General features: G+C 43.9%; 1 protein-coding gene across 1 annotated transcript; it reads right to left on the reverse strand.

Annotated features, from left to right (window-relative positions):
* Window positions 1-4484: 4484 nt before the first annotated feature.
* LOC126471585 (dromyosuppressin) lies at window positions 4485-58516 on the reverse strand. Its single transcript, XM_050099821.1, has 3 exons — window positions 58462-58516; window positions 10665-10870; window positions 4485-4738 (listed from the first exon to the last, which is right to left on the reverse strand). The coding sequence occupies exons 2-3, from the start codon at window positions 10867-10869 to the stop codon at window positions 4650-4652; spliced, it is 294 nt and encodes a 97-aa protein (XP_049955778.1). The 5' UTR covers window position 10870; window positions 58462-58516; the 3' UTR covers window positions 4485-4649.
* Between the last annotated feature and the right edge of the window lie 13573 nt (window positions 58517-72089).

Genomic DNA, 72089 nt, shown 5'->3' on the forward strand with positions numbered 1-72089 from the left:
TACCTCCCTTTCCTGTTCCAGTCGCGTATGGTTCGCGGGAAGAACGACTGTCTGAAAGCCTCCGTGCGCGCTCTAATCTCTCTAATTTTACATTCGTGATCTCCTCGGGAGGTATAAGTAGGGGGAAGTAATATATTCGATACCTCATCCAGAAACGCACCCTCTCGAAACCTGGCGAGCAAGTTACACCGCGATGCAGAGCGCCTCTCTTGCAGAGTCTGCCACTTGAGTTTGTTAAACATCTCCGTAACGCTATCACGGTTACCAAATAACCCTGTGACGAAACGCGCCGCTCTTCTTTGGATCTTCTCTATCTCCTCCGTCAACACGATCTGTTACGGATCCCACACTGATGAGCAATACTCAAGTATAGGTCGAACGAGTGTTTTGTAAGCCACCTCCTTTGTTGATGGACTACATTTTCTAAGGACTCTCCCAATGAATCTCAACCTGGTATCCGCATTACCAACAATTAATTTTATATGATCATTCCACTTCAAATCGTTCCGCACGCATACTCCCAGATATTTTACAGAAGTAACTGTTACCAGTGTTTGTTCCGCTACCATATAATCATACAATAAAGGATCCTTCTTTCTATGTATTCGCAATACATTACATTTGTCTATGTTAAGGGTCAGTTGCCACTCCCTGCACCAAGTGCCTATCCGCTGCAGATCTTCCTGCATTTCGCTACAATTTTCTAATGCTGCAACTTCTCTGTATACTACAGCATCATCCGCGAAAAGCCGCATGGAACTTCCGACACTATCTACTAGGTCATTTATATATATTGTGAAAAGCAATGGTCCCATAACACTCCCCTGTGGCACGCCAGAAGTTACTTTAGCGTCTGTAGACGTCTCTCCATTGAGAACAACATGTTGTGTTCTGTTTGCTAAAAACTCTTCAATCCAGCCACACAGCTGGTCTGATATTCCGTAGGCTCTTACTTTGTTTATCAGGCGACAGTGCGGAACTGTATCGAACGCCTTCCGGAAGTCAAGAAAAATAGCATCTACCTGGGAGCCTGTATCTAATATTTTCTGAGTCTCATGAACAAATAAAGCGAGTTGGGTCTCACACGATCGCTGTTTCCGGAATCCATGTTGATTCCTACAGAGTAGATTCTGGGTTTCCAAAAACGACATGATACTCGAGCAAAAAACATGTTCTAAAATTCTACAACAGATCGACGTCAGAGATATAGGTCTATAGTTTTGCGCATCTGCTCGACGACCCTTCTTGAAGACTGGGACTACCTGTGCTCTTTTCCAATCATTTGGAACCTTCCGTTCCTCTAGAGACTTGCGGTACACGGCTGTTAGAAGGGGGGCAAGTTCTTTCGCGTACTCTGTGTATAATCGAATTGGTATCCCGTCAGGTCCAGTGGACTCTCCTGTGTTGAGTGATTCCAGTTGCTTTTCTATTCCTTGGACACTTATTTCGATGTCAGCCAGTTTTTCGTTTGTGCGAGGATTTAGAGAAGGAACTGCAGTGCGGTCTTCCTCTGTGAAACAGCTTTGGAAAAAGGTGTTTAGTATTTCAGCTTTACGCGTGTCATCCTCTGTTTTAATGCCATCATCATCCCGGAGTGTCTGGATATGCTGTTTCGAGCCACTTACTGATTTAACGTAAGACCAGAACTTCCTAGGATTTTCTGTCAAGTCGGTACATAGAATTTTACTTTCGAATTCACTGAACGCTTCACGCATAGCCCTCCTTACGCTAACTTTGACATCGTTTAGCTTCTGTTTGTCTGAGAGGTTTTGGCTGCGTTTAAACTTGGAGTGAAGCTCTCTTTGCTTTCGCAGTAGTTTCCTAACTTTGTTGTTGTACCACGATGGGTTTTTCCCGTCCCTCACTGTTTTACTCGGCACGTACCTGTCTAAAACACATTTTACGATTGCCTTGATCTTTTTCCATAGTCATAGTCATAGTCATAGGATACTACGTTTTTTTCTCGTTTTGTGTAGTGCATGATTGTACCTTTCTGTACATTCAAAACAAGTTGCCAAACTTTGCACCACTTTGAAATCTTACCTGGAAATGATTGAGTAAATTTGCAGCGTTTTTCAAACGGTATTCCATTATATATTACTTCATCATTCGCAAAAAAGCCTGAGGTTAGTGATGATATTTCCTGGAAGGTCATTCATACACAACATGAACAGTAAGGGTCCGAACAAACTTCCCTGGAGCGCACTTTAAGTGACATATCTCTGTTGACGACTCTCCATCCAAGATATCACGCTGTGTCCTCCGCATAAAAAAAACCCTTATCTGGTCACCAATATTGTTTAATACCCCATACAGCAGAATTTTTGTTAATAAACGTTATTGTGATACATAGTCAAATGTTTTTCGGAAGTCAGTGCTGCGTACACATGATTGCCTCCATTCATGGCTTTCAGGATGTCACGAGAGAAAAGTGCCAGTTGAGTTTCGTACGACAGATGTTTTCGGAATCCGTGGTTGTTAGCATGGAGGAGGTAATTCTGTTCGAGATATTTCATTATGTTTGAGTTCAGAATATGTTCTAGGATTCTACAAAAAATAATGTTAATGACATTGGGCAGTGATTTTGTGGATAACGTCTGTTACCGTTTTTGCAGCAGGATGTGTCCCGTTCTTTTTCCAGTCACTGGACACAATTGTTTCTTTCAGGGGATCTGCGATGTATTTTGGTTACAATGGGGGCTAACACAGTTGCAAGTTCTGTATAGACTCTAACAGAAATCCCATCGCGCCGTCGAGCCACGTGTAATTTAGCTGATGCTAACATCTATATTACTCACCTTTGCAGTTATCCGAGAAGTAAACTAAGGCAGGACATCTGTATCTTCCGTAGTACAGAAATGATTGCAAACGGAGTTCATTATTTATACTTTTGTTTTTATATCCTCAATTTCGGTTCGTGTGCTCTTCATGAGAATGTGGACCTAACTTGGACGATGTCCCTGGTAGCCTTTAAATAAGACAAAAATTTCTTTGAGTTTTGGAGATATTTTTGTAAGATTCTGTTACGGTAATCACTGAAGGCTTCAGGTATTACTCTCTTCAAAGCCAAACCCATTTCATTCAAAATTCCTCTATCTATAGCCTTATGTTTCGATTTACATCTGTTATACGGAAATCACTCTTTCTCTAGAAGTTTCTTTACGGTGACTAATACCATGGAGGGTCCTTCCCATCATGAACCGTTATATACATTGACGGAAAAGAAAGGAGTTGTGCGAGATAAAGCAAGGTTGGTAGGAAATATGACATCTATTCACATTTCGCGCAGGTTGCATAAGAGTGGAGTAAATAGGACCACCATGAGAATGCGAATCAGGTTTGCCTTAAATACGTGCTGTAATGGTCGTGAGCATTAATTAACTTTGAGATTGGACGTAGTTTATTGATGTTAGTCAATAATGCCTTTAAGCCGAGGAAGAAGACGAATTCGTGTAGTAGGACTACGAGAAGTTGAATGTCCGCGATACTGCAGAAAGACTTGGCAGAAATGTAGCGGTGGTCACGGAAAGGTATGGTGGCAATACGACCGGGCTCCGGTCGACCACGTGACACTTTCGAGATGGAAGACGGTCGTGTTCGGCGAATCTCTTTGGCGCATTGTACTGCGTCTGTAGTAGCAATCCGTGCGGCAGTTGGCACCACAGTATTGTCCTGCCATTCACGAATAGCATTCCAGGGGGTGTTTTCCAAGAGGATAACGCTCACCCACGTACCTTTGTTGTAACTCATAATGCTCTACAGAGTGTCGACTTGTTGCCTCGGCTTGCTCGATCACAAGATCTATCTCCAGTCGAGTACGTATAGGGCATCGTCGGATGACAACTTCAGCGTCATCCATAACCAGCATTAACAGTCTTTCTATTGACCGACCAAGTGCAACAGGCATGGAAGTCTACCCCAAAAACTGACATCCGGAACCTGTACGACACAGTGAATGGACGCTTGAATGCTTAATTCAACATTCTGGTGGTTTCACCGGTTATTAATGTACCAGAATTTCACATTTGCAATGGCCTTTCTCGCGCTTACGTTAATCTGTGAACTGCAACGTTAATCACTTACATATGTTACTTAGATGAATGTATTCACCAAATTTCATTACTCTGTATTAATTATTTCTTTGTGTTGGGATTTTTTCCCGTCATTGTAGCTTACCAATCATGTAAATATACTTACTTATTTTAGATGCCCTTCTACTGCTAATAAATGTGTGATATGTACAGTAAAAGGTATGTTACAGACTGAATTTAAATTCCGAATACTTTAGCAGAACATCTCCGAGTGTGTAGTATTATGATGCATTTGAAGAAAATGTAAAATTAAGCATACTTTCAATGAATTCATTCCTTCTGAGAAAATGTAAAATTAAGCATACTTTCAATGAATTCATTTACTGATGCACTACTTTTGTACAGAAAGGAGTAGGTGTTGTTACAATGAAAAGACGAACAGAACAAGTTGCATGATTTAGATCACACATTTTATTTTGCTTCTTTAGACTATACACCACTGAGTACAGTTTGTCACGCCATAATATGTCCTTTCCTTATGCATACACAGTTTGGGACTTGATTCCTTAGGGAGAAATTAAAATTAGTGAAAAGGATAAATAAGTAATTGCGGCTGGTTTATCGGCGTCGGCGGCCGAACCTGAGGAAGACGTGGTCCACATCGGGTCGCTTGTCCTCCACGAAGAGCTCGGGATCCCGCACTGCTGCTGCGAACACACAACCAACGTCACGCTCCTGGCTGTACTGCTGTCAGAAAACCTCTTACAGAGACGCAGGCCATGTCTGATCAACTGTACAGAGCATCATGTCAACTATATTGACAATAATAAAAACTAAAAAAATATATTAGTGCAGTCTGGGAGCTCAACTGCTTGCGTATGAAATCACCCCATCATCTTAATGTTTAAGCCGATAGACTAGCTAACAACTTGTTTAGGGTTGAACAGTTTGACAGTGGTATTTTATCATGTTCCCAGAATGAAGCCTGTGACTAATACTAAATCTACAAGGGCTTGCTGAAAATAAATGCCTCCGAAACTCTTATGTGAAAATTCTTAAAACACCCTAAACAAAACAATCGTTAGTAACATTATAAATCTTTATTCTTCATGTCTACATACTTATTTCTCAACATGACCACCCTTGCGATGAACGCATTTGTCCCAACGAGAGACCAGTTTGTTGATACCGTTACTGTAGCATGGTTGACTTAGTTGACGGAGCCAAACTCTGTGATTGGACCGCTTCATCATTGTCAAGTGAAGTGCTCGAAAGTGGTTTGAAAACAGACGAAAATCGATTGGGTCCAAGTTTGGACTGTAGAGGGGATGACAGATGACAGTGAACCCAAGGAGTCGGCTTGTTGCACATTTCGCAGAGCTGGTGTGTGGTGTGTGTGCTCCATGTGTGGAGGAATTCTTCGAACTAGAAACTCGATTGTAGCAAGCTGTTTCTCACGAACCGATGTAGTTACGTTTCACACCGCCACGTTACACTCTACAATTCGTAGTCCTCTAGCGGCAGAGGGCTACAAATATGAGGACACGAAGAATAAAGATGTGAAGTGTTAACAACGTTTGTTTTATAAAAAAACTTTTAGAGTTTCGTCATAAAAAATTGGGAAGCATTACTTTTCAGCGTGCCCTCGTATGCTCCCGATTCTCATCAACACAGGAAGAATTCAGCCTAGTGAATAGTAAAGCAACACAGCGACTGTCCTATAAATACGTTCCTGAGTGCTGTATGACAGTTAACAACACAGTTCTTATTTAATTATTTACTACAGATGCAAAACTGACTCCTGTTCCCCATTAGTATGATTGAATTTCACTCTTATCTGTACCACAGTTCCAGGCTGTTTGCACTGAAAAGCTCCGAAAAAACTAAATACATTTACACTGAAGGATATCCAGAACGGGGCAGTATTAGTTACATCTCCTATGGTGACGCAAACCAAATATGCAAATTTCTCCCAGCACACTTAATCGATCACACATAAAATCGTTTGTACATTATGCGTAATGCCTCTTTTCTCCTTGTAAACACACACACACACACACACACACATACACGCACACACACACACAGATGTGTACGTAGATGGTGACAGATAGGTAGCTGGACAAATAGATAGGCAGGCAGACAGAGACGAATTTATTTTAGTGACTTGTTACAGTGTTCTTTTTTTCAACAGTTTTTATTGTGTGGTATGCTTGGGAATGTTGCTTCAGTGATTTTCAGTGTTTCTACATAGGTAATCTCAGGAAGACTCAGTGTGTTTTGTAAAATATGATAACAGGGAAATGGTTCCACCTCAGTAATACGAATTTCCATGGCATTACATATGTCATTATTGACCTCCTCGATGTTTCAAACAGATGGGCACTTATGTGGTTATTATAAGTTTCAGAACGTTTCTTTCTTTTGTTATACAGGGTGATTCAAAAAGAATACCACAACTTTAAAAATGCGTATTTAATGAAAGAAACGTAATATAACCTTCTGTTATACATCATTACAAAGAGTATTTAAAAAGGTTTTTTTTCATTCAAAAACAAGTTCAGAGATGTTCAATATGGCCCCCTCCAGACACTCGAGCAATATCAACCCGATACTCCAACCTGTTCCACACTCTCTGTAGCATATCAGGCGTAACAGTTTGGATAGCTGCTGTTATTTCTCGTTTCAAATCATCGATGGTGGCTGGGAGAGGTGGCCGAAACACCATATCCTTAACATACCCCCATAAGAAAAAATCGCAGGGGGTAAGATCAGGGCTTCTTGGAGGCCAGTGATGAAGTGCTCTGTTACGGGCTGCCTGGCGGCCGATCCATCGCCTCGGGTAGTTGACGTTCAGGTAGTTACGGACAGATAAGTGCCAATGTGGTGGCGCTCCATCCTACTGAAATATGAATTGTTGTGCTTCTTGTTCGAGCTGAGGGAACAGCCAATTCTCTAACATCTCCAGATACTGTAGTCCAGTTACAGTAGCACCTTCGAAGAAAAAGGGACCAAAAACTTTATTGGCTGAAATGGCACAGAAAACGTTCACCTTAGGCGAATCACGTTCATACTGAGTTGTTTCCCGCGGATTCTCAGTGCCCCATATACAGACATTGTGACGGTTGACTTTCCCGTTAGTGTGGAAAGTTGCTTCATCACTAAACACAATCTTTGAAACGAAAGATTCATCTGTTTCCATTTGAGCAAGGATAAAACCACAGAAATCGATTCTTTTAATCTTATCAGCTGTAGACAGTGCTTGAACCAATTTCAGACGATAAGGTTTCATAACTAACCTTTTTCGTAGGACTCTCCATACAGTTGATTGTGGAATTTGCAGCTCTCTGCTAGCTCTGCGAGTCGATTTTCCTGGGCTGCGAACAAATGCTTGCTGAATGCGTGCTACATTTTCATCACTCGTTCACGGCCGTCCAGAACTTTTCCCTTTGCACAAACACCCATTCTCTGTAAACTGTTTATACCAACGTTTAATACACCACCTATCAGGAGGTTTAACACCATACTTCGTTCGAAATGCACGCTGAACAACTGTCGTCGATTCACTTCTGCCGTACTCAATAACACAAAAAGCTTTCTGTTGAGCGGTCGCCATCTTAGCATCAACTGACACTGACGCCTAGTCAACAGCGCCTCAAGCGAACAAATGTACAACTAAATGAAACTTTATAGCTCCCTTAATTCGCCGACAGATAGTGCTTAGCTCTGCCTTTTGTCGTTGCAGAGTTTTAAATTCCTAAAGTTGTGGTATTCTTTTTGAATCACCCTGTATATTGCGTGAAATTTGTTTAATTTTATTAAGAGCAACAGTTTAGTTATATAAATGGCATTTATTTTAGCATAATTTCAAAGCATCGTTTACAGAGACGTTATACATATGGTCTAACGGGCTGGGAGGTTATCGCCGCTTGCCGAATCTCAGGAAGACGTGGCCGACGTCTTCTCGCTTGATGCCGGCTGGCAGCGGGCGGACCGATTGTCGGTGCGCCTCCGCAGCTGCAAGCACAGGACACGCCACTGCTACCAATATCTCATCGGTTCTTACGTACCATGCAATACTTCAATGCGTTATAATCATTGAGATAAACTGAAAAAGTGCAAAAGCTATGGCTGGGAACAGAGGAAACAGAACTGTATTTCGAACAAGCCGGCAGTTTTACACGAGTGCGTTCGATTCCCAAGGAGTGCAGAATGCAGGGAGGAGGAGGTCCACACGAGGACGAGTGATATACCTTGAAGGCGAGAGTTTTCTGCGAGCATCACCTCGCCTGTTGTGTTCAGTCGCATGCGATTCTGTTCTAACGTGCAGCTAATATGCAAGCAAAGAAAAGAAAAACTCGCTGACGGAATTACAGCTCCGTCAAAATGTGTATAGGGAAAGAGAGATAACAGTGTATTGCATCAAGGCAAGGTCACGAATCCTACATTATTTTATACATAAGCGGACCAGTCATGACGAGAGTTAAAAGTGTATAACGAAAAATTGTGTAAGTGCACATGTGTGAGATCAAACAATATGAAGATGACGGCATTTGTCGGCAGTACCGAATTTTTTTCTCTAAATTATTTATTTCGAGGTCACATTCAGATACTCTACGAATAATAAACGAATTCGTAGCCAAGACCGCAAGTATCTTTTGTACGTGGAAACTCAGTCGCCACTTCGGTTAATAAAAGGTGCGTGGAAAAAAAAAACAGTTGGGGTAAACATCTGGAGTGATTACCAAAGTGATCGAGGAAGACCCTGGTGTATCTAAAAACAAATAATAATGATACAGCATCAAGGTCGACACAGGACAAATCCCCCTTTATTTTTCTGCAGACACGAACCAACGAAGAGGAAAGTTAAAAGTGTGTAACGAAAAATGGTGTAAGTGCACACTTTTAACTCTCGTAATACCAACCGGGCGCTGATAACCGCGCAGTTGAGCGCCCCACAGACCAAATATCATAATCATCATCATCATTATCATCATCGTAATACCAACGTGAGGGGGAGAGGGATGGGGTACTTTGTGCGAGGGGGCCTCCTGTCGGAGGTTCGAGTCCTCCCTCGGACATGGTTGTGTGTGTTCTCCTTAGCGGAAGTTAGTTCAAGTTAGATTAAGTAGTGTGTAAGCTTAGGGACCGATGACCTCAGCAATTGGTCCCATAAGACCTTACCACAAATTTCCAAATTTGTGCGGGGGGGGGGGGGGGGGGACTACTTTATGCCCACATTTTGTTTTTAATGATTTCTGTGGTGTCACCGCCAGACACCACACTTGCTAGGTGGTAGCCTTTAAATCGGCCGCGGTCCGTTAGTATACGTCGGACCCGCGTGTCGCCACTATCAGTGATTGCAGACCGAGCGCCGCCACATGGCAGGTCTAGTCTAGACAAGACTTCCTAGCACTCGCCCCAGTTGTACAGCCGACTTTGCTAGCGATGGTTCACAGACTACTTACGTTCTCATTTGCAGAGACGACATTTTAGCATAGCCTTCAGCTACGTCATTTGCTACGACCTAGCAAGGCGCCATATTCAGTTACTATGTATCCTGAAGAGATAATATTGTGAATCATGTACCGTCAAGAGCGACGTTCATCATTAATGGATTAGAGTTAAGTATCAAACTAATTACGTCCGCTTTCTGAATTCTAATTCCTTGTCGTGTTCCAGACCTCACGTCAGTATAGTTCTTCCCTCCTCACGCCAGCCTACGTGAGCTAAAACGCGTGTATTTCGGCCTCCTCTAGTAACACGGTGTTGGCTCTTCTGCCAACACTTACAAATTCTTCTACCAGATTCCACATAAGTGTTAAATTGTTCAGTTAAACTTAACCCAAAACGTAATTCTCAATAGTAGATGCCACTTTCCCCAGGAAACGTCGTACTCAATATTTCCAGGTTTAGGGCCTTGCTTATATATCAATATCTCTTTAAAAACTATGTTGAGAGCAAAAGTCAATAACAATGAAGCAAATTTGCAATTTCTAAATTTTTTGTGGTGACCATAAAGTTGGTAGTACACGTTATTAAATGTGTGTTGGTACTGCTAAAGGTATTTTCAGATTCCGAGCCCTACTTACATATCAGTACCCCTTTAAAAATAGCGTTGTTAATATAATTCAACAACAATCGAGACCCCCTCGCCATGGTAATGCGCGTTGTAGAAAATGCCTTGATATTGCTAGGTTCAATGTCAAACAATACTAAACTTTTTTCCGTAATTTATTTGGTTAAGAGGTCACATTTAGATACTCTATGGATGATTAATGAATTTCCAACTGAGACTAGACGCATCTTCCGTACCAAAGAAACTATAAACTCTACTCAACCTCTAAACGCCGAGTGTCACGAATTCGCATCATACCAATGCGACGCTAAGAAGCAAATGGAAGGTTAACAGTTTTTAAGCTCCAGTAGCGGTAGATGCATATTCGACACAACGCTTCTAACACTTCTGAAACGTGCTGCCATTTCCTGAATGTTTCGGGTGTTTCTAAGGCGACGCACTTTTTTCTTTTTTTCTTTCATGTGACAGTTTATTTAGGTATTGTTAGGCTAATAAAATGAAATGGTGTGCGTATAAAAGAAAATAAAGGAAGTGAAAATGTGTAGCGTAGTTACCAAAATGATCGAGGTAGTCCTTGGCGGAAGTGGCGAGCTCGGAGAAGGCTTCATACGCCTGGCACACCTTGCGGATCTGCGGGGAGACGTCGTCGGTGGCGCAGACGATGGGCCGTGTCACGGGCACCGCGTTCGCCTGCGCGCCCCACCACGCCAGCTGCGCGCTCACCGCCAGGGCTACCACAATCACCATACAGCTGCGCATCCTGCAACACACGGGGGCACTCAAAACCTCAGCCAGTCTGCCACTTGCGCTGCACAGACGTGCAGGGGTTGGACAAAAATATGGCAACACCGCGAGAAATGTATGCTTCAACATAAATGCAGTAATTAGCCGAGCCTGCAGGTGGCGCTGTCCTATTTGACCACGAATAGCACCTGTGCAATGCCGACAACATGTTGCAAGTGTCAGCCGTGGCTAGAACAGTGTTCTGCGTAGTTGTCAGAGCATTACGTGTGCTTCCGTAACCGAGGTAGCAGAAGAGTTCGGTGTTTCAAGAAGCACCGTATCGATGATTTGTACAGGATACAGGAAACGCGATAAACATCATGTGCTAAGTCACAAAGCGGAAAAAAACGTGTGTTACAGTGAACGTGAGGGGCGGTAATTGAAGTGCATTGTGACGAAAAATAAGAGGATAACAGCTGAAAAAGTAACTGTAGAGATGAATAAAGTATTCGCGATCCCTATCAGCATCAAAACAACACGAAGAGAGCTTCAGAAACAGGGAATTACAGGGCGATCTAGAATTAGAAAACCAGTCATCAGTGTGGAAATGCCTGTAACAGGAAAACGTAGAGCCGAAACCACAAAACACGGACTGTGGAGCAATGGATGAAAATCATTTGGACGAATGAGTCCTGCTGCAAACAGTTTACAACTTCTGGTCGAGTTTACGTCCTAAGAGTGAAACATGCTGCAGGTCCTGTTAAGATTTGGGCAGCCATATCATGGTATTCCTTGGGCTCTGTTGTTACTCTGCAAGCCATTTTGGATAATGAGGTCTATCTGATGCTATAATGTCTGTTCCTCAATCGCGATGCTGTATTCCAAGATGACAGGATTCAGTTCACACAGCTCTAATTGTCTAGAACATGTTTTGTGAGCACGAGAATGAATTGTCGCATCTCGTCTGTCCACCACGGTCACCCGATCTCAACGTTATTGAGCCTTGGTTGTCTACTTTGGAGAGAAAGGTGTGTGATTGGTATTCACCAGCATCATTGTTACCTGAACTTGACACTATTTTGCAGGGAGAACGGTATACGATTCCCTTAAAAAGCATAGAGGATCTGTATTTATTTATTCCGTGATTGGAAGCTGTTTTGAATGCCAACGGTTTTCCTATTCTGTATTAGGCATGGTAATGTGTTGTGTTTTTAATGTTTCTGTATTTTTGTTCACCACCCGTGCTTTATCGACTGAGGTGGTACAGCGTCTATCACACTCAACTCCCATTCGGTACGACCGGGGTTCAAATTTCCGTCTGGCGATACCAAAGGACCCTTCATCTCAATCAGTTTGCCTCCTGGCGCAACTAGTGGCTGCTCATGTTCATCTCTTCAAGACCTAGGCAATCACTATAAGACGGACCACCCGCAGCTTATGCTCCCACGACTTCTACCTCAACATTTACATCCTCCTATCAAATTAAAAATGTCGTGTTCTGTCCGTGCTTCATGTCATCTGTAATGACAGATGCTAAAGAATTCAATAGTTGGTTTTGGCCTGATGAGACAATATTCCATCTTGATGGATTTGTGAATCTCCGCTAAAGCTTTTCTTGTAGTGGTACCTTAAGAATGGCAGACAAAATTCACCTCCACACTACTCACGAATTACAAAAAGGAAACGAACGATATTTTGCTGCAATTTCTCAACAAACATTACTGCTGGTTTTTAAGAACATACAGCGACGTATCAGTTGCTTGAACCGCTTGACAGAATCACTCTCAGTAAGTTCAGTAACTCCAAAAAGGTGGCTTACTATTTGAACATCCAGTAGTTATCACTTTCGATCTTATCGCTAACGCAATGGTAACGTAAACGACAAACGATAATTGACATATTTGAAAGGGTGAAAGTTATTGAAAGTGAAGAGGCCAAGAAAACGAAAACTGTGCCAACCAAAGGGGCTACACACGAATAATTGTAGTGTCACATAAAAGGGATGAAATCATTCGGCAGAGCTATATAATAAGGGAGAAATAAACGTATAAGGTAGACGACATGTCGAAGGCGTGATCAACAGAAGTGTTCAAATGTGTGTGAACTCTTAAGGGATCAAACTGCTGTGGTCATCTGTTCCTAACTTACACACTACTTAAACTAACTCACGCTAAGAAGGATACACACACCTTTGCCCGAGGGAAGACTCGACCTCCGGCGAGAGGGGCCGCGCAATCCGTGACATGGCGCCTCAAACCGCACGGCTGGCCAACACAGACGTAGCAGTTATCCAAGGATAAGGAAGGAAACCGGCTGTGACTTATTGCATTCACTTGAAGTAATTTACAGAACGAAGGCTAATCTCGATCAGAATGACCGGACAGGAATACGAGCAATGTGTCTAGTGCTTTAACTGCTGCATCATTATGATTAGTGACGTAGTAAGGAGACTAAACAATCGAGACAGAATTCGAGAATTTGAGCGGCACGCCCATCTGCCTTTTCTTTTTTGTTGTTGTAATAAGTTATTTCACAGTCTACCGAGGAAAACAGTAGTTCTAACAGATATAACTGTGCTTATCGAAGAGCCTTTGTAAAAAAAAAAAAAAAAAATAGGCCCTACAGCTCCCTGACTGTACTCAGATTAAAGGAACACGATGCGATTAAGTTATAAAGACAATAATGCTCTCTCTCTGTCCTGTGATTATTATTGTAGTAGACGGATGACCTTGAAAATACTATATCCTTACAGTCTATGATGCCGTAACTTAATCCAAGTATGCAAAAGCTAAGCAAATTAAAGCGTCTGGGTGCCCGTTTTTCTCATTTTAGATGCGTTTTTCTTTGAAAACTGTAGTTAAGCTATACAGTTACATGCAAGTGGTGCGTAATCCGTAACTTCTTATCAACTTAGTTATAGGGTAATGAAAGCTATGTAAAATAGACTTTTTGTACAATTTTAATTTTTGCAATTGGAACGTGTTGTGACTATTTTTTATGTGCCTTTTAATTATATAGTGAGGATATGTGGTCTTAAACGCCAAAAACTGCAACTCTCTTTCTTCTGGAGAGAGCGAAAGGCGGTCTTGAGTACTCTATTTCTTCTGGAAAGTGGGGAGATGTGGTCTGGAGTACTAAGAACTGTACTCCGATTCTTCTGAAGTCTGGGAAAATGTGATCGCGTGTACCAATAGTTACAATTATTTTCTTCTAAAAACTGAAAATATCCTTCTAAAGCAGCAGTGATGTTCAATTATATAAACAAGCCGGAAAAAATCACTCGTACACTATCCTCTTTCACTTTGTTCGATTTTTACCGTGATTTTAGATTGAGGTACGGCAACTTTATTACTCGTTGATTGCTCATCGGCTCGCGTTCTAAGAGTGTTGTAGCAATGGATCAGACATGAGTCCAAGGTTGCTCAAGGCACCTTGAGAAATCCATTACAGTAATTGGTTATTCACGTATTCCTGGAAAGGTCGGTATCATTCTATCTTCATTGTGTGTTAGACAAAGGAAATACGTTGTATTTATTATCAAGTCTCTTTCCTTACAAAGATATATTACACAGATATCGGCGCTTCTGTTGGTGAATATTATCTGAAGAAGCTTCAAGTAAACTTAAGTTGTTTGCGGAGGTATCTGTTTAGTTTTACTCTTGACGAACAATGTATAATCGTTCAGTAAGATAAAAAGTGTGAATTGCGGGTGTTAAGAAACATTTTTTTTTGCACGTGACTGAGTGTTATGTCAATAAAGAATGGCCCATGATTCCACGATTCCCTACTCACTGATGAAAAGGGCGAAGTTGCGGTGTGACGAGTTGGTGGGCTGCGCAACATGGGTTAGCAAGGCCGTAGCTGCGCGGTACGTATCCTCTTCAGCTGCTTATCTGAAATGAGGTCTAGGCGCCTGCAAAAGGCGACGCTCCCAGCACAACCGCTTGCTGCTAAATAAAACATAGGTCCCAGGCTGCTTCTATTTAGCCACGCTTTGTCTGTACGCGATGCATCTGTAATTACTTACCGTACTAAAAATCGCCTCAATTTTCCCATGTCCGGTGCAGGGTGACCATATGTCACCACAAATTAAATATGAGTCAGTTTCCTAATCGGCTTGTTGAACACCACACTCCCCTGCAATTTTCCCATCTTGGGATCAGTCATACTGATCATGATGCTTCAAGTTTATGAATTCTGCTGCCGGCATGTTTGTTTGTAATTTCTCAACTTTATCAGAATACGGTTTATTTGAGGCAAGAGTTGTATGTTAAAATATTGTTAATATCACTCAGTTCCTGGTCATCATAATTTATTCGAGAGTGCTTATACCTCAGTACTGTGTTTAACTTTCTATACGGGTATCCATTCACCATTATGTGCCCAGGTTTCAAGATAGCTTCACTTCAATCATAATGAAAGAGTCCAGGAATCAACGTTACTTTCTTCAGATTTATAAAGACGATTTCGGTCTCTTCTGTCTCTCTTTATATGATTGCTACTAAAGCCCAAATGAAACTGTAGAATCAGGTGCTTGGTTTAAGTAAAAGTGCCGCTCAAAAAGTTTCCGGTCGAAGGCCCTACAGTCCAGAATCGGTATGCCAATCAAGCAAAATCACTGTGAGCATTGAGGCAACCATGCCACAGATGCACCAGGTTGAAGATATCCGTTTGGTAAAACACCTTATCCTTCTGCGTGAAGGAGTTCGTAACTGCCTCCTGCATATCCTCATGCGACAGGAATCGTCGACCCTTCAAGGCCTTCGATAAAGAGCCGAAAGCGTGATAATCACATGGACAGAGAAGAGGACAATATAAGCGGGTGCTCGCGTGTCTGCCACTTGAGTTGGCGTAACTTCTGCGTTACAACATTTGCGACATTTGGGACGTGCGTTATCATGAAGCAGCAGCACCCCTTGTACCATTCCACAACTGTGGGTTTTGAGAGACACGTTGCCCCATACACATTATTCATTCTCTGATAGATGTCTACCGGATATCGGCAACTAAGAAAAAAATAACAACACGTTTGTCCTTTTTGGACGCATTTGATAATAACGTCGCCATAACTCACGCTTCTGCATTTACCGTACGCACGTGGTAAAACACGAATACCACACTAATCCCTTGCCTAGATGGTGGTGTCGGAAGTTCCATGCAGCTTTTCGCGGATGATGCTGTAGTATACAGAGAAGTTGCAGCATTAGAAAATTGCAGCGAAATGCAGGAAGATCTGCAGCGGATAGGCACTTGGTGCAGGGAGTGGCAACTGACCCTTAACATAGACAAATGTAATGTATTTCGAATACATAGAAAGAAGGATCCTTTATTGTATGATTATATGATAGCGGAACAAACTCTGGTAGCAGTTACTTCTGTAAAATATATGGGAGTATGGGTTCGGAACGATTTGAAGTGGAATGATCATATAAAATTAATTGTTGGTAAGGCGGGTGCCAGGTTGATATTAATTGGGAGAGTCCTTGGAAAATTTAGTCCATCAACAAAGGAGGTGGCTTACAAAACACTCGTTCGACCTATACTTGAGTATTTTTCATCAATGTGGGATCCGTACCAGGTCGGGTTGACGGAGGAGATAGAGAAGATCCAAAGAAGAGCGGCGCGTTTCGTCACAGAGTTATTTGGGAAGAGTGATAGCGTTACGGAGATGTTTAGCAAACTCAAGTGGCAGACTCTGCAAGAGAGGCGCTCTGCAGAGTCTTTCAGAAATATCTCAAGGGCGTATGAAAAGGACGTTAATGGCTAACAAGTTTCGTTCAGACTAATTACGAAGGTAGCAGCTAACGTTCTCCGCGAAGTGTTTTCCACCATACACAGCCGGCACCGCCCACAGAAATGGAGAAGCCACAGATCTCGAACACAGTACTGTATTACATGACGTAATATTGCCCTAAGTTTGACGGCGGAGTGCCACAAAATGCTTCGTGGCGCCTTTGTGACAACGTGTGAACGATTTCGGAAATGGGGTTAAGTCTGAACCTGTTAACTTTACGCCTGTCTCAAGAATGTCAGACTTCATTAGCAGGCTATAATTGCGTTCTAAAGTAGCTGCCAAAAGCCCAGCTGATTGAAATTAGAAGAGAAGGGTTGGCCGCGGCCTTAACAGTTTCGGAACTGTTTGCTGCTACTATGCTATATCAACATATAAAGCTTCCCGCAAATGTTGCGCAACATGTGCGACACTGCACCAAAAGCAGAACTCTCAGCTTAATGCTGGCGTAAAATATCCTCAGGCAGGCACGTGGAGGTTCCTTATTTAACCTAGCTGTTGTATTGCTTGTACAACAGTTCATATCGCAACCAAAGAGACGCTTCGTTTCTGAAACATGTACTTGCAAATTTTTGAGAACTTCCAATCGCGGTGCGATGTGTTAACAGAAAAATATGCTTTTCCACCACTGAATCTGTAAAGAAAGTTTTTCAGGATGATCGAATCTCAAAACAGGTTGCCATAAGATTCGAAAATAGTATAGCTTGTCTCCTACAGAAGGCGAGAAGTCCTGCAGTGAAATGCTTTGGTTTGACGCATGGGGTAAGAACAACCTACAAAAACAGAGTTTTCGATCTGTATGATATTCAGGGTATCCCAGGAGGAATTGGCAATATTCAGAAACGCTCGTCTGAATCAAAAAGTTTCATATGGGCATATGCCCTATTCCAAAATGTTTCCGACGTAGAACACATTTAACTTGTTTTTGGGTTATTGGTGCGCACGTATGTGTCTTACCTTAATCGCTGGATTGGTCGAGATAGTACAACTAATTGACCGCCAAGATCACCAGACCTGGCTCCATTAAATTTTTGTTTGTGGGGTTCGATGAAGTCTGAGGTGTACAAACAGAAGGCGAAAACGCGAGATCAACTGCTTGGTCTCATCATGGACGCTGTTTCGCTCTTTAGAGAACGAGCGGAGGTACTCACACAAACAATGTGGTATGTTCACCTATGAGCACACAAATTCATTGAAGATGACGGTGGGATATTCGAACATTTATTGTGAGCTGTACAACAGCTGTAATGTGACGTGTACGATAATGCTTAAAGGACAATCTGTTAAAAATACGTATTTCTCAAACGATACTCCGTAAAACGCATGTTGTAATTTTTACTAACTGTTGTATTGGGGGTAAATCCGACAATGTATTGAATAATACAGAAAGTAAATAACAATGAAAATGCGTTCTATCGGGGAAACCATTTGGAGTAGGGCCTATTGCCTGTTTCTATTTTGCAGGGCAGAGAAACAAAATTGACTGAGTACTGACATGGCAAGAGATAACAGAGTAGTCAGCGCTAAGATTCACTGAGACAGTAGTCACTGTTCCTAGCGAAGTGCAATTAGCGTACAGAGAGCACAGAATCGCGTGTCGGTGTTTCAGCGTCGGCTGTCGGACACCCTTGAGAGTACCGCACTTACGCAAGGGGCAGGGGTGCTGCCGCTGACAGCAGTAATTCAGTACCTGCCAGTCACATCGTCACACACACGCCAACGCCACATGAGGCTATCACGTCATTTGTCAACTGTATGGTAGCTGCGATGGCCAAGAACTCTGCCAGTCCCTCGTCAGTTCCGTCGGTCTAATGTGGTTCCCTGTATTCTTGTACCAGGTTGTCATGCTGGTTTGTCACGCGGGTTTTCTATTGTTAGGCGTAAGAAAATGTAATTAACATTCAACAGAAGTGATACACGCCACTACATTTCGGCTTTATCGTAGACATTAGAAACGTAGCGGTAGAAATACCTTTTTTCCAAAGCTGTTTCACAGAGGAAGACCGCACTGCAGTTCCTTCTCTAAATCCTCGCACAAACGAAAAAATGGCTGACATCGAAATAAGTGTCCAAGGAATAGAAAAGCAACTGGAATCACTCAATAGAGGAAAGTCCACTGGACCTGACGGGATACCAATTCGATTCTACACAGAGTACGCGAAAGAACTTGCCCCCCTTCTAACAGCCGTGTACCGCAAGTCTCTAGAGGAACGGAGGGTTCCAAATGATTGGAAAAGAGCACAGATAGTCCCAGTCTTCAAGAAGGGTCGTCGAGCAGTTGCGCAAAACTATAGACCTATATCTCTTACGTCGATCTCTTGTAGAATTTTAGAACATGTTTTTTGCTCGCGTATCATGTCATTTCTGGAAACCCAGAATCTACTATGTAGGAATCAACATGGATTCCGGAAACAGCGATCGTGTGAGACCCAACTCGCTTTATTTGTTCATGAGACCCAGAAAATATTAGATACAGGCTCCCAGGTAGATGCTATTTTTCTTGACTTCCGGAAGGCGTTCGATACAGTTCCGCACTGTCGCCTACGGAATATCAGACCAGCTGTGTGGCTGGATTGAAGAGTTTTTAGCAAACAGAACACAGCATGTTGTTATCAATGGAGACACGTCTACAGACGTTAAAGTAACCTCTGGCGTGCCACAGGGGAGTGTTATGGGACCATTGCTTTTCACAATATATATAAATGACTTAGTAGATAGTGTCGGAAGTTCCATGCGGCTTTTCGCGGATGATGCTGTAGTATACAGAGAAGTTGCTGCATTAGAAAATTGTAGCGAAATACAGGAAGATCTGCAGCGGATAGGCACTTGGTGCAGGGAGTGGCAACTGACCCTTAACATAGACAAATGTAATGTATTGCGAATACATAGAAAGAAGGATCCTTTATTGTATGATTATATGATAGCGGAACAAACACTGGTAGCAGTTACTTCTGTAAAATATCTGGGAGTATGCGTACGGAACGATTTGAAGTGGAATGATCATATAAAATTAATTGTTGGTAAGGTGGGTACCAGGTTGAGATTCATTGGGAGAGTGCTTAGAAAATGTAGTCCATCAACAAAGGAGGTGGCTTACAAAACACTCGTTCGACCTATACTTGAGTATTGCTCATCAGTGTGGGATCCGTACCAGGTCGGGTTGACGGAGGAGATAGAGAAGATCCAAAGAAGAGCGGCGCGTTTCGTCACCGGGTTATTTGGTAACCGTGATAGCGTTACGGAGATGTTTAATAAACTCAAGTGGCAGACTCTGCAAGAGAGGCGCTCTGCATCGCGGTGTAGCTTGCTCGCCAGGTTTCGAGAGGGTGCGTTTCTGGATGAGGTATCGAATATATTGCTTCCCCCTACTTATACCTCCCGAGGAGATCACGAATGTAAAATTAGAGAGATTAGAGGGCGCACGGAGGCTTTCAGACAGTCGTTCTTCCCGCGAACCATACGCGACTGGAACAGGAAAGGGAGGTAATGACAGTGGCACGTAAAGTGCCCTCCGCCACACACCGTTGGGTGGCTTGCGGAGTATCAATGTAGATGTAGATGTAGATGTAGAAATCGTGGGGGCAGATATCGGCGGTAGCCTAAATGGCTGAACCACCCCAACATTCACTCAGAAGTAACCCACAGAATATTCCGTCACCATGGACGGCATGTGATTTCAGTTGTACTCCACTGAAATAGGAATCCGTTCCTATGACCATTATGGCACTTTTATATATGGAGAGCCGTTGCTTAAGGGGTGATATTATTGACGTGAACATTTCCCCTAATGCATGTGCGTTAAACTAAATTAAAGGCTTACCCCTTCTCTGAACCACTACTTCTACTTTCAGACGCATTTGTGCACTTGATCTGACGCTTTTATAAACATTTTTACGGCTACCCTATGCAACTTGAAACTCTTTCACTGTGCTATAAATCAGGTAATGTTCAAATGCTTAATGTTGCTGCCTTTGATTTCACGTTGTGGTGACTCTACATGATTATATATCATTTAAAGCTGTTATGCCTTCCAGTACTGCATCAACTGACAATATACGTATAGATAGGCATATTTAGGGACTAATAACAAGAAAAATTTACAGTTATTTTTCAAAAATTAATATGGTTCAAATGGTTCTGAGCACTATGGGACTTAACATCTGTGGTCATCAGTCCCCTAAAACTTAGAACTACTTAAACCTAACTAACCTAAGGACATTACACACATCCATGCCCGAGGCGGGATTCGAACCTGCGACCGTAGCAGTCGCGCGGTTCCGGACTGAGCGCATAGAACCGCTAGACCACCGCGGCCGGCCAAAAATTAATAGCTATATTTCTGACGGTCTGCCCTCTCTCAGGCTGACGACATTCCCCATAACACCGTTCTATTAGAGGGAAGACTGTCTGAGATACAATATCATATTCATAAATCTATATCAAGAATCATTTAGTAAAATTGTTTTAAATAGGATGTGAAAGGGTATTATAGAAAATATGGACCATATACATTATTAAACAAATTATTATTTAAAATTTATTATGAAACATCTAGAACACAAGGCACGTTTAGTAAAAGATGAGCGGTTACGGTCATCACATGATCATCTTCAGACCTTCAACCATATTGATGGGCAATGGCTGTGCATGGAGCAGGAATCTCTGAATGACGATAGTCAACTGCACATTCAGCGGTTTGTGCTCCACGTACAGCTATTGTCCACCAATATGTTTGAAGGTCTGAAGATGATCATGTGATGATCGAAACCGATCACCTTTTAATAAATGTTCCTTGTGATCTAGACTGTTTTATAATTAATTTCAAATATTACATTGTGTTTGTTGACTTTCTCCAACAACGTTTTCAAAAATAAAAAAAGTTATTGTTTAGTCATTATATCGTTATGGGGCGAGGTGGCGCAGTGGTTATAGCACACTGGACTCGTAAATGCGAGGGCGATGGTTCAAGTCCTGTCCGGCCACCCAGATTTAAGTTTGCGTGATTTTCCTAAATCGTGTCAGGGAAATGCCGGGATGATTCATTTGAAAAGGACGCTGCAGATTTCCTTCCCCATCCTTTCGTAATGCGAGCTTGGGCTTAGTCTCTAATGACAGTTCTGTCGACGGGAAGTTAAAGTATCTAATCTTCCTTCCTTTTTTTCATAGTATCGTTCAAATGGTTACATAGAGTAAACCATTGTGAATGAAAGCTACTGCAGTCAAATCCAATTCCATTTATATCCTGCACTGTTTGGTGGTCATTGGGTACTGATAACATTCTGTGGATATCACTAACTGTTCTTGAAAAATGCTTACGACAAGAAGTACGATAAATGGTCTAAGTCAGAAGCTGTTCGGGAACTGTAAATTAATATTGCTTACATAAGCTAACCGCTTCCCTCTCCAAGTGAGGTTAATTTAAAGGGAGCTGTCGCTATGTTGTAGCCTAGGAAATATTTTTCTGTACTAGTATGGGGCGGTGTTTGTCCATAGACATTACAGAAATTGTGAATGTGACAAAACTCTTATAGAGCTGTAGAATTTTATGTGCCTGATCCTTTTCAAATGTATATATCATACCATCAGAACGCAATTGACGTTGCTTTGAGTGCGCCGTGATTCTTAAACTGCACGACGAACACTATTTTATGGAAAACAAAATATATTTATCACCGATGCTAAACGTATACGCTCATTCTACCTCACCGTCGTATTCGAATGCTACCACAGATGTCAGCACAGGTTTATGGTCGTAGCAAATCGCAGGGGAACATTTTAAGCGTGGCAAATAAAATGTGCGCGTACGTGCTGCCCATCTTAACGTCTACCGGCGCGCACTGCTGCCGGTCACTAATGCAATCGTGCGCCGGCGGCGGTCCCCGGGGAAATATATTTACAAGTACACTCCAAATAATTACTAGGCCACTTACCGAAGAAAACGGCGCCCTATCTTTCATCACTTTTCGTGGCTGGGATAGCAGGTGACGTACACCCTGCTGGCACTTAAATCTGTCCTCTTCCGAAATTGCACCTCGCATTATATTATGCTATATTTACGGAGAAGAGCTTTCTTGCGGAGTTCCAATTTCCGCGCTTCTGTGACATCTAGATATTCAAGACATCCTACATAATGCTCTGAGTGCTTGGTTTTCTACAACAGAGAACGTAACTATGGCGACGGTCTGTCTCAATAGAAGACCTGTGCTATTGTAACTGAATGAAACGAGACATGAAATATAAACTCTCTATTTCTTCGGGGAGTAGGTAGACTACGTCCACTTTTTACCAGTAGATATAAATGAACCATGGTTATGTGTTATTGTCGTGTAACAGACACTGTAGAATGAATAATGAAACTTCTTTCGAATTCCTTACTGCTTCAGGCACCAGTAAGAAATCCACTGATGTACGAAAACATTGTGACCACCTGCTTAAAAGCGCGTTGGTCCATTTCTGGAACGCAGTCCAGCAGTAATTATGTGTGTAACGAATTCGACAAGTACTTGAGAGGTTTCTAGAGATTTGTGGCATCAGATGCCTATGCGCAGGTCACACACTTCTCGTAATTTACGGGCGGTTGGTTTCTGGGCGTGGAGCTGGCACTCGATAGCGTCCTCCCACCTCTTGACACGGACAGTTGGACTGTGCGGCTGGTCCCGGCGGAGGTTCGAGTCCTCCCTCGGGCATGGGTGTGTGTGTGTGTTCTTGGGATAATTTAGGTTCAAAATGGCTCTGAGCACTATGGGACTCAACTACTGAGGTCATTAGTCCCCTAGAACTTAGAACTAGTTAAACCTAACTAACCTAAGGACAGCACACACATCCATGCCCGAGGCAGGATTCGAACCTGCGACCGTAGCGGTCTCGCGGTTCCAGACTGCAGCGCCTAGAACCGCACGGCCACGTCGGCCGGCGATAATTTAGGTTAAGTAGTGTGTAAGCCTAGGGACTGATGACGTTAGCAGTTAAGTCCCATAAGATTTCACACACATTTGTACATTTTTGAACGACAGTTGTCGTCCTGGAAGACGTCATCGCTGTTTAGGAAGAAACATAATACTGCTCCCACCGGCCTGCGTCCGTGACGAGCTGCATATTTCGAGAAGCCGATCGCCTGAATGGCTGCGTATCTGGACACGACCATCGACCTGGTTTGTCAATAAACGGGATTCATCCTACCAGACGACACGATTACATCGATCCACGGTCCAATCTCGACGATCCCGCTCCCACTCTAATCACAATTGACGATGTTGTTGGGTCAACATGAGAACACGGAGGGGTCGTCCGCTGCGAAACACCATGTGCAACACAGTGCGGTCCAACACAGTTCTGACTGCACCAGCACTGTACTCTGTCGTCAGATCACCGCCTTTCCTGGTTTATAGAGCGGCAAGCCTCCGAGCCCTACGTTCTGTGATGAGGTATGTACGTCCAACTTCTTGTCGTCTACTCGTGGTTTCGGCATTCTTCAACTACTTTCTGTAGATGCTCACGACAGTAGCACGGGAACAGCCGATTAGCTTCGCCGTTTCTGAGATGGTCGCCACAACAATCTGGCTTTTAACTATATATACACTACTGACCATTACAATTGCCACACCACGAAGCTGACGTGCTACAGACGCGAAATTTCACCGCCAGAAATAAGATGCTGTGACATGCAAATGATTAGCTTTCCAGAGCATTCACACAAGGTTGGCGCCGGTGGCGACACGTACAACGTGCTGACATGAGGAAAGTTTCCATCCGATTTCTCGTACACAACCAGCAGTTGATCGACGTTGCCTGGTGAAACGTTGTTGTGATGCCTCGTGTAAGGACGAGAAATGCGTTCCATCACGTTTCCGACTTGGAAAAAGGTCGGATTGTAGCCTATCGCGATTGCGGTTTATCGTATCGCGACATTGTTGCTCGCGATGGTCGAGATCCAATGACTGTTAGCAGAATATGGAATCGGTGGGTTCAGGAGGGTACTACGGAACGCCGTGCTGGATCCCAACGGCCTCGTATCACTAGCAGTCGAGATGACAGCCACCTTATCCGCATGGCTGTAGCGGATCGTGCAGCCACGTCTCGATCCCTGAGTCAAAAAATGGGGACATCTGCAAGACAACAACCATAGGCACGAACAGTTCGACGATGTTTGCATTAGCATGGACTATCAGCTCGGAGACCATGGCTGCGGTTACCCTTGACGCTGCATCACAGACACGAGCGCCTGCGATGGTGTACTCACCGACGAACCTGAGTGCACGAATGGCAAAACGTCATTTTTTCAGATGAATCCAGGTTCTGTTTACAGCATCACGATGGTCGCATCCGTGTTTGGCGACATCGCGGTGAACGCACACTGGAAGCGTGTATTCGTCGTCGCCATACTGGCGTATCACCCGGTATGATGGTATGGGGTGCCATTGGTTACACGTCTCGGTCACTTCTTGTTCGCATTGATGGCACTTTGAACAGTGGACGTTACATTTCAGATGTGTTACGACCCGTGGCTCTACCCTTCATTCGATCCCTGTGCAACCCTACATTTCAGCTTATTATGCACGACCGCATATTGAAGGTCCTGTACGGGCCTTTCTGGATACAGAAAATCTTCGACTGCTGCCCTGGCCAGCACATTCTCCAATCTCTCACCAATTGAAACGTCTGGTCAATGGTGGTCAAGCAACTGGCTCGTCACAATACGCCAGTCATTACTCTTGATGAATTGTGGCATCGTGTTGAAGGTGCATGGGGAGCTGTACCTGTACACGCCATCCAAGCTCTGTTTGACTCAATGCCCAGGCGTATCAAGGCCGTTATTACGGCCAGAGGTGGTTGTTCTCGGTACTGATTTCTCAGTATCTATGCACCCAAATTGCGTGAAAATGTAATCACATATCAGTTCTAGTACAATATATTTGTCCAATGAATACCCGTTTATCATCTGCATTTCTTCTTGGTGTAGCAATTTTAATGGCCAGTAGTGTAAATCAACGCCCTAGTTCATTTTGTTGCGGAGAAGCTTCTTCCTTGAAACGTATAACCAAAAGAGAGCAACCTATGGCTTCAAGTACACAGTCAACTGCGAATATGTCGACGCGAGTGACGTTCAGTTTTTATGGGCGTCTACACTGTTTTAAAATAGCTCAGGTCCCTTTTTAGAACAGCTTCATAACTGACTGAATATGGTTTGTATGTATGCTTCTTAATACTAGCAGCAACTGCTGTTACGTATCCGCTTAGCGGTAAAAATGGTTTCATGTTGTTTGTAGTATTACATCTAGTAATTCAGTTCTGTTACCTCACTGAAAGTATTTATGGAAGCCGGATATCAAGTTTTAGCATTTTATAAAAAAATACATTTTTCCAAACGTCACTCACACAAAAGTACTGCTCGTTAAAATTTCGAGGCAGAATAACTGTGAAGAAAATCTGTTGGGTACACACTGTCTAATAATGAAACCTGCTACTGAAATTGAAACCCGCATGACCATACCGATCAATAATTTTCTTACTTGCGTAAATCGCAGGAGATCAAACCTGAAAGGATTCTTCGTGTAATGCTGCAGCCAATTTCTGTATATATTGAAGAGCTGGAGCTCGAAACATCTTTTTGCCGATGGGACATTACACGCTGAAAAGAAAATTTAGAAGACTGCGCTCCGAGATAAGGATTTGCGATAGCTCACATTACGTCCGTATCTCGTTACTCTGCTAAGGAGGGGAATATACCGCCCATAATTTACGCGTCATCTGAATTCCCCGCTTGGTCAGATGTGTACCTTCGGATTTTTTCCGTTCGAAGTGAATTTGGGCGGGCAGCGGCTGGCTCCTTATCGCAGCCAATCACTTTTGTTTGAGTGCGGGATCTGCGCGCTCTAAGCTCCCCTAATCCTGTCCGAACTTCGCCGTTTAGTGTCCACATGAATGGTACCGTCGCAGCTTCAACTTGTCGCCGGGCTCGTTATCTGCAATACATGCGGTCTCGTTAAACAGTTCTAAAGCGCTTCTCAAACAGGAGCGTGAGATGTGTTAGTCCCGCCGAATTTAGGAAAGCGTTTCTAATTTAGAGCTAAAACAGTATCCGCAGCCATTTGGAAATGCTTCAGTGTCTCAGACAATAACGAAAAAAAGTGTGGCGACATTATTACACTCCGCTAGGTTATATGAGGATATCAAATCTGTGCAGAATTAGAGCCAATTGGAATAGTGAAAATCGTGCCACAGGGAATGCGCAAGGAACCGTAATTTGTTCTAAATGTAGATATTAGCTAGTCGTCTAGACAATCAGGAAATTCGTAAATGTAATTATAGGTGATTCGCAGAATGTTATAAGGAATCGATTAACAACCCGTCGACATCGAGACCATTAGAGACGGAGCACTAACTCAGTTAGGCGGGGATGAGTAAATAAATCGGTAACGGTTTGATAGAGGAAACTTCCTTTACGTTCTTTCGACGATACTTGTCGTTTTCTTACCTGAAACTTTGTGCTCCATCGAAGTGGAGGTCATTAATATATGTTTAACTGCTTTATCTCTCTTTTTACTTATTAGGAGTAGAATTTGAGTTGCGGTGTGTGAGATGGGGTGACTGTGCGAGTCAACGCGAGTGAGATGGCAGTGAGTGAGTGAGTGAGTCAGTGTCATTTTGTAGATTTTCACATCTCTATATGACAACAACGCGCGACCGCTACGGTCGCAGGTTCGAATCCTGCCTCGGGCATGGATGTGTGTGATGTCCTTAGGTTAGTCAGGTTTAAGTAGTTCTAAGTTCTAGAGGACTGATGACCTCAGAAGTTAAGTCCCATAGTGCTCAGAGCCATTTGAACCATTTTTTCTATATGACCACATTTTAACCCAGTTATCCACATTCGTTCCTTTTGCCATTTATAAGGACGCTGATAACCTCGCAGTTGAGCGTCCCCAAAATCTAAACACACACATAACACAAGGTTGGTTGGTTGGTTGTTTGGGGAAGGAGACCAGACAGCGTGGACATCGGTCTCATCGGATTAGGGAAGGAAGTCGGCCGTGCCTTTCAGAGGAACCATCCCGGCATTTGCCTGGAATGATTTAGGGAAATCACGGAAAACCTAAATCAGGATGGCCGGACGCGGGATTGAACCGTCGTCCTCCCGAATGCGAGTCCAGTGTCTAACCACTCATAACACAAGGAATTTTGGTCATATATTAATAAAAGTTGTGACATTTCTCGATCCCGCGTGTTCCACCTTGAAGAAGTCGTAGTAAAGTCAGTGGGAAGTAGATAATTTCTGAGTGGCATTTGAATTTGCACATTAAGATGAGGCATGGTAATCCAGTTGGCACATTAACCCAAAGAAATTTAAGTGTTTTCTCCTTAGCTGTTATTGTGTTCTCTGGTATCTGTACAGCAAAATTCATAAAATAAATACGACGTAATTAAGACTTTTAAAAATAGATGGTGATACTGTTAGCTACCTTTCTCTCTTGTTTTTGCCGGATGCTGATACTGTTGAGAGGTTGATGTTCTGTGACGGTACCAGTGAACATAAGCCATGCTGAGATTGCTAACGTTGCATTCATGATGATCGCGCAACGTGTTCAACATCCCGTTGACGTTATTGTCGTTATAGCCGGAGGACATGCTCAAAGCAGCGAAGAATGAGGCACAAAATTAAGCAAAACCTTTTTCAGTGAGATGGGAGTGAGTGAGTCAATATTTTGTAGATTTCCTCCTCTCGATATGACAACATTTTAACACATTTATCCACATTCGTTCCTTTTACTATATAATACTATATAAGGACGCTGATAACATCGCATTTGAGCGCCACCATAATCTAAACACACACATAACAACCGGAATTTTGGTGAAACGAAATCAGTATTGGCGGCGAACATTTAGCCTACGCTCCTTTCGAATAACGGTCCAGTATTTCTACAAACGCACCATCACTTTTAATAGCTCAGTTTCGACGGCAGATGTGTCGGAGATCCGTTAATGATTGTCACGAAAGATCTGATGGACATGGAATTGGAGCTACTGAAATATCCGACGAAAGGCGTCTTAAAGCAAGGCGCCAGCAACTTTGCCCATACTTCGGAGATGGATTCGAACTATGCACGCTGAAGCGGTGCGTATGCAGTCACACACGATTCGCACAGTTACTTGAGCCAGTTAAGTAATTATATGTCATAGACCTTTCACAGCGAAACTTAGAAGGGAAGGAAGGAAGACTACGAGAGACGGAGCACCAGGCTTAGGGTAGGAAAGGGTCGAGAAAGAAATCGACCACGACCTTTATAAAGGAATGACAGTGGATGGCCGGATGGGAATTTCAACAGTCGTCTTCTCGAATGCGAGTCCAGTGTGCTAACCATTGCGCTATGTCTCTCAGTAAATCTTACTAGGACGCCAGAAGTTTGTTACTGTCGGCAATATTACTTCTTAGTACATAGACCGGAATTCTCAGATGGAAACAGTTGTTGGTATATGTTTCTGCAGCTATTTCTCGTTGAGATCTTCCATTTTATAACTAGAAAGCTCCTAATTATTATCAATTTTGGTAATCAGAGAGGGAATTCCATGGACTGTCGAATTGGATATAATGTTTTACTAACCTGCAGTGCCTTGTCTTGCTAGAACTGAACAATGAGGTGTACTATTTAAGATATTGGAATTAAAGTTGTCACATTTCCATCTACATCTACAACTATATTCAACAATCATACGGTGTGTGGCGGAAGGTACTTGAAGTACCACTAATATTTCCCTCTTTTCTGTTGCACCGATGAATTATACATGGAAAGAACGATTGTCGACGAGCCTCAGTATGAGCTTTAATTTCTCTGATTCTCCCATCATGGTCATTTCCTAAGACGTATGTCGGAGTAAGTAATATATTGCGTGCCTCTCCCTGGATCATCTGCCTTCAGAAGTTTAAGAGTAAACTCCTCTGTGGCGCACAACATCTCTCTTGTAACGTCTGCCACTGGTGTTTGATGAACATCTCCGAAGGGGACACGCGCTTGCCAAACGATCCCGTGACGAAAAGCTCCATTCTTCTTTGGTCTTTCTCTACCTCCTTTATCACTCTAACCTGATATGGTTCCTAGATCGGCGAGCAGTGCTCAAGAATGGGTCAAACGAATGTTTTTCGAGCCACTTGTTTCGTAAATGAATTACGAGAGAGTGCTGAAAATTAATGCCTCCGAATTTTTTATGTGATAACTCTTTAAGTTTTTTAAATAAAACAAACGTTATTAATATTCTACGTATTTATTGTTCATTGTTATATATATTTTATCAACATAGTCACCCTGGCAACAAACACATTGCTTCCAAAGAGAGATCAGTATGTTGACACTGTCACTGTAGAATGTTTGACTTTATTGACGGAACCACAACCATACCTCTGATTACTCCGCTTCGTCACTATTCAAGTGAAGTCCTTGAAAGTGTTGTTTAAGTTGGGAAACAGGTGAAAATAGAATGGGGCCTAGTCGGGACTGTATGGAGGATGATCAATGACAGCGAACCTGAGGCATCCGATAGTTGCAGATGTCGGAGCACTCGTGTATGGTCTGGCATTGTTATGCTGAAGTAGAGGGTGCTTCATGTGTGGACGAACTCTTCGAATTGGAGACTCGATTACAGCAAGAAAAGGCCTCACGCAAGTTACATTACATACCGCCATGTTGCACGCTACAATTCGGAGCCCACTAGCGGCATAGGGCTGCTAATATGTAGACATGAAGAATGAAGATGTAAAATGTTAATAACGTTTATTAAATTTAAAAATAGCTTTTAGAGTTTTCACGTAAAAATTGGGCTGCGTTACTTTTCAGCATGCCCTCGTACAATTCCTTGATACCATTAAGGAAATCGCAGACTACCACCCAGTTTCACTACAACTAATTTTATGTGCTCTTTCATGTTCAGGTCACTCTGTACGGATACTTCCATGATATTTTACAGTTGTTATTTTTTCCAGGTCTTTATCGTCAATAGTGTAAGTGAACAGTAATGGAAATTTCAGCTTACTGATACGCAAAACTACAGATTTATTTGTGTTGTGAGTTAACTACCGAACCCTGTACTAAACGTTGATTTTCTGCAGGTCTTCCTGTTATTTTGCTATTTTCTTGTGTTGCAACTATTCTGTATAAACCAGCATCATCCGCCGACAGCCTCACGGAAGTTTCGAACTTATCTACTAGGTCGTTCATATATAGTGAATAGTAATGGTTGTATTACAGTCGCTTGGGGTATGCCCAAAGTGACTGTTAGGTCTGATTTCTCTCCTTTACGGATGACATGCTGTGTTATGTTTACTAAGAACCCCCCAATCCAGTCACAGAGCTAGTCTGACATTCCATAGGCTCGAATTTTATTCGTCTGGCAACAGCGTGTAACTGTATCGAACGTCTTCTGGAATTCAAGGAACACAGTATCAACGTGGGCGCCGGTATCTACCTTCTGGGCCTCCTGGACGATCAGAGTGAACAGGATTCCATACGTTCTTTGGTTGCGGACTCCATATTGATTCCTACAGAGGAACACGTGCTCCATTTCTAATGGCGTCGGCTTCGAAGACATAACAGATTCTAACCATCCATATAATTTTACGCATCACTGAATCTTGTTAGTTACTATACTCATCCTAGTTATTTAGTATGGACTTTCCCGTGCTTAGTGGCGCACAATCTTTTACAGTTCTATAACAGAAACAGAGGGAGTATCGTCGGACATACTTGTGAAATGCAGACGTAACTGAATATCAGTTAGAATACAGCAACAAAATCGCTAGTTGTACATGTATCTTAGATGGCAAGTATATTTTGAATGGTTTCTCCGTTACAGGCAGAAAAAGTAATTAGTCCTAACTAAGAATATCTCGCAATTAAATCTCTTCAGTGTAGCGTGTGAAATCCTTTCATTCCACGCCAGCTGCCGTTACCATTAGCCGGTCAGTTTCGTGTCGTAGATGGAAAAAATCTCAGCCAAAATTCTGCAGTCTGACTACAGCCACTTCTTACAAGCTTCTGTGAGCAATGGCTGGAAATGAAGCGTCTCGTGTGTGGGGCTACGAGAGAAGGTAAGCGGATCTTGCTGCTCCCAGGAGACGTGCGGTCGCCGTATCTGCTTCTGTAGGAGACTGAATGGTCGTTGCTCTGTCTGCGTAGAGAAACTGTCGCAGAACTTGCGCCCTGAATATGAACGAGGTTCACTGCTGCGGTGTAAGTTCTGCCTCTTCTAAATGAGCTCAGAGAGATGCGTGCCCCTAAATAATAATAAAAAACTTCTGGACATCTCGTTACATATTTCTCCGCTTGTTGAATAGAATTTTAACGAGCTTTCTTTTTTCTACATGCAGCAATTAACTCCATAATGATATTAACGGAAACAGTAAAGGATTTCAAATGCGGCAAGCAATTTGTGAATGATTAGTTCTGAATTAAATATAAATTTTTCTGATGTCACGAGGTATTCCCCAGACTCTGCAGGTCTGCGGAGTGAAACGACTCTTTAGCCCTTCTGTTAAACACTATTTTCTGCCCCCTTACACAGCAATATAAAGATCCCACAGTCAAGATTCTCAAAATTAATGCAACGTTTCACGGTAGTTACACACACATTTAACCCATATTCCGCAAGGTACAGTTTATTGTGAGGGTACGTGACACAAAAACTAGCTTCTCCCTCTCGTGTTTTATCACTGAACGGAGCAAAACAGAAAATTTTGCCTTTGCGTGCTTTCTTGTTTTCGTTTCATTTTTCTTGCAGGATACGTCTGATAGGAGTAGCAGCAACACCTCAATATGTGTAACGGTATAAGAAATTATGACAATAGCCCTTCGTGAGGGAAGCAATGTCTGTCTTACAGTTTCTAAAGTATAATCAGCATCCAATGACTCTTCTTACGCGCAGTCATAACTTTCATATCTAACACTCATTTAAACGAAGCGCTACAAATGTATTGCCATTGTGGTTCACGAAGTGCTGCAACTGCCAGACACAAATAGCACTCATACGATTTAATATTAAATTTTCGCACTTCGTAGACTGTCCCATTGACATACCGTAAATACACTCCTGGAAATGGAAAAAAGAACACATTGACACCGGTGTGTCAGACCCACCATACTTGCTCCGTACACTGCGAGAGGGCTGTACAAGCAATGATCACACGCACGGCACAGCGGACACACCAGGAACCGCGGTGTTGGCCGTCGAATGGCGCTAGCTGCGCAGCATTTGTGCACCGCCGCCGTCAGTGTCAGCCAGTTTGCCGTGGCATACGGAGCTCCATCGCAGTCTTTAACACTGGTAGCATGCCGCGACAGCGTGGACGTGAACCGTACGTGCAGTTGACGGACTTTGAGCGAGGGCGTATAGTGGGCATGCGGGAGGCTGGGTGGACGTACCGCCGAATTGCTCAACACGTGGGGCGTGAGGTCTCCACAGTACATCGATGTTGTCGCCAGTGGTCGGCGGAAGGTGCACGTGCCCGTCGACCTGGGACCGGACCGCAGCGACGCACAGATGCACGCCAAGACCGTAGGATCCTACGCAGTGCCGTAGGGGACCGCACCGCCACTTCCCAGCAAATTAGGGACACTGTTGCTCCTGGGGTATCGGCGAGGACCATTCGCAACCGTCTCCATGAAGCTGGGCTACGGTCCCGCACACCGTTAGGCCGTCTTCCGCTCACGCCCCAACATCGTGCAGCCCGCCTCCAGTGGTGTCGCGACAGGCGTGAATGGAGGGACGAATGGAGACGTGTCGTCTTCAGCGATGAGAGTCGCTTCTGCCTTGGTGCCAATGATGGTCGTATGCGTGTTTGGCGCCGTGCAGGTGAGCGCCACAATCAGGACTGCATACGACCGAGGCACACAGGGCCAACACCCGGCATCATGGTGTGGGGAGCGATCTCCTACACTGGCCGTACACCACTGGTGATCGTCGAGGGGACACTGAATAGTGCACGGTACATCCAAACCGTCATCGAACCCATCGTTCTACCATTCCTAGACCGGCAAGGGAACTTGCTGTTCCAACAGGACAATGCACGTCCGCATGTATCCCGTGCCACCCAACGTGCTCTAGAAGGTGTAAGTCAACTACCCTGGCCAGCAAGATCTCCGGATCTGTCCCCCATTGAGCATGTTTGGGACTGGATGAAGCGTCGTCTCACGCGGTCTGCACGTCCAGCACGAACGCTGGTCCAACTGAGGCGCCAGGTGGAAATGGCATGGCAAGCCGTTCCACAGGACTACATCCAGCATCTCTACGATCGTCTCCATGGGAGAATAGCACCCTGCATTGCTGCGAAAGGTGGATATACACTGTACTAGTGCCGACATTGTGCATGCTCTGTTGCCTGTGTCTATGTGCCTGTGGTTCTGTCAGTGTGATCATGTGATGTATCTGACCCCAGGAATGTGTCAATAAAGTTTCCCCTTCCTGGGACAATGAATTCACGGTGTTCTCATTTCAATTTCCAGGAGTGTATATCTACCGTAACGGAACCAAATGCGTGTTGTTGGCACACGTCCTGATTTGAGTTAAAAACTTACTTCAATTTTCATTGGTATTTTAACTATATATCTCCGTCATTTTACTGTTTCAGTAGGAAGGTGAACTTGTTGTTTTCATAGTGCCTGATTCGTTTGGATCCGTCGCGAGGATTGTGCCTGATCTAAAGATTGTCCACGTGATTGGAGATAAACTCTGTCCACAGGGCGCCAGCTGCAGGGGTAGAACGTCCAGAGAGCACACATCCGTTCGGCAAAATTGCGGAAGTTAAGCAGGTGTGGCAAGTCCCATAAGAGACAGTGCTGTCTTCATTACTTCCAACAATACGTCTTCGGGCCTCAGCGCCAAACAGTTGCAGGCGAAGCACAAGAACTCACGAGTAGCATTTCCTAAAATAAATTCAAACCATTGAGGTAGCAGTAGGGAATCCGTGAGATTAAGCCCTGTGTTATACTAAGAATATCTGTGACTATACTGGATGAAATTTTGACGCACAAGGAAAGCAGCGCATCTGCGATAGGGATTTGAGTCATTCCAAATCAATAATTTGATTCAGTTTCTTTTAAACATTTGAGCTCTGCCTTTTGCATAGAACAACCAGTGATAAATTAATACCTCACATCTTGTAATCCATCACGGCGAGGAAGTTTCGTAAGTCATTCACATCCCGCACTTTTTATATGGGTTCTAGCAGGTATACTTACTGAAAAGGCGACTGCTAGAATACATTCTTCATCCTCTGTGCCGTTTGTGAAAACGTGTATACTTTTGGGCAGCATACTCGTTGCAGCCTCCTCTCCATCGAGCGAGGTAGTATAGTGGTTGACATAATGGGCTCGCATTGGAAAAGACTGTTGTTCAGATCTCGGTCTGACCATTAAAATTTGGTTATGTCGCGGATTTCCAGTTCATGTTTATCGGATACCAGAATGATTCATAGTCCACTGGCGAAGGAGTTTTCAATGAAAAACTATGATGATCTGCGTTTAAACATGTATCTGTTATTAGACATTTTATTTCCATGGGTATATATTCAAAGAGCTCACCGCTTTCTGAGGAGAAGTTGGCTTTCTTATAGGAAAGTGTAGATTACGTTTCCTTCTCAAAAATGCTTCATATTGCTCTGAGCACTATGGGACTTAACTTCTGCTGGCCGCGGTGGTCTAGCGGTTCTAGGCGCTCAGTCAGGAACAGCGCGACTGCTACGGTCGCAGGTTCGAATCCTGCCTCGGGCATGGATGTGTGTGATGTCCTTAGGTTAGTTAGGTTTAAGTAGTTCTAAGTTCTAGGGGACTTATGACCACAGCTGTTGAGTCCCATAGTGCTCAGAGCCATTTGAACCATTTTTGAACTTAACTTCTGAGGTCATCAGTCCCCTAGAACTTAGAACTACTTAAACCTAACTAACCTAAGGACATCAGGCACATCCATGCTCGAGGCAGGATTCGAACCTGCGACCGTAGCGGTCGCGCGGTTCCAGACTGTAGCGCCTAGAACCGCTTGGCCACTCTGGCCGGCTAACTTTTCCTTCTACTGTTATATTTCTGAATATCGCAGAGGAATTGGATGTTGACAACAAATTTCATCAGAGAATAAAGTTCTCTATTTATTGTATTCCCAGCTACTTAAATAGATGGCTATAACATTTATACTCGTGAACCTTACTCATAAACTCGATGATCCTTTTTTTGGTCTAAATGAAAATATGTTCCTGGCTTGACCACTTAAAGAACATGCATATTCCATCATGTTTTCGTATCGCTATGAAATGAGGATTAGTTCACTTGATGATGTTTAAACTGGTTTAAACTTCCCGTACATGATTGTTACAGTATATCTGTCGCGCCAATCAAATGGTGACACGACATATAACTTTTAACTAAAATCTCTCTTCGACTCAGTCATTTGATCATCAGAGTGACGATAGGCTCTACGTTTAGTTATTTATACCATCACCTGATCATCTTCTAGTCCGTGAGCTCCAGAGAACACATCATTTTTGTCTCTCACGCTCTTTCTGTAACTGATGACGCTACCTACGCCCTTTCTGTAACTGATGACCCTACCTACATGTGGATTCAGCATGTGACGTTGCTGTACGCGCAGTGCTTTTCTACGTTACAAATGATTGTCGACGTGGAGGAGTCTGTCGGCTGATTTGTTATAGACAGACGAAATTCTCAACTTATGGCAGAATTTTTTTCTCTATTCAAGTGTTACGTACAATAGACTGTGAGTCCACTGGAGAAGAACACTCGGGCATTGTGCGGACTGAGTACGAGACCAACACGGACAGTCCTTAAATATTCGTATGTAGTATTCATATTCGCAATACCCTTAACTAATTTACGGAATCTGTGGAAAAAGTCCAGAAAGTGTGGAGAAGCTTTGGTACCATGTTCTTCCTTGAAAAGTAACAACCAATGAATTATTCTTGAGGCTGGAAAAAGTTTAATATTCTAGAAGGAAATTTCTATCGGTAGAACAATTATTTTTAAATACGTATGTTTCCGTAGAAACACTGGAACACGTGAGGCAATACTGACCTTACGACTTATCTTAGAAGAAAGATTAAGGAAAGGCAAACCTACGTTTCTAGCATTTGTAGACTTAGAGAAAGCTTTTGACAATGTTGACTGGAATACTCTCTTTCAAATTCTAAAGGTGGCAGGGGTAAAATACAGGGAGCAAAAGGCTATTTACAATTTGTGCAGACACCAGATGGCAGTTATAAGATTCGAGGGACATGAAAGGGAAGCAGTGGTTGGGAAGGGAGTAAGACAGGGTTGTAGCCTCTCCCCGATGTTGTTCAATCTGTATATCGAGCAAGCAGTAAAGGAAACAAAAGAAAAATTCGGAGTAGGTAATAAAATTCATGGAGAAGAAATAAAAACTTTGAGGTTCGCCGATGACATTGTAATTCTGTCAGAGACAGCAAAGGACTTGGAAGAGCAGTTGAATGGAATGGACAGTGTCTTGAAAGGAGGATATAAGATGAACATCAACAAAAGCAAAACAAGGATAATGGAATGTAGTCTAATTAAGTCGGGTGATGCTGAGGGAATTAGATTAGGAAATGAGGCACTTAAAGTAGTAAAGGAGTTTTGCTATTTGGGGAGCAAAATAACTGATGATGGTCGAAGTAGAGAGGATATAAAATGTAGGCTGGCAATGGCAAGGAAAGCGTTTCTGAAGAAGAGAAATTTGTTAACATCCAGTATTGATTTAAGTGTCAGGAAGTCATTTCTGAAAGTATTCGTATGGAGTGTAGCCATGTATGGAAGTGAAACACGGACGATAAATAGTTTGGACAAGAAGAGAATAGAAGCTTTCAAAATGTGGTGCTACAGAAGAATGCTGAAGATTAGATGGTTCAAATGGTTCAAATGGCTCTGAGCACTATGGGACTCAACTGCTGAGGTCATTAGTCCCCTAGAACTTAGAACTAGTTAAACCTAACTAACCTAAGGACATCACACACATCCATGCCCGAGGCAGGATTCGAACCTGCGACCGTAGTGGTCTCGCGGTTCCAGACTGCAGCGCCAGAACAGCGCGGCCACTTCGGCCGGCGCTGAAGATTAGATGGGTAGATCACATGACTAATGAGGAAGTATTGAATAGGATTGGGGAGAAGGGAAGTTTGTGGCACAACTTGACCAGAAGAAGGGATCGGTTGGTAGGACATGTTCTGAGGCATCAAGGGATCACCAATTTAGTATTGGAGGGCAGCGTGGAGGGTAAAAATCGTAGAGGGAGACCAAGAGATGAATACACTAAGCAGATTCAGAAGGATGTAGGTTGCAGTAGGTACTGGGAGATGTAAAAGCTTGCACAGGATAGAGTAGCATGGAGAGCTGCATCAAACCGGTCTCAGGACTGAAGACCACAACAACAACAACAACGTATGTTTCAGTTTAGTCATCAACTTGTAACCAAATTCTTATTAGAAAACAGTTTTTGGAAGCTTGGTGGATGTGGTGTCATTGACCAGACTAGATAAGAGTTTTTTCACTTCATACCTAATTGAGCAGTTTTCCTATACGAACTGTGAGTGTTTAGTCCTATCTTTGACTGTTTCTCGTAGGTAACTCTAACGAGTACTTATAGAATGCGATTTCGTGCTTATACAGGATGGGGCAAATGAAAGTGGCTCGGACGAGTGGAAACGACTGGACGTGAATGTATGTATATACCTACACCCCAACAGGATGGAGCAACTGCCCATACAGCCGGCCGAACCTTGGAGCACATTTACACAACCTTCACGTCTGACAGATTTGTTAGCAGAGGTCAGTCTAGTCGCGGCCCTAGCTGGCCACCTAGGTCACCTGACCCGTCAGCGTGCTATTTTTTTCTGTGGGGAACCCTCAAGTCTAACGTGTATCGTAAGAATCCTCATAGTGTTCATGAGCTGCAGCAGAACATTTTGGATGAGGTTGCAGCAATTCCATCAGTCTAGCTTCGATCTGCCTTCAGCAGCTTGCTGGTCAGGACCCAAAAGTGCCAAGAGATGAATGGTGGTCACATCTGATATGGTCAGTTTAGTACTGTATTTCCTTTCATCTTCAGTGATTCCTTGTACCCTGTAGCTCTGATCTCAGGGGCAAATTTTTATTTGTCTCACCCCGTATTAATGACGATGAAGTGGGGATGTAGGTACTTGAAGTCCCCATCCCACAAAACGATTAAAGTAGGCAACGTCACATACTGATCATGAAAGATTCTTCTATCACAAGAACTTGAACGCGTTAACCACATATCTTGCGCCATTATACTAATATGCGTCTAGCGACCTCATCTACGAAAGCAAGTTGTGAAATCGTGGTTCTCCCTGCGAACGAACTACTGCTTGACGTTACAGCACATCAGTTATTTACTGCTGTAACGAGCGAGTAGAGACAGTGAAATAACTAAAGACAAATATAATTTTCAAATGATGGAAGGAAACTTCGTGTTTCACCCGTTTGCCAGTCAACACTTTACTTTTCACATTCAGAGTCGAAATGAACCCCATCTGTTAAAAAATGAAAAATAAAGGCTGTGTCAACTCTTCCCCGTTTCCTCAAACATAATCAAATAGTGGGACATTTTAAACTGCTTCCTAAATTCACCACTTTTGTTTATGAAGGTGTGTTGGTGTGCCATTGTTTGAATGCCCTTATGAGCTAATATCGTTCGTGAATGTGGGCAGCAGATGTCCGTTGATTCGAGGTTGACAATATTCAGCGAGTTTTCCTGATGTCTCGTGCAGCAGGAAATCGGATATTTGCACATACGAGACTGGAAATTACTTTATGCGCAAACAACGGATATCGCGTGCGCCCGGTAGGCGACGGACATCGATTGAAATGCGTTTGAAGTATACCTTACGTTAAATATATATGACGTATTTTTCCGTAAATACGGGACACAAACTTCGAGAAAAAGCAATATGTATTTGTTGTTATTCGATGTTTCATGGCAACAGTGGAACGATAGCAGCTGTATTATTGCAACAAAGCGAGAGTAACGGTGATCCATCGTAATCGAAAATACTTTTTGCGACAACGCATTCCTGTCTTCACCGTGACTTGCATTATTAGCTACTTTGTATCCGAAACCAACTACTGTTTATAGTCCATCGTGATTAGTGAAAAGTTTCTGATGCATTAACAGACGTTGCGTCTTGTTATATTATGAAATAATTCGATACGTCGCCGTCCTCTGCTAACATCAATGTCGAGTGTCAGTGAAGGTGAGAAGTCGAAATAAGGAGCCATGTTTGACTGAAGAAGCAAGATGTGACAAAAAAGCTCGAGATGCTATCTTCTCGAAAGCTGCGGAAATACAATGTAACAACGAAAAAACGATTGTGGCTTGTGTAGTGTTCTGAACTAATTGGTGCAACCAGTGAGAGGATTTTAGCAGCATTAACATTCACACCAAATCTTGAGAGTCAATTCCCTTCTTGTAGCTCTCTCTGCTAGGGTCTGACCAGCGAGGGGAATCTGCAGTATCAACATGCTGCTCATAACTGGACGATTATTTTTACAGAATATGGTACAGACTACGTCACTGTTCCTCTAAATTCCTCGCTGTCCTCTCGGAGAGCTTGTTAAGACAAAATGGCTAAATAAACTTGGAGGACAGTGCCTACAAAATATGTTGGTTGCACCAATATCCTTTGTGCAAATGATCAAATCACATTTATCAGCAGGACTAAACATTCCTATTTTCAATAAATATAACGGAATCATAACGAATTGTGAAAATCAGTTCCGCTATTATACTGGAGTCAGTCTACTTTTTTTAAAAAAATCTTACTGTCACCTTAAGTTAGTTAACTTGACAATTGCATTCTTTGGACAGTAAGCTACCATAGCTTGTTCCATGACATTTAACAATCCTGAATATGACATTTTCACGCACCTGAGGCCTTGCTAGAACCCTAAAGCAATATTGTGAAAATAACTAATGAATTTTAACTCATGGACTGTCAGTTTCGTAAAGAAAATAGAGGTTATTAGTTGTTAATACAGTGTCTCGACTGATCCTTGTTCTAAGACCAAAGCTGATGCGTTTCTTCATCTTGTGGTGATATTTCTGTGGGAGAGCTCAGTATTTGCGCCTACGTTTACTTGAATAATAAATACACTCCTGGAAATGGAAAAAAGAACACATTGACACCGGTGTGTCAGACCCACCATACTTGCTCCGGACACTGCGAGAGGGCTGTACAAGCAATGATCACACGCACGGCACAGCGGACACACCAGGAACCGCGGTGTTGGCCGTCGAATGGCGTTAGCTGCGCAGCATTTGTGCACCGCCGCCGTCAGTGTCAGCCAGTTTGCCGTGGCATACGGAGCTCCATCGCAGTCTTTAACACTGGTAGCATGCCGCGACAGCGTGGACGTGAACCGTACGTGCAGTTGACGGACTTTGAGCGAGGGCGTATAGTGGGCATGCGGGAGGCCGGGTGGACGTACCGCCGAAGTGCTCAACACGTGGGGCGTGAGGTCTCCACAGTACATCGATGTTGTCGCCAGTGGTCGGCGGAAGGTGCACGTGCCCGTCGACCTGGGACCGGACCGCAGCGACGCACGGATGCACGCCAAGACCGTAGGATCCTACGCAGTGCCGTAGGGGACCGCACCGCCACTTCCCAGCAAATTAGGGACACTGTTGCTCCTGGGGTATCGGCGAGGACCATTCGCAACCGTCTCCATGAAGCTGGGCTACGGTCCCGCACACCGTTAGGCCGTCTTCCGCTCACGCCCCAACATCGTGCAGCCCGCCTCCAGTGGTGTCGCGACAGGCGTGAATGGAGGGACGAATGGAGACGTGTCGTCTTCAGCGATGAGAGTCGCTTCTGCCTTGGTGCCAATGATGGTCGTATGCGTGTTTGGCGCCGTGCAGGTGAGCGCCACAATCAGGACTGTATACGACCGAGGCACACAGGGCCAACACCCGGCATCATGGTGTGGGGAGCGATCTCCTACACTGGCCGTACACCACTGGTGATCGTCGAGGGGACACTGAATAGTGCACGGTACATCCAAACCGTCATCGAACCCATCGTTCTACCATTCCTAGACCGGCAAGGGAACTTGCTGTTCCAACAGGACAATGCACGTCCGCATGTATCCCGTGCCACCCAACGTGCTCTAGAAGGTGTAAGTCAACTACCCTGGCCAGCAAGATCTCCGGATCTGTCCCCCATTGAGCATGTTTGGGACTGGATGAAGCGTCGTCTCACGCGGTCTGCACGTCCAGCACGAACGCTGGTCCAACTGAGGCACCAGGTGGAAAAGGCATGGCAAGCCGTTCCACAGGACCACATCCAGCATCTCTACGATCGTCTCCATGGGAGAATAGCAGCCTGCATTGCTGCGAAAGGTGGATATACACTGTACTAGTGCCGACATTGTGCATGCTCTGTTGCCTGTGTCTATGTGCCTGTGGTTCTGTCAGTGTGATCATGTGATGTATCTGACCCCAGGAATGTGTCAATAAAGTTTCCCCTTCCTGGGACAATGAATTCACGGTGTTCTTATTTCAATTTCCAGGAGTGTATGTTTTAAAGACTCCGCCTTGAGAAAAACGCAATTGCTTTTTTCGTCTTCATGAAAAATACTGAAAAACGATAAATTGCGCTTTGCTTAAGATGCGATGTTTTGAAAATATTTACTATTGCGTTTCTGGTGAACTGCCTCTGGTAATATTAAGAGCTGTGTCCTCACTGTCGAGACTGTTTTAATTAGTAAAGAGTGCGCTTGGTCTTTATTTATAACCATGATGTTGTGACTCATTCTCATTGCTGCATGTGGGACGTAGAGAAATGTGAGGGTAGGGTAACTGTTCATTCCTCAGTGTAATGGGTCCATTGTTTGTGCTATATGGGTATTTGCGCAGTCTAGTGTTGTGCTCGTGCTTTTATGGATAGGTAAGGAATGAAACGAATGAAGGGCGAAACTTGGTGTCAGTATACGGTATAATGATCTACAACAGCGGTAAGAGGACTGACAATATTTATAACTCCATGGTGGCTCAGGTCCTTCACCATGAGAAACTGGGGGTAGTTCGGGGATTGAACGCAGATATTGGCTGATAGTGTGGTGCTCTGGAATTTCGTTGCACTACTTCTAACCACATTTACAGACAAATACTGACGATATTACTTGTTCTATCACTAGTAATTCAACGACTTAGCAATGAGTATTACGGAGGTAGATATTAACCCATTGCGTAACGGAAGTATCCCATCGTCGCTCGACTTGAGTACTGCTGACTCAAATACGTCAAGTGCCCCAAGATAAATAGGAGTAGTACCTGTGCTTTCAAGACAAGGTTAAAGCCCTTATCTTGGGCTGACGGGGTTCCAGCATAGAAATGCTTCGAATTCCACGTTGAGGTGGAATTCTAGTCGACCACACAGTTTTGTCTTCAGTCAGCATCAAAAATAAGCCGTAGTTCAGACCAAACGTTAATTCTGTGTTGCAACATCCATAAAATAGCTGCAGAATTACTTTCAGGTATCATGGCTCTTGGGCGTGTGTTGCAGCCTATGATAAGCCACACATCACAAGATCAAATCCCAGGTATTGCATTTCGCGTAATCACCACGAAGATAAGATACGAGCAATTAGAGCTCAATACGGAGGCATATAAACAGTCGTTTTTCCCTCGCTCTTTTTGTGAGTGGAACGTGACAGGAAATGACTAGTAGTGGTAGAGGGTACTCTCCGCCACGCACCGTACTGTGGCTTACGGTGTATTTATGTAAACGTAGATGTAGATGGTGCGTGGGACGTCACGGATGACCATACAACAGTGCAAAGAAGTTTCTTTTAATGAAGAATGATGGCACGCTGTATGGAGTCCTTATGGGAGTGAGCGAGCTTGGCGAGTACCTGGTGAACGATACCTATCGCCTGCGAAGTGCCTTCTGTGGTGTCACCGCCAGACACCACACTTGCTAGGTGGTACCCTTTAAATCGGCCGCGGTCCGTTAGTATACGTCGGACCCGCGTGTCGCCACTATCAGTGATTGCAGACCGAGCGCCGCCACACGGCAGGTCTAGAGAGACTTCCTAGCACGCGCCCCAGTTGTACAACCGACTTTTCTAGCGATGGTTCACTGACAAAATACGCTCTCATTTGCCGAGACGCTAGTTAGCATTGCCTTCAGCTACGTCATTTGCTACGACCTAGCAAGGCGCCATTACCAGTTACTATTGATACTTTGAATCATGCACCGTCATGAGCGACGTTCACCATTAATGGATTAAAGTTCAGTATTCCACCAGCTACGTCCGTTTTTTCTAAATTCTAATTTCCTTGTCCTGTTCCAGACCTCACGCCAGCCTGCCGTTTTTGTTGTCTTCGGTCGGCGTACACACGTACCGTGTGATAGTCAAATTATTTCCCCGACGCGACGTGGCAACTCTGTCCTACGACGAAATTTTGTCTGCATTAGATGCATATTTCAAAGAATCAGTCAATGTAGTTGCCAAACGGTATACCTTCTTTCGTACAAAACGTACGGCAGGTCAGACTAATCGGGAGTGGGTGGCAACCTTGCAAGGCCTTACTAGGGATTGTGCTTTTGAGTGTCAATGTGGACTCCCTTATTCAGATATTATGGTACATGATGCAATTGCACAGAACGTTTCTGATGTTCGTATAAGGTAACAGATTTTGAAACTAGTCAATCCCTCCCTTCAACAAGTGATGGACGTATTGGATCGGCAGGACACACTTGACTTTGCTCAGGAATCATTTGCAACTTCGCCACCCGTGTGTCAGGTTAACCAGCCTGCTAGGCGAGCTGCACGGAACAGTAAACAGCCCTCGCGCCCGGCCGCGCCGCTGCCGCCAGGCTCTCAGCCACGTGTACCGCGCCGGCAAGCAAATGCAATGCTAAAATCATGCCCGCGGTGTGCTACTAGACATTCACGTGAGAATTGCCCGTCATGCCAAGCAATTTGCTTTTACTGTAATAAAAAAGGACATCGGCATCGAACCAAGGATACTCAGGCTCGTGAAACTTCGCCCATGGAAATTCATATAGTTCATTCCACTCTGCCCAGTGCCACTCTCTCTAACAGTGACTGTGTTCGTCCCACAACTAGTGTGCATCGACATCGCCGGAACTCCTGTCAAATCGCAAGTGATTTTGTACCAGTGTCAGTGCATGTTGCACGAGACAGTCGCTCTTGTTGTCAGCAGGACAATAAACTTTTTGTGGACTTGGACATTAACGGCAAAGTGATATCATTCCAGCTCGATACCGGGACTGCAGTTTCACTGATCAATCAAGACACTTACAATCTGCTGGGCACACATCCGTTATGTGCCGCGACTGTTATGTTAACTAGCTATTCAAGTCAAGAGATCCCTGTGTTTGGACAGTGCAGCATTCTTGCAACATACAAGGGACAAACAAAACTTGTGTCATTTTACGTCCTTCGTTCTTCTTCTGCAGTGAACTTGTTTGGTTTCGATTTATTTCAGTTGTTTAACTTGTCTATAGTAAATCAGGTCCTATCAGTGAACCAGACTGTGCCTTCCGACAGTGTTTCTCGTCTTTGTAAAGAATTTGCAGACATTTTTGCACCAGGCCTTGGTTGCGCTAAGAACTATAAAGCACATTTGGAACTGAAAGTAAACGCGCAACCGAAATTTTTCAGAGCGCGCAATGTTCCCCACGCATTGTGTGATGAGGTCGCAAAAACATTACACGATTTGGAATCACAAGGTGTAATTGAACGTGTGCAGGCTTCTCTCTGGGCATCACCCTTAGTAATTTTGTCAAAACCTTCGGGACAATTGAGACTTTGTGTGGACTTCAAGGCAACAGTGAATCCACAACTAGTGACTGCAACTTTTCCTTTACCCCGCCCGGAAGATCTTTTTGACAAACTGTGCCCGGGTAAATATTTTTCGAAGTTGGACCTAGCAGATGCGTACTTGCAAATACTGGTGGACGAAGACTCCCAGCGCGTTTTGGTGGTTAACACACATCTTGGTTTGTATTGATTCAAACGACTGCCATTCGGGTGTGCATCCGCCCCTGCATTGTTTCAGCAATATCTACAAACTGTTTGTGCGTCGGTCCCTACTGCAGCAAACTATCTGGACGATATTGTGACCTCCGGAAAGACGGAAGAAGAACATTTAGCCAATCTCAGAACGTTATTTCAGGTCTTGCGGCAAAATGGTCTTCGCTTGTGGAAGGACAAATGTGTGTTTTTTGCTCGTGACTTGCCCTACCTGGGACATGTACTCAATACCCAAGGCATACATCCCAGTCCCGAGCACCTCCGTGCCATACAAGACTTGCCTTCGCCACAGAATTTGAAGCAGCTACAGAGTGTGCTGGGAAAAATTAACTGTTATCACAGATATGTGCCGCAGGCCTCTTCCATTTCAGCTCCGCTTCATCGCTTACGCCATCAAGGTGTTCCGTTCGTCTGGACGACGGCATGCGAACGCGCCTTTCGCCAGTTGAAATCGGCGTTGCTTTCTAATACTTGCCATACGCCATTCGATCCCTAGAAGCCCCCTTTGTTGATGGTGGATGCATCAGATTTCGGGATCGATGCTGTGCTTGCACACAAAGATGGATCGCACGATCGCCCTATTGCCTTTGCGTCCAAATTGCTCTCGTCTGCGCAAAGAAATTATTCACAGATAGAGAAAGAAGCATTGGCTCTCGTATTTGTTGTTACAAAGTTTCATGATTTCTTGTGTGGTCGTCACTTTACCATCCTCACAGACCACAAACCTCTGACATCGCTTGCCGGATGGTGTGGCCAAGCGGTTAAAGGCGCTACAGTCTGGAACCGCGTGACCGCTACGGACGCAGGTTCGAATCCTGCCTCAGGCATGGATGTGTGTGATGTCCTGAGGTTAGTTAGGTTTAAGTAGTTCTAAGTTCTAGGGGACTGATGACCTTAGAAGTTAAGTCCCATAGTGCTCAGAGCCATCTGACATCGCTTTTTCATCCGACCAAGCCTGTACCGCCACGTACAGCGCAGAAAATCATTCGCTGGTCTATTTTCCTCCGCAGTACCGCTACGATATCTTGTATCGGTCCACTGCTAAGCACGGAAACGCCGATGCATTGTCCCGTTTGCCTGTTGCTGAGGATAGAGCATTTGATTCCTCCGAACTTGCTTGCATGTTCATTGATTCGGAAACCGATGACGTGGTCGAATCGTTTCCGATTGATTTTCGTCGTGTAGCTACAGCCACAGCTGCCGACCCTGTCCTTGCTACCGTTCTGCGTTTTGTTGCTACGCAATGGCCCTTGTGAAAGTCACGGATCGGGGATCCGTTGGTTCGCCGATTTTTTGCTCACCAGGAGAGACTTTTTGTACGACGTGGTGTTTTGCTGTTGCGTTCTGATAATGATCAGTCAAGGGTCGTGGTCCCACGTTCGTTACAGTCCTCTGTCTTACAGCTTCTCCACCAAGGACATTGGGGTATAGTGAAAACGAAACAACTTGCTCGTCAGCACTGTACTTGGCTCGGAATCGATGCCGCGATTACGAATATGTGCTCTTCTTGCTTGGTGTGTGCTGAACAACAATCAGCACCATCGCGGAAATTCTTTGCACGGCCAAAAGCCACTTACCCTTGGCAACGCTTACACACCGATTTTGCTGGTCCATTCTGGAATGCTCGATGGTTGGTTGTGGTAGATTCATTCAGTAATTTTCCTTTTGTTGTCCGGATGTCTTCCACGACGTCATCTGCCACCATCCAAGCGTTATTTGCTATCTTTTGCATTGAAGGTCTTCCACAGACTATTGTTTCCGACAATGGCCCACAATTCATGTGCGCAGAATTTCAGTCATTCTGCAAGGCCAATGGTATTCAACATCTGACGTCCGCGCCGTTTTCGCCACAGTCAAACGGTGCCGCTGAACGATTGGTCAGGACTTTCAAGTCACAGATGTTGAAGTTGAAAGAGTCTCATTCTCGGGAGGACGCGTTATTGCTCTTTTTGTCCTCATATCGCTCTCAGCCCAGAGATGGTCGCTCGCCGGCTGAGTTGCTCCACGGTCGCCCTCATCGAACCTTGATGTCTTTGCTACATCCGCCGCATCAGGTTCCTGTGCAGCGGCAGACACCTGCTTTTGCCCCAGGCAACGTTGTCTACTACCGCCACTATCGAGGTTTACGGCGTTGGCTCGAAGGGCGCATTCTTCGCTGCCTCGGCCGCGCTGTGTATCTGGTTTTGGGGGCCTCTGGTGAGGTGCGTCGGCATCCCAATCAGCTGCGCCTCTGTCGTCGCACGGGATCTGCCGCTCCCCGTCTGCTTTCAGCGACGGTGCCGTCCGGTCAGCGCCGTGGGGACCCATCTATTGGCTCGCCTCGGTCCCAGGTGTTACCGACGCTGCCTTCCATTTTGCCCCATGGCGACGCACCGCCGCCGCCGCCGCCGCCGTCGCCTGTTCTCCCGCCGGCGACGCCCGCAGTGGACGCGTCGCTGCAACCGCCGGGCGCCTCCCTGGGTCACGCGCCGCCGATCGCTTCCCGTGACCAGTTGTCCTCCGACATGGAACTCTTGCCCGCTGCGCACCATATGTCGTCTCCGCCCGTCGGGAGCCCCGGCCCGGTGGAGGTCGACCCTTTGGCCCCTCCTGTCTTTCTGCGGGCGCATACACCGCATGTTGGCGTGCACCCTGGAGTAGGTTTTCAGGCGTTTCCTAGCTCCCCGCGGTCCGAATGGCAGGGTGCGGGTGGCACAGCCTCGCCTGTTGTTAGGCTCCCCACCTCGTCGCATACGTCAACATGGGGTCATCCCAACGGCGGGCGGAAGCCTTATGCCACAACCGTACGCCGATTTGCGGGGGAGGAATGTGGTGTCACCGCCAGACACCACACTTGCTAGGTGGTAGCCTTTAAATCGGCCGCGGTCCGTTAGTATACGTCGGACCCGCGTGTCGCCATTATCAGTGATTGCAGACCGAGCGCCGCCACACGGCAGTTCTAGAGAGACTTCCTAGCACTCGCCCTAATTGTACAACCGACTTTGCTAGCGATGGTTCACTGACAAAATACGCTCTCATTTGCCGAGACGCTAGTTAGCATAGCCTTCAGCTACGTCATTTGCTACGACCTAGCAAGGCGCCATTACCAGTTACTATTGATATTTTGAATCATGTACCGTCAAGAGCGACGTTCACCATTAATGGATTAAAGTTAACTATTCCACCAGCTACGTCCGTTTTTTCTAAATTCTAATTCTTGTCCTATTCCAGACCTCACGCCAGCCTGCGTGAGCTAAAACGCGTGCCTTTCGGCTTCCTCTAGTAACACGGTGTTGGCTCTCCTGCCAACCACAACACCTTCAATGCATTTTAAATGTTAGGCAAGCACATCGGTGACCTGTACTTCTTGGAAAGATCTCCAGTATCTTGCTACTGGACAACACGTAAGTACTGACGTTTCGCGGATAGTGTGACGACGTATGTGATGTGTAAAGCCGGGGACCTGTTTGTAAATTGGTAGTAAGGCATAAAAATGAAAGATCATTCATTCGTATTTCACAGTATGGGATAATCAGTTACGTACCTAAAGCGTTGTGGTCTGCTCAGAACTTTAAACCTAATTGAATATTTAAATACACTCCTGGAAATTGAAATAAGAACACCGTGAATTCATTGTCCCAGGAAGGGGAAACTTTATTGACACATTCCTGGGGTCAGATACATCACATGATCACACTGACAGAACCACAGGCACATAGACACAGGCAACAGAGCATGCACAATGTCGGCACTAGTACAGTGTATATCCACCTTTCGCAGCAATGCAGGCTGCTATTCTCCCATGGAGACGATCGTAGAGATGCTGGATGTAGTCCTGTGGAACGGCTTGCCATGCCATTTCCACCTGGCGCCTCAGTTGGACCAGCGTTCGTGCTGGACGTGCAGACCGCGTGAGACGACGCTTCATCCAGTCCCAAACATGCTCAATGGGGGACAGATCCGGAGATCTTGCTGGCCAGGGTAGTTGACTTACACCTTCTAGAGCACGTTGGGTGGCACGGGATACATGCGGACGTGCATTGTCCTGTTGGAACAGCAAGTTCCCTTGCCGGTCTAGGAATGGTAGAACGATGGGTTTGATGACGGTTTGGATGTACCGTGCACTATTCAGTGTCCCCTCGACGATCACCAGTGGTGTATGGCCAGTGTAGGAGATCGCTCCCCACACCATGATGCCGGGTGTTGGCCCTGTGTGCCTCGGTCGTATGCAGTCCTGATTGTGGCGCTCACCTGCACGGCGCCAAACACGCATACGACCATCATTGGCACCAAGGCAGAAGCGACTCTCATCGCTGAAGACGACACGTCTCCATTCGTCCCTCCATTCACGCCTGTCGCGACACCACTGGAGGCGGGCTGCACGATGTTGGGGCGTGAGCGGAAGACGGCCTAACGGTGTGCGGGACCGTAGCCCAGCTTCATGGAGACGGTTGCGAATGGTCCTCGCCGATACCCCAGGAGCAACAGTGTCCCTAATTTGCTGGGAAGTGGCGGTGCGGTCCCCTACGGCACTGCGTAGGATCCTACGGTCTTGGCGTGCATCTGTGCGTCGCTGCGGTCCGGTCCCAGGTCGACGCGCACGTGCACCTTCCGCCGACCACTGGCGACAACATCGATGTACTGTGGAGACCTCACGCCCCACGTGTTGAGCAATTCGGCGGTACGTCCACCCGGCCTCCCGCATGCCCACTATACGCCCTCGCTCAAAGTCCGTCAACTGCACATACGGTTCACGTCCACGCTGTCGCGGCATGCTACCAGTGTTAAAGACTGCGATGGAGCTCCGTATGCCACGGCAAACTGGCTGACACTGACGGCGGCGGTGCACAAATGCTGCGCAGCTAGCGCCATTCGACGGCCAACACCGCGGTTCCTGGTGTGTCCGTTGTGCCGTGCGTGTGATCATTGCTTGTACAGCCCTCTCGCAGTGTCCGGAGCAAGTATGGTGGGTTTGACACACCGGTGTCAATGTGTTCTTTTTTCCATTTCCAGGAGTGTAATTTAGCTTGCAACACATTCTTCATACTAGATCACAAATACCAACACAGAAAACCCCTGTATATGATAAATTGCTTTCTATTTCGTGCAGAACTGGTATCGAACGAATGGGGAATTAGCTTGTGATAGAAGTGAATGGTATAAATTTAATAAATGATCCAACAACAGTCTTCTCGTTGAAATGGACCTGTGAGGAAATTTTGACTGCATGGAGGCTGATGGTGGCTCACTGATTAAAGCCATCGGCACAGACGACGAGGCAGTTAACGTTGATGTACATACAAACGAGAGATCCAGCTTCACGAGACACAGCGCCGTCGGCACGTGGGACGATCTGGTTAAAGTGATTTTGCGCTCTTAGCGCTCTCCAGTGGCAGATGCTGGCTTTTTTTGGCTCGCAAAAAATACAATTTGTCTACGAAAACGACAAGCGTAAAATTCCTACATTAGTTCCATTGAAGCGCACATTTTCTCCCTTGTTCATATGTTAACCATGTTGTGCTGTCTATGAACTATGTAATTAATAACTGCAATATCAGTGAACATGTAATAAGACAAAAAGGAAAGCTACATGTTCAGTCAATAAAGACATCAGCCTACAAAAATTTACGAAATCGAACAATCTCACTCCTAACAGAGAGCGCGCTTACACTGTATTTACATACATCAAGTATTACAGAAATTATTTATACTAATTTTGTAAAAAAGTTCCATCTTTTAGAAAACGCGAAAATGAAAAAAAAAAATAGATATAACTGGCGTTGATCCCTCTACAGACGTACAGCGCATTCTGTACATTACGCTTCTACTCACTATGCTGTAGCTTTCTTGGAATTTTCTATTTTATAACATTGTTCTAGAGACTTTATTCGCCAAAATATTATTATCTGACATTTAATTATAACAAATCCTAACAAGAACAAATCCTAACAAGAACGACACGTTTTTCGCGACTTTTCAATGTGCTCTAGCCTTAAAACGGGTTATTTTTATAACATGCGAGTTATAATGCGAAAATAACCAACTAAATAAGAAAATTCTTTAACATCAATATGACGTTCCCCGACATTTTATTACAACAAATCGTACCAATAATGATTCGTTCCAGAGATATTCAATATGTTGGTGCTTAGAACAGCATATATTCGTAGGGTATAACATATAAGGAACCGAATATAGGCTTATACTGAAGACGACAAATACAATATGGTGCCTTGCTTTCTGCGGGCATCATGCTTCCTGTTCGTGACATAGGTAGCGTTCTTGCTTCCTGTTGGTTCTACTTTACGTGACACGTTACCGAAAAGAACCGAATATAGGCTTATACTGAAGACGACAAATACAATATGGTGTCTTGCTTTCTGCGGGCATCATGCTTCCTGTTCGTGACATAGGTAGCGTTCTTGCTTCCTGTTGGTTCTACTTTACGTGACACGTTACCGAAATATAACAGAACTTATTTTGTGGTTCAAATGGTTCAAATGGCTCTGAACACTATGGGACTTAACTACTGAGGTCATCAGTCCCCTAGAACTTAGAACTACTTAAATCTAACTAACCTAAGGACATCACACACATCCATGCCCGAGGCAGGATTCGAACATGCGACCGTAGCGGTCACGCGGTTCCAAACTGACGCGCTTAGAACCGCACGGCCACACCGGCCGGCTTATTTTGTGTTTCACGTGACGAAATGGCACCTCAACGTGAAATAGCACGAAGTGACGTCACAAAACTCATTGAACGCCATGTCTACGTTAGCAAAGTCGGCCCATGTCGCGACGGTTTATGAAACTGGACTCGTACGTGTCTATAGCAGAGTTCAAATCCTCACCCAGATATCCAGATTCAGTTTTTCCACCGTTTCCAGAAGCTGCAAAACGCAAATTCATGAATGACTGCTTTGAAAAGTGCGAAGCTAATTTCCTTCCCCATTCTCCTCCTATACGAGTTTGGGCTCCATCTCTAACGACCTTGTGGTCGACGTGACGGTAAATTTTAATTTTCCTTCCTACCTTGCTGCAACTTCATGCGCACGTGGGGGTGTTTTAGTCAGATAGTGTGTATATCAAAGAACAGCACAGATGTATATATTTACTCTAACAGTCGACAATGAAGAAATGCGTGGTAGATTACAAAAACCTAGTAAAACCGCTTGTAGTCTACGGAATCTCTCTGGGAAGAAAAATATACATATTTCAGTCCGCAATATGTTCTGAAATAGCACTGCTCCTTGAGTAGAATTTTCTCTTCTTCAAGGAAGAAATTCAACGCATTTCTGCTTGGAATACTTTTTAAAGATAACAATTTCCTTGACCCGCAACTAATGCTATTTCTCAAGCGTACTTTATGACAGACGACAAGACTTAAAGTATGCTGTAGAAATCGATGTCGTTGAAATCAGAAGTTTGCTTTGTGAAAGGACTAACATAGTATCTGGTAGCAACAACTTACGTATTTGCGTAACATCTAGAGTAAATCAGAATGAACGAGAACCCTACGACGCGCCCTCTCAGTTACGGTTCCAGTAATTTATGTTAGCTGCAAATATTTGGCGACAACTATAACGGATTCAATGTTGAAGTGTTCTGTTTTAGAGCCTCATCTACGAGGCAGGTGTCTTATCTGTCGATTGCACCCTTCAAGAAATGACATCAGTTGGAGTGAGCTGTCCATGAACCCTTTATCAGATCATCCCAACTCCTGCAGGCTTCAGTTTACAGAAGATGTTCCGCACTACCTCATCTGGTAGGTCGCAGCAGTTTGCCCTACTGTTGTTACGTTTCGTTTCAAGTTGCAAATCTACAAGTATCAGTCCCTTACCAGAGGACATTGTCCCTGCTGTCAAATTCACTCGTTTTACTTTCCATTCACTGAAGGACTACGGGGGAAAACTATTGCTTATTCACCTCTATTTGTTGTGTAATTAATTAAACCTTATCTTCGCTATACCTGAATAAGCGGTACGCGGACAGCTGCTCAGTATCCTAACATTCCCAAGTGAAAAGTGACCCTAAAATTTTATATTTAATCTTCAGCCACTAGTTCTTGCTCTAGACACATTCCAGCTTTTTCAAGGGCAGAAAACTAAATTGTTATAAACTGAAAATACTGTCTGCCATTATAAACCGACTCTCAATTGTATGCAAGGCAGCTAAGAAACGCGACAATTTCCCAAAATTCATCTTGTACTAAAAGAGACGGAGACATTTAGAATGCTCTATCACAAGTTGGAAACATGATAAACCAGTCGGTAGCTCGTCGATTTGACATAACCATGAAAATAACAGAATGAAAGTTTTTGACGAAGTCAGGGAAGGTCATGCGCGTGCATTAAACTCGCTGATCTTTCGTGATTCGGAATGTTGCAGTGCCAAAAGAACTCAGCTTTTAGTTACAGACTGGGTCTAGAATGTATTTCGTTCGAACTCGTTCCATCGACGTATTGATTGTATTTACTGTTGTGCAAGAAACGAGATATGATAGAGAAAGACAATGAGTGAAATCTACAACAAGAAGAAACATTGCTTCCGATAAAAGTAATAGTAAAACACACTGTACTTCAGTGCTAAAATACTCCGACTTGGAAATCGCCTCGATCGTCTTAGAGGTCTGAGAATACGTTTTCTAATTTCGCAGAGTTTTCAGAGAAGTCTCGAATCAGGTATCCTTGCACAGAATGTAAGCGTAATTTTATCTCGACTGACCAGTAAAATCATGAAGCACCTCAACAGTGACAAATACGGCGGATACCAACTACGAACCTTCTAGCAACCAGTATAGAGTCAATTACTTCGCCGACCGAAACATGTTTCTGGTGGCAAGTAACACACCGCGCCTATAATAATGTGACTATTACATTTTATTTAACTTCATTTTGATCCATCGGTACTCTACGGTTTTGTTTGCTGTAAGATATTTCTTATAAAAGTGCAAAATGATTTTGTTGCAGTTACCTAGTGCGAATAATGTTTTCTATGTATACGTCAAATTATCAACCACTTTCAATACATGTTCCTGCAGAAATATTTATGTTAAGGCAATTATTATTACAGAAGGAAAATTTCTTGCTAGTGAGTGAATTCTACCTGGTGTTTAGAAGGTTGGAATGTTAGAACCGATTTTCGCATCGACGGAGAAAGCATGAAAAGGCAAACGTATGTTGCGCTAGGACTGGGTCCGAACCTTTCTGTTCCCGAGTATTAATCCAGTATCTTAGTCACTGCTTCGCCATTCTGTTCTTTCAGATATCTCATAGTGAGATGCAAAACATCTCGAAATGTAGTGACATACTGAGAGTTGTAATTCTGACGCCTCAGGAAATGCCTGTTGACAACATATGGGATGAGAGAGAGAGGACTAGGTTTTCCCTTCTCAAATGCCATCTCCTAGCAGGCTGCGGTATTACACGAGCATGGGTGTTGTGACATTACAGCCTCTAAGCCTTGTTTTAGGTGCTTTCTTGGAATGTGGTTAGCAAGTTAGAACGGCCATTGTTTCCGGGGAGAGAGATAGGGGTTGCTCAGGTGCTTGTACACAGGACGTGAGCATTAAGTGGCGCATTGGCCAAATCTGTTTGAAAAGCTTTAAACGTGATGCAGCTAGAGGTGCTATGAACAATTACAATCGGACTTGAGCATTTGTTTCTGTACGATGGATGCACGAGATTGACCATCTTGCCAATGTTCCAGTCACCAGCAGTTTAGAACAGACTCTGAGTATTGAATATATGTTTGTTTTAATTTAGAAAATTGCATTTATCTGTATCATTTGGTAGCTGTGTCTGCATTTGCTTATATCATATGACAGACAGTGGTAGAAAGCCGACAAGATTGTCGGACTCTTTTCAAAGATTTTTGCGGACTCCTAGACGGTAGATTGATCGAAGTCTGACTATTTGGACAGTCGAATACAAATTTCCCATTGAAAAGAAATCGAGTTGTTATAATAAATATTATTGACGAGTGTTAGGTTTCATTGTTCAATGCACCTCGAAGTACGCTTGAGTTTAATTCATTTTATAATGTTCGATTAACACGAATGACATAATTTTCTAAAATATTGTTGTTACCTATTGATATTAGGAGAAGTAGCGAAGAACGCTGTCACTATGTCCGGGCAACTGTATGGACCCACAAATCGCGATATCGATTTCCGTCAACCACCAGCGTTTCAGGCTGACAGTTGTTTGCAGATCCCTGCCCCATGACGTGAAGAAACGTTAAGAATAATCAAATTAATAATTCATTAAGGAACTTCAAACGTACCTTATATAGCAGCATAGGATTGAGGTGGAACAACAACGTAAAGATGTCATCTACAGATATGTTGCGTGTCAGAGCTATTGGAGGAGGAATAAAAAAAAGTGTTCTTGTTCCATCCCATTCGAACTTACCTATTCAGGAAGAACCAAAAAAGAATTTATCCTAGTTCAAATACGGATTTAGTACTTATAGTCCAGATTGCTAGTAAAGCCTGCCGATACTTCAGAAATGAAACATAATGCTACTGGCGAACATCATATAGACTTTTTGAAACTGATTTTACGTTACTTTATTGCGAAATTATTTAACAGAAAATCGTAGAAGGAACATTTTACATTATATTCAACGGGTGAATTTTTGCTGAAGTGTTACGTTAAAGTCTTAGATGGCGCGCGTGTTTCTGAGTTTCTGCGATCTTAACTATCGAAGAAATTTAAAAAAGTTCTGGCAGGCTGACTAGGTTCTCTGGGTTTCCTTTAGCTGAATGGTCGCTGGCTAGAGTTCTGGTGTATTTACAGGAGGGATTTTAATCTGTCTGTCCTACGCCTCTGTGGTGCTATGTGTTGTCTTATGGCGGCGTCGATACGCAGTAGTGACTACAGGGGCTTGTCGCCTCGCCCTTGTACAGCGCCGGCTACAAGAGGCACAGAAGTACCTCGCGGGAAGCTGCTGAATACAATATAGCATGCGAAGAGCACCTAGTAAGTACTTTACATGAAAATTATCCAAAGAGCGAACTGAAATGTACAATTTGAAATTAAAATGAACATTTTAAACACTATCTATTTTTGCAATATTCTATTCAAAACTTCTTAATACGTTCAGAAATTATCTAACATTTAAGGTATATTCTACATACATTTAAAAATCGTGAACATTTGATAAAAAAATTCGTTATCGAGAAAGAGGGATATTCTCACTACAATGAACAAATTCTCAACATCAAACCAAAATGAAATAAATGTTTCCAACAATTTATACTATAAAAATATGTGCAAGATGGAGAATTCGACAGTTCAACAAGGGAAATTCTGTTGTATATGGAACAGAAAAATAAAACTGTTAGACAGTTAAGAAGCGCAAAGGGTTCCCCAAAACAGAATATTTGACAAGGACATGCCAGAAAGTATCTCTTCCATTAATTTTTCTAGCTCGTACGCTAACTGTGCTTTACGACGTACTAAAGTAAGAAGAGTTCTAAATGAAAGGTAGAAATCGAAATTTTAAAAATCATGAATACTGCCACGATTGGTGATATGTTACTTGTCAGAAAAGTATCGTAAATATTAGTCATAGTATTTTAAGCTTCCGACGTAAGTTATCGAAGTGTATGTGTTGAAATTTTGTGTCGAATGGTCTGGATTGCTAGATGCAGTCGTGTTGCCTAGGAAAGTGTTTCGTGCCGGTAGAGATCTTCGCACTGCGAAGAAAAAATTCTTAAGATCGAAATGAAATGAGAAGAACACTTCCGACAATCAAGACCTTGAAAATATGTTCAAGAACCAGAATTCGATACGTCAGAATGGATTTTCAGTTGCGTATAAAACCGAAAAAGGGATTTGTTAAATGTACATGAGAGCTGAAGGTTCTCCAAAACAGAATATTTGAAAAGGCCGTGACAGAAAGGATCTCTTTTATTCATGTTTTGTGGCTGGCAAATTAAATGGAAGTTACTGTGTTCTAGATCATGCTAACGTAACTGAGAGGCAGAAAAAAGTTAAAAACACGGGAATACTGCCACGATTAAAATTTTTTCAGAATTTCTTTGGAAAAATGTTATGAGTCAGTTGTCACTAATATTAGTCGTAATGTTTTTAAATTTGCACGAAAATGTATGTAAGTCCATGATGGACTGCTCGTCAAGGGCTGCGTCTGTGTAGGTGAAATTATTAGTATATTGATGGAGTGACTTTTATTTTTACTTTAAACACCACTGCGCTTTTCGATGGTTATGCCGTCATTTTCAGGTGGATTACGGTATTTTTATATGTTTGAATTTTTTTCGTGACATACAGATGCGTCGTCTATCTGGCACAGCGCTGTGACGGGGAGCTTATGTGTCGTCTTGCACGAGTATCTGGGCGAATATGTATGCTGCCATAGCGAACTCCACGTGTTTGTCACTACAGACTTTCCAGTGTTACAGTATTTACACATAATTGTTGAAGCACTGGAAAGTATGTGGTGTCAAACATATACAGTTCGATATGACAGCTTACAACAATCATACTCGTCCAGATATTCATGCAAGACACGTAATATACCTGCCACAGCGCTATCTGCCAAATAGCCGACACACAAGTACCTTACAAATAAATTCAGCTATATATAAATATCGCATTCAACCTGAAGCTATTGACATTACCAGTGAAACACGTAGTGGTGTTTCAAATAAAAAGGAAAGGACTGAACAGAATACCAGTAATTGTATTCGTCTTAGGGTGAGTAAGGAAACTGTGTCGGGAGGTCCAGGTGCCTAGTGGCAAGGAGCGGCGGGCCAGAGGCTGCTCACCTGCGAGTAGAGAAGCAGCGAGAGGAATGGAGTTGGCGTCGGCGTCGGCGTCGGCGTCGGTGTGAGCGTCGGCGGCGCGGCGCGCCTCTTATAGGCGCCGCGGGCTCGCCCCGCCCACCCCCACTCCGCTGCCGCTGCCGCTGGACCGCCACCCCCGCTCACCACCGCCGCCCCGGCCGCTTTAAATACCGTCATCTCCATCGATACGCCTCCGCATGTCGCACGAGGGTGCCGAATCACGTACACGAGCAGTGGCACGAGCCGATCCGCCTTGGAAGCACGTGGCTGACCGAGTGACGCAGCCGTTGACTGGATGTTCGTGTTCTGCGTTACACTCAGGGTAGTTTTTGACCGTATAACACGATTTCTGGATGTCTCCCGTCACGACACTCGCTATCCGACGGTAGTAATTGTTCCAAAAATCTCCCAGTGTGATAACGTTATTTTAGCGTCCGCAGAACCACATCAAATAACTGGCTACTTACGTTCGCTGAGATTTACCTGTAGAGCTTTAATCGCCACGCACCGTATGGTGGATTGCGGAGTATGTATGTAGATGTAGATGTAGATGGGACTAACGCTTGTCTGTTTCTGATTTCTACGTCTCCGGAGCTACGTGACTCTTCGGAGCGGAATCTGGGCAACAGTGTGTAATAAATATGATGTGGTAACTAGGTGTAATAGAATTGTTCTGACAAGGGAACCTTCCCATTGCACCCCAATCAGATTTAGTTATAAGTTGGCACAGTGGATAGACCTTGAAAAACTGAACACAAGTCAATCGAGAAAACAGGAAGAAGTTGTGTGGAACTATGAAAAAATAAGAAAAACATACAAACTGAGTAGTCCATGCGCAAGATAGGTAACAACTAGGATAGCGTGAGCACAGGAGCGCCGTAGTTCCGTGCTTAGCGTGAGCAGCTGCGGAGCGAGAGGTCCTTGCTTCAAGTCTTCACTCGAGAGAAAAGTTTAATTTTTTATTTTCAGTTTATGTGACAAACTCTTATGTTTTCATCACTTTTTTGGGAGTGATTATCACATCCACAAGAAAACCTAAATTGGGCAGGGTAGAAGAATATCTTTACCCATTCGCCAAGTGTACAAGTTAGGTGGGTCGACAACATATTCCTGTCATGTGACGTACATGCCGTCACCAGTGTCATATAGAATATATCAGACGTGTTTTCCTGTGGCGGAACCGGTTGACCTATGACCCTGAGATCAAATGTTTTCGGTTGCAATTGGAGAGGCACGTCCTTTCGTCTACTAATCGCACGGTTTTGCGGTGCGGTCGCAAAACACAAACACTAAACTTATTACAGTGAACAGAGACGTCAATGAATGAACGCACAGATCATAACTTTGCGAAAATAAATTTTTCTCTCGAAGGAAGACTTGAACCACGGACTTCTCGCTCCGCAACTGCTCACGCTAACCACGGGACCACGGCGCTCCTGAGCTGACACTGTCCTTGATGTTGCCTATCTTGAGCATGGACTACTCAGTTTGTATATTTTGCTTATTTTTTTCATAGTTCCACACAACTTCTTCCTGTTTTCTCGATTGATCTGTGTTCAGTTTTTCAAGGGCTATCCACTGTGCCAACTTATAACTAAATCTGAGGGGGGGTGCGATGGGGAGGTTCCCTTGTGAGCAAGACTAATTCAGATCACAGTGTTTCCATATTTGCGTATCAATAAGTTTGGGAACTGTATCTTTTGTATGAGAAAATAATTCTTTCTTCACCAATACATACGAGGGGTGCCGAGAAAGTAGGTTCCGAACGATCGCGGCCGGCCGGAGTGGCCAAGCGGTTCTAGGCGCTACAGTCTGGAACCGCGCGACCGCTACGGTCGTAGGTTCGAATCCTGCCTCAGGCATGGATGTGTGTGATGTCCTTAGGTTAGTTAGGTTTAAGTAGTTCTAAGTTCTAGGGGAGTGATGACCTCAGAAGTTAAGTCCCATAGTGCTCAGAGCCATTTGAACCATTTGAACCGAACGAGCGCGAAGTGGAAACCATAGCGAAAATCCGATGAAGCTTTGCACTGATATGTTGGGCAGCGTTTCTCGTACGCTCGTCGATCGCGTCACGTCGCTCTTCGTAGTTCTGAGTCCACAGTGATCACGTAAAGACGCCTAGAAAAAAGTGTCTCCCGCCAAGGAAAGGTGCCTGCGAGAGATTTCGCCTCATTTCACGCAACAGCACATAACGTAACTGTATGGCATTTCTTTCTTCGTGACAATTCTTGGCCGCACACTGCAGGGGCAGTGAAGACGCTCCTGCGGTGTTTTCAGAGGGAAGTGTTTGACCATCCACAATACAGCCCGAATGTAGCTCCCTCTGACTTTCATCTATGCTCAAATGAATCACTCCTATGAAAATAACATTTTGGCACAGACTACGAGTTGAAGACCAGCGTAGAGAATTGGCGGAAAGCACAGGTACAACACTACGAGAAATGTGTAAGCCTACAGCTTGTGTTTCTTTAGAGTGTGCTTATGTGTTACTTGAGTGCACTGCGAGTTGTCAGTCAGTTAGTGTATGACAGTCCGAGCAGTAAGTCGTGAGTGAACAATGGGATTTACCACTGCAGAAAAAGCCGGCGGGGTATGGTGTATCGAGAGTGTAGGAAGAATTCAGTTCGTTCTTGTATGGTGTATGCGGCAAGATATCCCAACAGACGTAAAAAAAATTGAGGCGGTTATTTATCAACCTCTTGAACCAGTTACATGAGAGTGGTAGTGTAATATACGTAGACTACCTAACAGAAGGAAACACGTAACGACAAAGCAGGGGGGAAATTAACGTTCTTGCTGCTGTTGCATTTGATCCGTACGTTAGCTCGCGCGCAATCGCACGAGGAAGTGGCATGAGGCAGGCAAGTGTCCTATGCATTCTCAAAAATGGCTCTGAGCACTATGGGACTTAACATCTGTGGTCATCAGTCCCCTAGAACGTAGAACTACTTAAACCTAACTAACCTAAGGACATCACACACATCCATGCCCGAGGCAGAATTCGAACCTGCGACCGTAGCGGTCACGCGGTTCCAGACTGAAGCGCCTAGAACCGCACGGCCACACCGGGCGGCCTATGCATTCTCCATTGACATAGGTTCCATCCCTATCACATCTCTCTCCATCAACAGTTGCAAGGAAATGATCACGAGAATCGTGTTAACTTCTGTACATGGGCATTAAGACAGGATACTCCAGACGCCCGCATCTCGTGGTCGTGCGGTAGCGTTCTTGCTTCCCACGCCCGGGTTCCCGGGTTCGATTCCCGGCGGGGTCAGGGATTTTCTCTGCCTCGTGATGGCTGGGTGTTGTGTGCTGTCCTTAGGTTAGTTAGGTTTAAGTAGTTCTAAGTTCTAGAGGACTAATGACCACAGCAGTTGAGTCCCATAGTGCTCAGAGCCATTTGAACCATTTGATACTCCAGATATATCATGTATCTTGTTTAGTGATGAAGCCACATTTAGCCTTCACGGCTAGCTAGGTAAATCGCCGAAACATGTATTGTTGGTCTATTGTCAATCCCCGTCGGCTTCGTCAGGTGCAACGTCAGCATCCATGGAGTGTAAACGTGTAGTGTGGGATAGTGAGCCATCATCCCGTAGGCCCGTTTTCATAGACGGAACACGCACAAGTGTTGCAGCCTCATTACAAACCATGTTCCACCGATGCTACAAGACGTTCCTCTGCAAGGTAGGAGGAATCTGTGATACCAAAATGACGGCTGTCCAGCGCATAGTGTACGACGTACTACAGCGTGTCTTCACGAATCGCTTCCGAATCGTTGGACTGGACGCAGAGGACCTGTACCTTGGCCGGCCCGTTTTCCGGATTTGATGTCTCTAAACTTTTTTCTGTGGGGAAAGCTGAAAGACGCTGTCTACATTTCTGCTGAAATGCTAGCACGTGTGCAGCAGTCGCTCCATAACAGACTGGAAGCGAGTATTCCTGCTGTCGGTGGTCATTTTGAACACAACCTGCGATGATCAGTTGTCTCTTTACTTTTCAGAATCTACATAACCAGTGTATGCGCTTGTGCTGTTCTTTAGTGCGTGCTATCATAGGTTCTGTGAAATTAACGGTGTGGCAACTTTTCAAAATACGATATCTCTTAAACGACTCGCACTAGAATCCTACAACGAACACCACCGACATTCTAGTTTTTTAATGTCAGTAAGCATTATTCCATTTTAAAAAATTTATGTTTGCATAAAAAGTACACTTTCTAAGTATTATTATAGGCTGTTGATTGGCTAGCAATACGAGATCCTGACTACCAATCCATTGTGTGAAAACCGCACACCAACAGCACTTTCCATTTCCGCAATATTTGCGGTACAAGTTTTAGGTGATCCACCCTGCATAGTCACCAGCGATGATTTCAGGAAACCAAGTTTTGATTGATCTACATTTCCGTGTCTGTCTGTCTCGCATCTGCTTTGTGAATCGTAACACAATCAACTTTTGAACGAAGACCAGTGAAGTTCGATTCAGGTGAGCACTTTGTTTTATTATCTCGTCCGTTTACAGTAACTCAAATATTCTTGCCCCTTTCAAATATAGTCCACCTCAGTTGTTAAAACTGCCGATGAACTGCCACAACACGGGACGTTGTTAATATACTCCGATTTTCCAGAGCACAGAGAGCTAGCATCCCAAATGAAACCGGGCATGATTCAGTTAGCGTATCACATGTCGAAGCCCCTTGCTTCATACGCTACTATAATGGGCAACAGGTCTGAAATCAATAACGTGCGCGTGCGTGCTTCCACCAGCGTAATTTCATATATGCAGTATTTCGGTTACTCCTCTATCAGAATTTGCGTCATGGACCGAACTCAGTCAGCTTACGTTCACTGCTTTAGGAGAGCAGTTACATATTCGTTGTGGTAATGAGTTTTTTTTCTTTTTATGCAAAACTGTACATGCAACTGTAGGTAGTAGTAAGCGGTATATTTTACGTTTCATTTATAACTGCAAAGTTTTTCTGGCAAAAATTGACGAAAGGCTCAGTTAAAATAAAATATTTTGAGAATTAAGAACTCGTGCGTTGTGATATACTGTGAACCCTAGCCACCAAGTTTTGCACGTTGTTCTAGAATATTTTCTGAGTATTTTGGTATAAGGTACACGTAGCCTTAGGTAGTTCGTTGTAAAGGAAAAATGTACTCGTACTATAATTTACTTTTTTTAAACGCGTTACCATTATTTTTCTTGAAATACCTTCAAGAACAACGAAAAATAGTGTAAAGTGTGATCACCAAAGCGTACAACACAAAACACGGAATAATGCAACATCTCTCAGATCTGAAATACAGAAGTAAAAACTTCAAACAGCCAAGATCGCTAAATACAACTTTATTTTGATGATTTCGGCAATCTAAGTTACCCTCATCGGATCTGTAAGGCATATAGATAGAAATTATAAGGATTTTTTTCTTTATTTTATTTCAATGCCCCATATGGGGCGTGCTGGCAGCAGCATAGGCGCCGCTCTTCAGCCAAGAGACAGACAGTACGTGCAGAACATGGAGACATTTAAAAGCAACAGAAAGGAGGAAATGCGGCGAAACAGACATATAAAAGGGGAAACATAGTGGAAGATGGCGTAAAAAAATGGGTGACGGTAAAAATGGCGATAAAAATCTAAAAACTGTACACAAAAAACCACACACTGTGACGATTAAAAGAAACACAAGGCGAAGCACAGCCGGAGCACAAAAGTAGCGATGGGCGGCGTAGTACATAACAATCACAGACAGCAAAACTATGTACGATTAAAATCACAGCTCTTGACGTCAAGGGAGAACAGCACCAAGCACAACAGTGACGTAGCACACCGATGACGATGAACAAACTAATTAATGAGACAAGTATATTAGGGTATGGTACGTATTTATATAACATGGATATATATAATATACCTTATGCAAATACACCACAATCCATCTCCATCATACGTAGAATATGCCGTGTCACATCATGAAAAGTCAGTTCAGGACCGTGATAGATATATGTCAAGTATAAAACAAGATTTACGTAATATATCATGCATGTTGGACCGACGACACAAGCTCATGTTCGTACAACAGATAAATGGAGACAGGTTCACAAGTCAACAGAACAGATGTTACAAATTACCACCAGGTGGCACTGTATTAGCGAACAGACAGAAATGCATCGTAACATATGAAGCATTAGGGGGAAGCTACATCCAAGGAATGTACAAACCAATGTAAAACATAGATTTTTATATGTACATATATAAAGCAAGTATTTAAAATCAGAGTGTAATAGAATAACAAAATCCCTTTTTTCAAACCCAAAAAATTTTATAATTGAAAATTTTAGAAACATATGAAAAAGGTGTCGCGTGCAAATTGTAATATTTTACTGCATACACAGGGTGGTCCATTGATCGTGACCGGGCCAAATATCTCACGAAATAAGCGTCAAACGAAAAAAATAAAAAGAACGAAACATTTCGAGCTTGAAGGGTGAAACCAGATGGCGATATGGTTGGCCCGCTAGATGGCTCTGCCATAGGTCAAACGGATATCAACTGCGTTTTTTTAAAATAGGAACCCCAATTTTTTATTACATATTCGTGTAGTACGTAAAGAAACATGAATGTTTTAGCTGGACCACTTTTTTCGCTTTGTGGTAGATGGCGCTGTAATAGTCACAAACATATGACTCACAATTTTAGACGAACATTTGTTAACGGGTAGGTTTTTTAAATTAAAATACAGAACGTAGGTACGTTTGAACTTTTTATTTCGGTTGTTCCAATGTGATACATGTACCTTTGTGAACTTATCATTTCTGAAAACGCATGTTGTTATAGCGTGATTACCTGTAAATTCCACATTAATGCAACAAATGCTCAAAATGATGTCCGTCAACCTCAGTGCATATGGCAATACGTGTAACGACATTCCTCTCAACAGCGAGTAGTTCGCCTTCCGTTATGTTCGCACATGCATTGACAATGCGCTGACGCATATCGTCAGGCGTTGTCGGTGGATCACGGTAGCAAATATCCTTCAACTTTCCCCACAGAAAGAAATCCGAGGACGTCAGATCCGGTGAACGTGCGGGCCATGGTATGATGCTTCGACAACCAATCCACCTGTTATGAAATATGCTATTCAATACCGCTTCAACCGCACGCGAGCTATGTGCCGGACATCCATCATGTTGGAAGTACATCGCCATTCTGTCATGCAGTGAAACATCTTGTAGTAACATCGGTAGAACTTTACGCAGGAAACCAGCATACATTGCACCATTTAGATTGTCATCGATAAAATGGGGGCCAATTATCCTTCCTCTCATAATGCCGCGCCATACATTAACTAGCCAAAGTCGCCGATGTTCCACTTGTCGCAGCCATCGTGGATTTTCCGTTGCCCAATAGGGCATATAGTGCCGATTTACGTTACCGCTGTTGGTGAATGACGCTTCGCCGCTAAATAGAACGCGTGCAAAAAATCTGTCATCGTCCAGTAATTTCTCTTGTGCCCAGTGGCAGAACTGTACACGACGTTCAGAGTCATCGCCATGCAATTGCTGATGTATAGAAATATGATACGGGTGCAATCGATGTTCAAAAATGGCTCAAATGGCTCTGAGCACTATGGGACTTAACATCTGTGGTCATCAGTCCCCTAGAACTTAGAACTACTTAAACCTAACTAACCTAAGGACATCACACACATCCATGCCCGAGGCAGGATTCGAACCTGCGACCGTAGCAGTCGCGCGGTTCCAGACTGAGCGCCTAGAACCGCTAGACTACCGCGGCCGGCTGCAATCGATGTTGATGTAGCATTTTCAATACCGACGTTTTTGAGATTCCCGATTCTCGCGCAATTTGTGTGCTACTGATGTGCGGATTAGACGCGACAGCAGCTAAAACACCTACTTGGGCATCATCATTTGTTGCAGGTTGTGGTTGACGTTTCACATGTGGCTGAACACTTGCTGTTTCCTTAAATAACGTAACTATCCGGTGAACGGTCCGGACACTTGGATGATGTCGTCCAGGATATCGAGCAGCATACATAGCACACGCCTGCTGGGCATTTTGATCACAATAGCCATACATCAACACAATATCGACCTTTTCCGCAATTGGTAAATGGTCCATTTTAACACGGGTTATGTATCACGAAGCAAATACCGTCCGCACTGGCGGAATGTTACGTGATGCCACGTACGTATACGTTTGTGACTATTACAGCACCATCTATCACAAAAAGAAAAAAGTGGTCCAAGTAAAACATTCATGTTTCTTTACGTACTACACGAATATATAATAAAAATAGGGGTTTCTATTGAAAAAAAAAAACGCAGTTGATATCCGTTTGACCTATGGCAGCGCCATCTAGCGGGCCAACCATAGCGCTATCTGGTTTCCCCCTTCAACCTAGACGAGTTTCCTTTTTGTAGTTTTTTCGTTTGATGCTTATTTCGTGAGATATTTGGCCCGGTCACTATCAATGGACCACTCCGTATAGTCAAGCCAGTTTTATGGCAAGTACATGCAGAAAATATTTCGCCAGAGCCAATGAAGCTCATTCATAATGTATGTACGCAACCAAGGTAACAAATAACTGTTGCACTCTTGTACTACCAGACTCAGATCACAGCACATCCAAAAGTGTAGATGCTACCTGACATGGCGAACGACGTCTACGTTTAGTTTTTACAGAAGGTATAGGTACCAAAAGTTTGTGTCCGAGTCACCCAACATCAGTGTCTCCATGAAGGATCGCGTGCTGCTGGTAAAGTTCTTTTACAAAGCGACGACTGTCGCCAGTAGCCCTGCTGAAGTTCCGGACATTCAAGGATATGGAAAAAGGGCACTGGTCCGATGTCTGCTAAGGGTCTGGAGGAAATGATTGCCGGCCGAAGTGGCCGTGCGGTTAAAGGCGCTGCAGTCTGGAACCGCAAGATCGCTACGGTCGCAGGTTCGAATCCTGCCTCGGGCATGGATATTTGTGATGTCCTTAGGTTAGTTAGGTTTAACTAGTTCTAAGTTCTAGGGGACTAATGACCTCAGCAGTTGTGTCCCATAGTGCTCAGAGCCATTTGAACCATTTTTGAGGAAATGATTACAAAAATCGAAGAGACGGGTTCTTCTGAAGTGCATTGCGGTAGAGGGAGGAAAACAACTGATCCGACATCTGTAGAACATGTGGTCAGGGCATTACAGCAGGGACAAGCCTTGGTCTGCAAACATACAGTGCACAGAAACTGTGCAACATTCTACGTGCCTGCGAGCAAGGTGCATAAAATCCTACGAAATTTCCAGCTTTGCTATCCATAAGAAATTATCCGTGTTCATGAGTTGTTAACCTTCCAGTGAGACGAATATTGTCTCTGAAATTTGTTGGTTGCATTGAAGTGGATAATGAATGACCATGGAACATACTGTGAACAGATGAAGTCCATTTACATCTCCAAGAACATGTCAATAGGCAGAACTGCAGAATAAAGGCAACGGAAAATCCACGCGACCATCAACCGGTACCATTTGTTCCGCGAAGGTGACTGTGTGGCACAGGTTGACGACATTGTTTATCGTAGGACTTACGAGGAGATGATTCCTATCTTCTTCTCTCTCTCTCTCTCTTTTTTTTACCACACAAGCGGCTTATAGTGAAATTGCGTGATTATGGAATATCGTCTACGTTATGTGACTGGATTCCTGATTTCCTGTCAGAGAGGTCACAGTTCGTAGTAATTGACGAAAAGTCATCGAGTAAAGCAGAAGTGACTTCTGGCGTTCCCCAAGCTAGTGTTTTAGGCCCTTTGCTGTTCCTTTTCTATATAAACGATTTGAAAGACGATCTGAGCAGCCGTCTTAGGTTGTTTGCAGATAACGCTGTCATTTATCGACTAGTAAAGTCATCAGAAGATAAAACAAATTGTAAAACCAATTTGGGAAGAAATCTGTATGGTGCGAGAAATGGAAACTGACCCTAAAGAACGAAAATTGTGAGTCATCCACATGAGTTCTAAAAGAAAACGTCGTTTACGCGTTAAATCAGTCACATCCAAAGGCAGTAAACTCAACGAAATACCTAGGAATTACAATTACGGACAACTTAAACTGGAAGGAACACACAGAAAATATTGTGAGGAAGGCTAACCAAAGACTGCGTTTTATTGGCAGGACACTTAGAAAATGTGACAGATCTACTAAAGAGACTGCCTACACTACGCTTGTCCCTGCTCATTTAGAATACTGCTGCGCGGCGTGGCATCCTTACCAGATAGAATTGACGTGGTACATCGAAAAAGTTCAAAGAAGGGCAGCACGTTTTGTACTGTCGCGAAATAGGGGGGGGGGGGGGGAGTGTCACTGAAATGATACAGGATTTAGGACGGACGTCATTGAAACAAAGGAGTTTTTCGTTGCGGAGGAATCTTCTCACGAAATTCCAATTACCAACTTTCTCCTCCGAATGCGAAAATATTTTGTTGACGCCGACCTACACAGGGAGAAACGATCGCGATGATAAAAAAAAAAGGGAAATCAGGGCTCGCACGGAAAGATATAGGTGTTCTTTCTTCCCGCGCGCTATACGAGATTGGAATAATAGAGAATTGTGAATGTGGTTCGATGAACCCTCTGCCAGGCACTTAAATTTGATTTGCAGAGTATCCATGTAGATGCAGATATGTTGAAAATGCTAGAATCTTCAGCCGTCATTTCCCTTCAGCCTGGCCGTCCACATCACCTGAGCTTAATCCATGTGACTTCTGACTGTGGGGTTATCTGAAAGATGTTGTGTTCACTGCTCTAATTACGAATGTAGCTGAATTGAAGGCACGCATTGCGGAATGCATTCTGAACGTGACCCCCGAGACACTCCGATCTGTTTTGGCATGCTGTTTCTGAATTTCAGTTTGTGGCACAGCATATTGATCATGTCTTGTGCCAGTCTCACGACAGTTATAAAACTATGCCATTTGCTTTATATGCAGTTTTTGGCTCTAGAACAATTAAAAACCAATCTCATTTCGATTATTATGCGGCATTTGACCGTAGGACGATTAAAAAGCGATTTTTCCAATACGATGTGGTACATCTTTGCCGCGGTGGATGGGCTTACCTAACTAAAAATGCCACAACTGTTGACTGCTGAACTTATGCAGTCATGCACATTGAACGGTGCGGATGCCATAATGTGCAACTCAAACCATAGCCGTCGTACTGCGAGTCATCTGTCATTTGTAGCCAACCCTATTTAGGTTAAGGCGCTTACAGCGCAATCTATTGGTTAAATTTTCGTTAAATGTTTTTCTGTTCCATGACGCTTTTCCCTTGCATCAATAATATGCCGTTCAAATCTGACGTCATTCTGAGCAGTGGTTCTCTTTCTACAGCGTTTTGGTTTTTAAAAAAGGCGCTTTGTTATTCCATTACACTCTGGTTTGGATTTCTTGCTTTGTATATGTACATTCAAAAACGTGTATTTTTCTTTGGTTTGCATATTTCTGGATGTAACTTCTCCCTTATGCTTCACATGTCACGATGTATTTTTCTCTGTTCACTAATACCTGATGACAGTTCGTAACATATTTTCTGTTGACTTACGAATCTCAGTCTTTATTCATATGTTGCACGAACACGAGCGTGTGTAGCCGGTGCAATACGCATGACATTTTATCTAAACCTTGTTTTATACTTAACATGCCGGTACATCTCTTCTTTCATGTTCCGGAAATTACTTTTTATGGTGTGGCACGCTATAATGTACCGGGTGATCAAAAAGTCAGTATGAATTTGAAAACTTAATAAACCACGAAATAATGTAGCTAGAGAGGTAAAAATTGACACACATGCTTGGAAGTACATGGGGTTTTATTAGAACAAAAAAACGTATTGCTAGGCGCGTGAAAGACCTCATGCGCGCGTCGTTTGGTGATGATCGTGTGCTCAGCCGCCACTTTCGTCATGCTTGGCCTCCCAGGTCCCCAGACCTCAGTCCGTGCGATTATTGGCTTTGGGGTTACCTAAAGTCGCAAGTGTATCGTGGTCGACCGACATCTCTAGGGATGCTGAAAGACAACATCCGACGCCAATGTCTCACCATAACTCCGGACATGCTTTACAGTGCTGTTCACAACATTATTCCTCGACTACAGCTATTGTTGAGGATTGATGGTGGACATATTGAGCATTTCCTGTAAAGAACATCGTCTTTGCTTTGTCCTACTTTGTTATGCTAATTATTGCTATTCTGATCAGATGAAGCGCCATCTATCGGACATTTTTTGAATGTTTGTATTTTTTTGGCTCTAATAAAACCCCATGTCATTCCAAGCTTGGATGTCAATTTGTACCTCTCTATCTACATTATTCCGTGATTTATTCAGTTTTCCAATTTATACTGACTTTTTGATCACCAGGTATATATAATGGAGATGCATTGTGGTGTATTTGCATAAGGTACGTAAAATGTATATCCGCGTCCGTAGCTGGGTGGTCAGCATAGATGGTTGTACCGAGTGAGGTGGCGCAGTGGTTAGCACACTGGACTCGCATTCGGGAGGACGACGGTTCAAATCCTTGTCCGGTCGTCCTGATTCAGGTTTCCGTGATTTCCCTAAATCACTTCAGGGAAATTCCGGGATGGTTCCTTTGAAAGGGCAAGGCCGACTTCGTTCCCCATACTTCCCTAATCCGATGGGACCGATGCCCTCGCTGCTTGGTCCTCTCCCCTAAACCAAACAACCATTGATGGCTGCCAGGTGGATGATCCGGGTTCGATTCTCGGTACTACCAAGGATTTCTCCTTTGTGGAAGGACTGGTATGTGGTGCATTAAGCCTCGTGAAACCAACTGAGGAGTTCTGGAAAGTCTGCAAAACGGTCTGGAGAGCAGTGTGCTGACTACATGACTCTCCATACCACATCCACATGACGCCGCGAGGCACATGGTGACACGGCGGTCGGCAGACAACCCTTGGGTCTTCACGGCTTGGCGACAACGTCGTTTTTTTATGTTATATCTTTCCATGTTATGTAAAGATGTACCACGTCTTGTTATATTTGTCCAATTATTCTCGTAATTTTGATCTATATGCTTTAAAGATCCAATGAGGGCAACTTAGATTGCTGAAACGGTCGTCAGCGATTTTAGCTATTTGACGTTTTTACTTTTTTCTTTCGTATTATTCTAGGTCACCCCCATACTTGAATAATGTTAAGCACATACAAGCCTCAAATAGATGCAAATGTTGTACTACCATGTGGTTGCCGTCGCTGGGCGCTTCAGTCCAGAACCTCGCGAGTGCTACAGTCGCAGGTTCGAATCCTGCCTCGGGCATGGATGTGTGTGATGTCCTTAGGTTAGTTAGGTTTAAGTAGTTCTAGGTTCTGGGGGACTGATGACCTCCTACGTTAAGTCCCATAGCGCTCAGAGCCATACACATACACTCCAAGACAGAAAAAAGGAGAAAACGACGCACCCAACGGAAATCGGTAGATGTGATGTACACATACAGACAAACAAATGGTTATAGTTTCAGAAAAATTGGATGATATATTCAAGAGAAGGAACTTCAAAAATTTCGCAAGTCAGTAACGCATTGGTT

This window comes from Schistocerca serialis, chromosome 3 (assembly GCF_023864345.2).
Source record: "Schistocerca serialis cubense isolate TAMUIC-IGC-003099 chromosome 3, iqSchSeri2.2, whole genome shotgun sequence".
Classification (NCBI taxonomy): Eukaryota; Metazoa; Arthropoda; class Insecta; order Orthoptera; family Acrididae; genus Schistocerca; species Schistocerca serialis.

Coding starts and splice junctions, on each gene's coding strand:
- LOC126471585 (XM_050099821.1), bottom strand. CDS start 10,869: ATGCGCAGCTGTATGGTGATTGTGGTAGCCCTGGCGGTGAGCGCGCAG. Junction 4,739..10,664: donor GGACTACCTCGATCATTTTG/GTAACTACGCTA, acceptor GTGTGTTCGCAG/CAGCAGTGCGGGATCCCGAG.